The 72,089-nt window shown below is 42.7% G+C and overlaps 3 protein-coding genes and 1 pseudogene across 9 annotated transcripts; 1 reads left to right on the plus strand and 3 right to left on the minus strand.

Annotated features, from left to right (window-relative positions):
* Window positions 1-92: 92 nt before the first annotated feature.
* On the minus strand, window positions 93-2,447 carry LOC311102766 (CD276 antigen-like; annotated as a pseudogene). The gene is made up of 4 exons: window positions 2,263-2,447; window positions 1,765-2,112; window positions 1,305-1,589; window positions 93-1,146 (listed from the first exon to the last, which is right to left on the minus strand). The product of its transcript is annotated as a CD276 antigen-like (transcript).
* A 6,011-nt stretch (window positions 2,448-8,458) lies between these two features.
* On the minus strand, window positions 8,459-53,664 carry LOC311102754 (uncharacterized protein). Of its 4 annotated transcripts, XM_084144141.1 has the most exons (9): window positions 53,451-53,664; window positions 38,465-38,521; window positions 33,177-33,435; window positions 14,309-14,449; window positions 14,136-14,179; window positions 13,841-13,997; window positions 13,608-13,709; window positions 9,792-13,442; window positions 8,459-9,681 (listed from the first exon to the last, which is right to left on the minus strand). In XM_084144141.1, exons 3-8 carry the CDS (start codon window positions 33,409-33,411, stop codon window positions 9,811-9,813), a joined length of 4,311 nt encoding a protein of 1,436 aa, XP_084000267.1. In that variant the 5' UTR covers window positions 33,412-33,435; window positions 38,465-38,521; window positions 53,451-53,664; the 3' UTR covers window positions 8,459-9,681; window positions 9,792-9,810. The 4 variants fall into 4 exon arrangements, with proteins under 4 accessions (XP_084000267.1, XP_084000268.1, XP_084000266.1 ...); XM_084144142.1 differs by lacking the exon at window positions 38,465-38,521 and having other exon boundaries at window positions 14,309-14,446; XM_084144140.1 differs by lacking the exon at window positions 38,465-38,521.
* Window positions 53,665-60,247: 6,583 nt separating this feature from the next.
* On the minus strand, window positions 60,248-64,255 carry LOC311102760 (histone-binding protein RBBP4-like). Its single transcript, XM_084144154.1, has 10 exons — window positions 64,127-64,255; window positions 63,538-63,685; window positions 62,850-62,995; window positions 62,533-62,706; window positions 62,319-62,434; window positions 62,053-62,213; window positions 61,790-61,916; window positions 61,611-61,688; window positions 61,234-61,479; window positions 60,248-61,000 (listed from the first exon to the last, which is right to left on the minus strand). The coding sequence occupies exons 1-10, from the start codon at window positions 64,140-64,142 to the stop codon at window positions 60,938-60,940; spliced, it is 1,275 nt and encodes a 424-aa protein (XP_084000280.1). The 5' UTR covers window positions 64,143-64,255; the 3' UTR covers window positions 60,248-60,937.
* A 323-nt stretch (window positions 64,256-64,578) lies between these two features.
* On the plus strand, window positions 64,579-67,837 carry LOC311102770 (protein archease). 3 transcript variants are annotated; one of them, XM_084144170.1, is made up of 7 exons: window positions 64,579-64,901; window positions 65,224-65,248; window positions 65,537-65,658; window positions 65,907-65,989; window positions 66,402-66,454; window positions 66,738-66,774; window positions 67,085-67,837. In XM_084144170.1, the coding sequence occupies exons 1-7, from the start codon at window positions 64,820-64,822 to the stop codon at window positions 67,169-67,171; spliced, it is 489 nt and encodes a 162-aa protein (XP_084000296.1). In that variant the 5' UTR covers window positions 64,579-64,819; the 3' UTR covers window positions 67,172-67,837. The 3 variants fall into 3 exon arrangements, with proteins under 3 accessions (XP_084000296.1, XP_084000297.1, XP_084000298.1); XM_084144171.1 differs by having other exon boundaries at window positions 65,943-65,989; XM_084144172.1 differs by lacking the exon at window positions 66,402-66,454.
* Window positions 67,838-72,089: the final 4,252 nt, after the last annotated feature.

A 72,089-nucleotide genomic window follows, 5' to 3' on the forward strand; every position in this document is an offset into this window, starting at 1 on the left:
GACCATACAGTGGTTCATTCTACACCATAGACTTCTATACCACTGTACACCTGACTCATTTGAAATAAAAACAAAATTGAAATAAAGTCAATACAACTCCTCTTTAATTTTTAAGACAAATGGATTCGGTTAGGACATTGCCCTGATAAATAATACTTTTTGAACTAAAATCTATGAAGGAAGCAAACTATTCTCAGCTACACTTACAACAGTAATTTCCTTGTCCTTGGAATGTTGATAAGGTAACTGCCTCTGTACAATCATCAATAGACACCATTGTTTTCCCAGTCAGACATTCAGTAAAACATTGGCCTCAATATTTGCTTGTACACCCAATGACAAGCTTAATGAGTTTTAAAGTGCAACATTGTTTCGACCACAACATTTATGATGGGATAACAAACCACGTGTTGCTAAGTGGTCTCCACAATATCCCCACTAAGTACTTCATAAGTGCCATAATAAAATGACTATGTATGGACTATACAGGTACAGTAGGCTATGCAGAACTGTTGTCACATTCCATTAACATGACATGAAGAGACCTTTGGTCTGAAAGGAGTCATACAATCACTGTACTGTTCTCGATATATTGTACATCTATTGTACATTCACTATAAGAATTCAGTTTTAACAACCTTTACTCAGACGCAGCTAATCAATGATGCAATTAATCCATACATTTATTTTTATTTGTATTATTATTCCGCTTTTTGTCTCTTTTTCTGAATAAATAAATTGGCAAACATTTCTGTGTTTGAGAAGAAACTAAGTAGCACCCAAATGTACATGGTAAACTATAAAGTAATATAGCATCAACTCCTTGGTAAAATACTATGGGCAGCATTACAAACACTGGCAAGAATCATATGGACGCCATAGATCCATTCATTATATATTCCTAAATATGTTGTCTTTTTCTCCATTATGAAGTACAGTAAATTATATTTGTGATGACTGATGAGCCTGATGGTGTTTGGTAGACAGGTGATGGTTTCTGTGATGGCCCATAGCACGTTTTTCTCAATGCTGACATTAATAGTACAAACAACAGCAGTACAAATGTCACTATAGGAACAATAATTATCCATGTCTTTCTGTTGTCTCCAGAAATTTTGCCTTTTTCCACTGATGACCTCTCATTTGCTGTGAAGAGAAATGTAGAATATTGTGATTATACTGTATGTCTAAACAACTGAACACTATTTCTCTCTCTTGCTTGCTCGCCCGCTCTCTCCTCTCTCTCTCATTCAGTAAAGAGGCAATGTCAATTGTTTTTCAAATCCAGGATATTGTCTATGTACCTGAGTAAAGTGTGATCTCTCTCCTGATCTCCTGTCCCAGGTCCTTGTTCTTTAAGACGAAGGTGATGGTCTCGTTGACTTGTCCCTGTAGATTTAGTGTACTGAACACAGTGTATAGTCCCTGTGTGTCCTCTGAGATGTTTGTGACTGTGTTATTGGTGACATCATCACCGCTGTCATCCAGCCAATGCACTGAGGGTCGGGGGTACCCTCCCTGTGAGGTCAAGAGTAGCTCCACATCTCTTGGAGATGCTGTGAACTTCAGGTGTGGCTCAGGGTAGTATGCTGAAATAAAAGAGGCAATGGACACAGTTTAATGGCATGAAAGAATATACAGTATCTCAGTAAGCATTGTACATTACAAGGAACCCTAATGAGTGTGATAAAGAACTCATTTTCTAGAACATCAGAAATTTCTCGGTCCACAAAGCAGAAAATAATGTTTAATATGATATCACACCTGCTAATTTCAGGGCAAAGGTTTTCGTCTCACTGCCCAGCAGTGTGCTCACAGAGCAGGTATAGTCTCCTTTGTCCCCCAGGTTGGTACGTTCCAGCCTTAGAGAGGCATTACCCCTCTCCAACTCAGAGTGGTACAGGCTGGTTCTGTTGGCATAGTGACTGCTCTGTCTGTCCAGTTTGTCCTGTCCGTGGTAGAAGCTGTGTATCACCTCCAGGCCTCTCTGCCACGTTATCACACTGTTGTCCAGGTCCCAGGCCTTTCCCACAGGAAAGCTGCAGTCTAGGACCGCATGCTGCCCCACGATGGCAAGTTGAGGCTCACTAGGAACACTGATCTCAAATTCAACTATAGACAGAGGGTCACAGTCAGTCTTACTACCCCATCTAAGAGATGGCATGATTACAGTGACCCTTTTTATTAGATACATTACTCATTACATTAAAGTAGTTAGTCACCATTGACTGTAACAGAAGGGATGCCATGGAAGTGTCTTACCAGAATAGGATGCCTTGATGATGAGGAGAGAAACAAAACATCTTTGAGCGACCCAGGATTTCCAGCTCATGACAGAGGTTACTGTACTCAACCAGCAATGGTACAACATCAAGTAAGTCCTTCAATGAATCAGCAGCAGTCCAGGCACTGGTGTCTTACAATGTATCTTGAAGAATGAATGAACTGCTGATCCACGCCATCTACTGTACTTTTCTACTTTTTCTCACACCTTGGCTCCACCTTCTAATAGGTTCCATGACACTCCATGCCATTCCTTAAAAGGCACAAGTAGTGTACAATAGTGTTTCCTGTATGACTTGTCTTTTCAGTGATTGTTGTAAATCAAGATCCACCCCCAATATATTTTGATCATTAAAGGGATTTCATTTTTAGCCCCCAACAGAGATGCATCCATTATAACATTTTAAAAAATGATTATCTTTTGCGCAGACATACACCTATTCATGTAGGAGCATGTTTTTTTCCTTCGAACTAGACACACCCTCCCAGTTTCGCTGGCAGCTCAGTAACCATGGCAAAATAAACATGTTTGACATTAAGCATACTGACATATAACATTGTCAAAGTCAATTTCATATTCTGCTTTAGTTATGATGATTCAACACATATATGTGTCTAAGATGGACACAGAACACATACAACTTTGTGTAAAAAAATATTACTGTAGAAATATGAATCATCACCTGTTAAACCAGCACATGACAAAATCATGTGAACCAAGACATGCTGAAAATATGTTACAATTCTGGGTAAAACCTTGAAGCAGGAGTTGAGAGAGAGAGTGTGTGTCTGTCTGCATTCGAGTGCGCATGCGCACATGGCTGTCAACAGCTGATAAATACTGTAGAGTTTTGAACTGCAATCATATTATAAATCAATGTATTCTGTACATTTAAATAATAACAGGGAAGTGCTGTATTTTTTGGTTGATACTGTAGGACGCCTTCAGCTTTCAAAAAGACACCCTGCTCAATAAAATAACATTTAGAGTCGATTCCCATGTGAATTTAATATTTTTTTATCTTAACATTACAGTATACAGTGAATGAGTTGAGAATCCACTCCTTAGCAAACGACTTCCCACCACCAGTAATCAGATACAACTGGATACAATGTGCACCCATGGCAACACATTTATATAAGAATGTGAACAGACTAGCTAGCCTGGTTCCAGATCTGTTTGTTCTCATTTACATTTTACATTTACGTCATTTAGCAGATGCTCTTATCCAGAGCGACTTACAAATAGGTGCATTCACCTTATAGCCAGTGGGATAACCACTTTACATTGTGTTTTTTTTTTTTTTTTTTTTTGGGGGGGGGGGGGGTGTCGGTTGGAGTAAAGGGGGGGGTAGAAGGATTACTTTATCCTATCCCAGGTATTCCTTAAAGAGGTGGGGTTTCAAATGTCTCCGGAAGGTGGTGAGTGACTCCGCTGTCCTGGCGTCGTGAGGGAGCTTGTTCCACCATTGGGGTGCCAGAGCAGCGAACAGTTTTGGCTGGGCTGAGCGGGAACAATGCTTCCGCAGAGGTAGGGGAGCCAGCAGGCCAGAGGTGGATGAACGCAGTGCCCTCGTTTGGGTGTAGGGACTGATCAGAGCCTGAAGGTACGGAGGTGCCGTTCCCCTCACAGCTCCGTAGGCAAGCACCATGGTTTTGTAGCAGATGCGAGCTTCAACTGGAAGCCAGTGGAGTGTGCGGAGGAGCGGGGTGACGTGAGAGAACTTGGGAAGGTTGAACACCAGACGGGCTGCGGCATTCTGGATGAGTTGTAGGGGTTTAATGGCACAGGCAGGGAGCCCAGCCAACAGCGAGTTGCAGTAATCCAGACGGGAGATGACAAGTGCCTGGATTAGGACCTGTGCCGCTTCCAGTGTAAGGCAGGGTCGTACTCTCCGAATGTTGTAGAGCATGAACCTACAGGATCGGGTCACCGCCTTGATGTTAGCGGAGAACGACAGGGTGTTGTCCAGGGTCACGCCAAGGCTCTTCGCACTCTGGGAGGAGGACACAACGGAGTTGTCAACCGTGATGGCGAGATCATGGAACGGGCAGTCCTTCCCCGGGAGGAAGAGCAGCTCCGTCTTGCCTAGATTCAGCTTGAGGTGGTGATCCGTCATCCATACTGATATGTCTGCCAGACATACAGAGATGCGATTCGCCACCTGGTTATCAGAAGGAGGAAAGGAGAAGATTAGTTGTGTGTCGTCAGCGTAGCAATGATAGGAGAGGCCATGTGAGGATATGACAGAGCCAAGTGACTTGGTGTATAGCGAGAATAGGAGAGGGCCTAGAACTGAGCCCTGGGGGACACCAGTGGTGAGAGCACGTGGTGCGGAGACAGCTTCTCGCCACGCCACTTGGTAGGAGCGACCGGTCAGGTAGGACGCAATCCAAGAGTGAGCCGCGCCGGAGATGCTCAGCTCGGAGAGGGTGGAGAGGAGGATCTGATGGTTCACAGTATCAAAGGCAGCAGACAGGTCTAGAAGGACAAGAGCAGAGGGGAGAGAGTTAGCTTTAGCAGTGCGGAGAGCCTCTGTGACACAGAGAAGAGCAGTCTCAGTTGAATGACCAGTCTTGAAACCTGACTGGTTTGGATCAAGAAGGTCATTCTGAGAGAGATAGCAAGAGAGTTGGCTAAAGACGGCACGCTCAATAGTTTTGGAGAGAAAAGAAAGAAGGGATACTGGTCTGTAGTTGTTGACATCAGAGGGATCGAGTGTTGGTTTTTTGAGAAGGGGTGCAACTCTCGCTCTCTTGAAGACGGAAGGGACATGGCCAGCGGTCAAGGTTCTCTTCCCAAAGCCATTGGTTTCATTGTCAAGCCACTCACTATTCTTCATTCTTCATTGTTTTGTTTGAAAAAACTATGAAATAATACAGCAGTTACTCATAAGAAAAATATTGCAGACAGTGTAAAATTATATAAAGTCGATATATCCATGAATTAATCCATTCATAAATGTGTTCCCATTTTCTGCATTATGAATGGTCCAAAATATGTTTTCCTCCGTGGTAAGAGGACATCAGCAGGTCCAGCAGCCATCACAGCAATCATTATGGTCAGTGCAACTGTCAGGATGTCAGTGTGATGCGGTAGGACGAAGTCAGGCGCAGGACACAGAGCTAATCGAAAACGTACAGAACATAACCTCCACGCAGGGAGGAACAAACCTGCTCACCAGACGACAACCAAACATGAACAAACACGCACAACATACAGTGGGAGCCAGAGGATTAAATAGGGAAGTAATCAATAACTAATGGGAACCAGGTGTGAACAATAAAGACAAGACAAGTAGAACATAGAAACATAGATCGGTAGCAGCTAGTACTCCGGTGACGACGAACGCCGAAGCCTGCCCGAGCAAGGAGGAGGAGCAGCCTCGGCTGAATCCGTGACAGCAACTACAATATTATAGCAGTTTCAACAAACCTCTAGGCCTACTTACAAGAGACAGAGCTAAACTGAGATGCAACTAATCCACAAAATTAGGGCTTTGTCATCAAATAAATTACTATTTATATTATATTTACAGTGCATTCGGAAAGTATTCAGACCTCTTGACTTTTTCCACATTTTGTTACGTAACAGCCTTATTCTAAAATTGATTAAATAAAAAAAATTCCTCAATCTACACACAGACATTTTTACAAATGTATTAAAAATAAAAACAGAAATACCTTATTGACATAAGTATTCAGACCATTTGCTGTGAGACTCAAAATTGTTTCCATTGATCATCCTTGAGATGTTTCTACAACTTGATTGGAGTCCACCTGTGATAAATTCAAATGATTGGACATGATTTGGAAAGGCACACACCTGTCTATATAAGGTCCCACAGTTGACAGTACATGTCAGAGCAAAAAAGAAGCCATGAGGTCGAAGGAATTGTCTGTAGAGCTCCGAGACAGGATTGTGTCGAGGGACACCAAACAGGGTACCAAACAATTTCTGCAGCATTAAAGTTCCCCAAGAACACAGTGGCCTCCATCATTCTTAAATGGAAGAAGTTTGCAACCACAAAACCTCCTTGAGTGGCCCAGCCAGAGCCCGGACTTGAACCCGATCTAACATCTCTGGAGAGACCTGAATATAGTTGTGCAGCTACGCTCCCCATCCAACCTGAGCTTGAGAGGATCTGCAAAGGAGAATGGGGTAAACTCCCAAATACAGGTGTGCCAAGCTTGTAGTGTCATACCCAAGAAGACTCGAGGCTGTAATCGCTGCCAAAGGTGCTTCAACAAAGTACTGAGTAAAGGGTTTGAATACTTATGTAAATGTGATATTTCCACAAACTGACATTCTGGGGTATTATGTGTAGATTGAAGGGGGGGTCGGGGGACGACGACAATTTAATCCATTTTAGAATAAGGCTGTAACGTAACAAAATGTGTAAGAAGTCAAAGGCTCTGAATACTTTCCGAATGCACTGTGTATATATATACAGTACCAGTCAAAAGTTTTTCTTTGTTTTAACTATTTTCTACATTGTAGAAAAATAGTGAAGACATCAAAACTATGAAATAACACATATGGAATACATGTAGCAAACAAAAAAGTGTTAAACAAATCAAAATATATTTTAGATTCTTCAAAGTAGCCACCCTTTGCCTTGATGACAGCTTTGCACACTCTTGGCATTCTCTCAACCAGCTTCACCTGGAATGCTTTTCCAACGGTCTTGGAGTTCCCACATATGCTGAGCACTTGTTGAATGCTTTTCCTTCACTCTGCCGTCCAACTCATCCCAAATCATCTCAATTGGGTTGAGGTCGGGGGATTGTGGAGGCCAGGTCATCTGATGCAGCACTCCATCACTCTCCTTCTTGGTCAAATAGCCCTCACACAGCCTGGAGGTGTGTTGGGTCATTGTCCTGTTGAAAAACAAATGATTGTCCCACTATGCCCAAACCAGATGGGATGGCGTATCGCTGCAGAATGCTGTAGTACCATGCTGGTTAAGTGTGCCTTGAATTCTAAATAAATCACAGACAGTGACACCAGCAAAGCACCTCCACACCATCACACCTCCTCCTCCATGCTTCACGGTGGGAACTACACATCAGACACTTCAGCTTTTCATTTTTTATTAATTTGTTAACATTTCTGAAAACATAATTCCACTTCGACATTATGGGGTATTGTGTGTAGGCCAGTGACACAATCCATTAATCCATTTTAAATTCAGGCTATAACACAACAAAATGTGGAAAAAGTAAACGGGTGTGAATACTTTCTGAAGACACTGTGTATTAAAGTAGTCAAAAGATTAGTATTTGGTCCCATATTCCTAGCACGCAATGATTACATCAAGCTTGTGACTACAAACTTGTTGGATGCATTTGCTGTTTGTTTTGGTTGTGTTTCAGATAATTTTGTGCCCAATAGAAATGAATGGTAAATAATGTACTGTGTCATTTTGGAGTGTCTTTTATTGTAAATAAGAATATAATATGTTTCTAAACACTTCTACATTAATGTGGATGCTACCAAGATTACGGATAGTGCTGAATGAATCGTGAATAATGATGATTGAGAAAGTTGAAGTTGCTAACCTCTCACCACTACAATAACAGGGGAGGTTAGCATTTCTTTTTTTGTGGGGGGGGGAATGATATTTATGCCTCTAACTTTCTCACTCATTATTCATGATTCATTCAGGATGATCTGTAATCATGGTAGAGTCCACATTTGGTCCCCTAAAATGGGGGGACTATCTACAAAAAGTGTTGTAATTTCTAAACAGTTCACCTGATATGGATTAAAATATACCATCAAATTAAAGCTGACAGTCTGTGCATAGTCATGGTATCATTTCAAATCCAACGTGCTGGAGTACAGAGCCAAAACAAAAACAAAAATGTCCCTGTCCCAATACCTTTGGAACTCACTGTATACAGTCACAATCTATTTTATATAGTCTTAGTTTTGACTGTCATTCAACATACAGATGGGTCTGACGGATACTGAAAACCCAGACGTGTGTGAACATGAGGTTTCAAGACATCCTGATAAGACGGAAAAAGTACAAATCTGGGGGAAACTTGGAAGCAGGGTGTTTGTGTGTTTGTGTTGCATAAATTGAATCTAGAGAAGCCTAACTGACTTACAGTACATTTCTCAAAATGTTTTAGAAACAAGGTAGAAATAATGAAATGGCTTAATTAATTCATTGTGAATAAATCCATTTATTCTGTTACCTTGAAATAAATGAAGCTATACATAATCATTTGTCAGATTACTTTTTTACAATCATTGAAATCACTTTGAATAATATGTTGTACTTTCAAAGCAGATATTTCATTCAGTTGAGCAATATCCCAATTTCTGGACAAATTAGTAACATAAATGCAATGTATAATGTAGCTCCCATCTGGTTGAAAGGAAAGATTTCAACATTTGCGGGACATAACTAAAAGCAAGACAAAGATTTGCCCCAATAGTCTTTTTAAATGACCAGTTCAGTTCATAAACTGTGCTTCAGATTAAACCTGTGAGATTTGATTTACACACAGGGTGAGATTCCTGTAAAAGTATGTGTACATTCATTTCAACAACAGAGAAACAAAACATGACCATGAAAATTGGGATTCTCATCATGAATAGGATTCTCATCCTCACTACAACATTCTAGAACTAGTGACATCACCCAGTTCTGATGATAGCATTTTAGTAGCTAAGGAGATAAGGAAATATGATGATGACAGATGACATCATGAAAGATTGACACATATTGACATAGAAAACATAAAATAACATCACACATTTCCCACAAAATCTAATGGAAGATGTCTACAGGACAAATAACTTAGATAAATGATTTTATTACAACAAACATGAAGATGGATGAAATGAGAACTCAACACAATTTAATAGTGCATGATCTTATAATGATATGAATATATTAAAAATATAACATTCTGGTATATAATCCAGACAAGTGTTTGGCGTGCCCAACAGCAGTAGCTGTGACATTCCATAGTTGACACTAGAGGGCAACCTAGACGTGTACCTAGACCAGCATGCACTGTGACTGACTGTCCATTATTAAATCAGACCAGTAAGAAGTTCCTCTGGCAAAGAAAAATGCTCCAAAATACAACAAGAGTATTAGAAAAATTCAAGACCAACACCATTTTAATATAAACTCAAAGGATTTCAAACTCAAAGAGCTCTTATGTGAGAGGGTTACATTTAGTTATGTCCAGTTGCCCTGTCTTCAGAAGGCTCTGTATGCGTCCTCCGCTCACTCCTTTTTTATCCATCTCTCTCCCCCTCTTGCAATGTATTTGTGAATGATTAATCCTTGCTTAGTGGCAGTGTTGCTCATGTGGAGGATAATGTTGGCACTTCAACACCAACTGCTGTCCCGCTTGGAGCTTCTGGAGCACCTTTGACAGGAGAGAAAGATCAGTCAGATCAGATCAACATACAGTGCAAATGGACAATAGCTGTAAAAAATTAGGCAAGTATGATTGTGTCACAATCACAGATCCCTTACCCTCAGTGTTGTCTGCTGGCTATGCTTCCTGTCCCGCAGTTTGCACATGCTCAATCTCCACACTGACCTTAGGCTTGGGTTTCCTTGACACAGGTGGAGGCACCTTGACCACCACATTCTTCTGTGTGTCTGTGGACTTGGCTGGATTAGACACAGATGAAAGCTCAGCTATCAGGTTCTTTGTGAGATTGGCCTGGGCCTCAGGGGATGAGGGGGTCTCTATGACAATCTTCTTTGTGCTCTTGGCAAAGATGAAACTGGCGGTGGAGGAGGGAGACATGAGACTTGTTGGGGAGTGCAGGCTAAGACGAGAGGGAGGCCCCTCTTTACTTCTGGAAGCTGTCCTCAAGCGGATGGCCTCCTGCATCCTCATGGAGGGGGTGGTGGCTGAGGCAGGAGGTGACTTCCTCGTAGGAGAGGTGACAGTGGATGACTCTGAGGGTAAATTAACTATGCTGGGCTGGGGCTTGGCTGGGGCTGGGGTTTCAGCTGAGGCTGTGGCTGCCTCTAGGGCCTCAGCTGGGAATGTGGCTGGAGCTGCCTCTGGGGTTGTGGCTGGGGTTAGGGCTCCCTCTGGAGCTGAGGCTGTGGCTGCCTCCGGGGCTGAGGTTGCCTCTGGGGATGTGGCTGCCTCTGGGGATGTGGCTGCCTCTGGGGATGTGGCCGTGGCTGGGGAAGGCTCTGGGTCTGCCTCTGGGGTTGCCTCTGTGGCTGGGGCTGTGGCTGCCTCTGGGGCTTGGGCCATGGGAGGTTGTGAGATAACAGTAGTTTTTGGGGATGTGACAGTGGGAGGGGGAGATGTTATGAACAGAGACCTTCGAATAGGCTTCTGGGGAGCCTCACCGTTATTGGGTTGTTTGGCCCTCAAAGTGACCTCTGTCTGGTCCTGTCCCTGATTCTGGTCCTTTTCCTGACCCTGGTCACCATTATTGACAGACCTCAGCTTGACTGTCTGCAGAAGGGAGGGGGTGACCACAGGAGTGGAGCCCTCCTCTGGGGGAGTGGGAGAGAGAGAGCTCTTGCTGAAGGACTTCTTCTCTTGGTTCTGTCTCTCTGTGGTCACTGGACTGGGCTGCTGTATGTGTTTCAGTGGAGGTGGGGGTGGAATACTTTGAGGTGGTGGAGGAATGTAGGAGGGTGGACCAAACCTTGCTTTTGGTGAAGGCGGGGCCTCTTGGGGAGGCGGCGGTGCGATACTCTGGGGTGGAGGTGGGATTCCCTGTGGTACAGATGAAACAGGGGGCACATGTTCTGTAATAACTACCTTTGGTGGTGGGGGAATGGGCAGGTCAAGCTCATTGCCAAGGGTGGCCAAGTCCATGGGAGGAGGGGGTGGGGGCCAGGAGGATTCCCCAGTGGGGGAGACTAGTTGGGGCTCTGGAGCGGGTGTAAAGTCTGATGTGGCCACAGGTGGGGTCTGTTTGGAAGGGGGAAGGGGAGGATGGTGTGCTGGGGGAGGAGAAGGAGATGGCGAGATGCGTGCTAGAGCAGGGCTTACCATAGACGTGTCCATTTTAGGTTGGAATTCAGTCTTTTTCGCTGCAGCAGGAGTAGTCGTCTGTATTTCTGTCTTTACTTTTCCTAGGCCCTTTCCTGGCGCTACTGAGGCCTTTACTGACTTTCCATTTACCAAATTACTTGTCTGGACCTTCTCTAGTTTACCTATCAACTGATTTACAATGACCCTCTCTGGTTCAACCACCAACAGACTTCCCTGCACCTTCTCTTCAACTCCCAGCTGACTTCCTTGAACCCGGTCTTCTTCAACCTTCTGTGCTACTTCACTCTCCTGACCCTTTCCTGACTCAGACATATGTGCTGCTGGATTACTAGTCTCCACAGTGGAAGAGTGTTCCATCTCCTGGTCTGCTGGACCGGTCTGCTCTTTAGCTTGAGGCTCAGTGACCCTCTCCAGCACACCTCCTGCCTCCTGCTCTGGTGCTGCATCCTCATCCCTCCTCTCAGGTGACAAGTTCTTAACAGAACCCTCTCTTGATGTGGAAGGAGACTGCCTCTGCTGTCGTCGATCCTTTGGGTTCTTTCGCACCACCGTATCCGTGTTGTTGGGGGCCGGGGGACCTAGTAGCAGTTCAAAGGTGCGCTTGTTGTGTGCCCATACCTCCGGGGGAGGAGGAGAGGGGGCAGACACCTTGGGTGGAGGCGGGATGTTGAACAGCTCTCTGATTGACATGACTGAAGGTGAGGGAGTTACACTGTCGACTGGAGGGGATGGCTGTGGCTTAGTCGTCTTGCTGCTGTCAGAGGCCTGTGGCTGAATGACAGGTGATGGGGCTGAAGATGCAGGGGATGGTGCCTTGGGGAAGATGCTTGCTAGTTTGCCCAGGATGCCTCTCTTTTTCCCTGGAGATGGGTTATGGGTTTGTTTGGAAGGGAGGGTGGGCGTGCCACCGTGGCTGGAGTAGCCGCTGGAGGGGGAGACATTCTTCAGGCCATTTTCCTGGGGGGTTTGCTTCTGGGGAGAGGAGCCTGTGGAGCCTGGCTGCTCATTCCTCACCTCCTCCATGGCTGCCTGTTGTGGGGTGTTGAAGGGGCTGGCTGTCACAGAGCCTGAAGACTCATCCAGACAGCTGATGTCTGCTGTGTAGCCAGGGCTACTTTTGTTACTGGAGGGCATGGGAGTTTCCCCAGCACTGACAGCCTTAGCCTCCCCACCCTGGAATGGGCTGCTTTGGGGAGGGGCAGCAACCATGGTGTCAATCAGGTCTCGCGTGCACCTCTTCAACTTGTCCTTGTGTAGGGAGTAGGAGCGGCTGGGTGGGGCCGGTGCCCTCTTGGACTTCATCACAGACATGGTCCGGGTGAAGGGCCCCTCCTGTTTGCAATCATCCCCTCTGGTTTTCCCTTTGCCGTTGGTGGCTGAGGTCCTGGAGACCTTACTGACAGAGGAGTGGATACTCTCTCTGTCCAGGGCCGTCTCCCTGGATGAACCCTCCCCACCCCCCTCCTGTGAGCCCCCCTGCCTGGTGGTGCTGTTGGAGGAGATGGTGGAGGAGTCAGACACCAGTGTCTCAGAGGACTCAGAGTGGCTCCATCCAGAGCTGTCAGAGAAGTGTGATGGGTTGTAACGGGAGGCGGAGGACATGGTAGAGGCGTGGGAGGAAGCGCGGGAGGAGGCTCTGGAGGAGGCTCTGGAGGAGGCTCTGGAGGAGGCAGGGCTGACCAGCAGCAGGCTGCTCTTACTGACGGTACGAACGCTGCTCCGACTGCGGTTCCGGGTGATCTCCACCACATCTATGGAAGGTAGCAGGACAGCATTGGGGATGATCTTAGACATGTAGGTGGCCTGGGGGGACATGGACATGACGGGGTTGGGGTGCAGCTGCTGCAGGCTAGAGGCTGTGGTCATCCAGGGGACAGCCAGGGACTTGGGCCTCTTCAGGCCGGACTGCTGGGGGCCCATGCGCTGGAGGAGAGCAAGGTCGTCCCTGTGTCCGGCCCGGGAGGGGAACTTCTGGATCTGGTCCTCACTGACGGGTTGCAGGCCTTCTACAGACTGGAGGTACATCCTCACCCCCTCCTCGGAACCAGCCAGGTGAGTCCCATCGATGGTGGGGAAGTCCAGACTCTCACCGTTAGGGAGCCCATCCTTGTCTATAACCTGACGACCTGCCCATGATGCTCTGTCCAGCCCTTAAGTGAGGAACAGGACAAATCAGGATAGGTTCATATACAGCTACACAAGCCAATAGAAGAGTATGTGCTTGTATTAAGAGTGAAATTATCCACAGGTATCTTCACAATGGCCTATATTGACACATTTCAATTCACTTAGAGCATAAATAATGAGTAGCTTACCCAGTTCCCTCTGGATGTGTTGTGGTATCCCCATAACTGTGGTTCTCCTGTGTCTCCTCCTGGCCTTGGCCTTCTCTGGCTTCAGGGGCCTGAATGTTGATGCTGGGGAAAGAGACAAAAAGCAGGAGAGAAATATTAGGTCAAAATTAGCAACACCAACAATCAGTGGTTGGACAAGGTTTTATAGTGGTTCCAGTATGAATCATTCTCTGGTTATGGTCATGTCAGGTTACCTTGGCGGGTCAGTCCTGACCGTGAGGACCGTGTGGAGACAGTGGAGCGTGTTGAGACCTGGGACACAGTGTCTGGTATGGTGCTGTCTGAAAGATAGCCTCTCCTCTCACTATAACTGTCACTCTCAGTGTCGTCTGGCTGCCGGGTCACCGTCGACTGTAGGAATCCCAGAAAGTTCAACAGTAAATCATTAGTATACGCTTAATTAAAGCAGGTTTGGTGTAAACTTGTGATAGACTAATGTTTAGTGATTTGATGTAGCACTGTGGTTGAAATGTAGAATGGGAAACTTACAGTGACGCTTTGGTCATCCTGGTAATCTACCCCATTATTGGTTTCTGAAATAAAGGTCAAAATATTTCTAATAGAGTGGCCCCACAGTAACTTTACTTAATGAGTTAATCTAATCAGGGGTAGGTGATGGAGTAAGTGTCAGTATTTGGAGGGATTTGCAGGGCGTTTAGTACCTTCCTGCTGCTGCAGTTTGAGTCCCTCCTGGGCCTCAGTGTGCAGGTCCTCCAGGTACTTGGGCCGGCTGCCTTCGATGAACACATTCTCCTGGAAGTGTGGAGGAACGCGAGTCCCCTCATCCTCATGCTTTGGGACTGCTGGGAGGAGAGAGAGAGAGAGATAGAATATGAGTGGCTATACATACATACTGTGTATATTTATGCATGCATTTTCATTACAGCATGTGTAAATAAATGCACAATATCATTGACAAAACTACATTGTATCAAAATAATTGGATATTAATTATATCCACAAAAGTTGAACGTGAACTGATATGTCTCTACTTATCAATCCTGTTCCAAAACAATCTTTATATAACTCACTATAAAAATGGCTGCTACGTGCAATGAAAATTATGCAACAACCCAAAAGATTGGATAATTGGCCTCAACATTTAAATGGTATTCATCAACTACATTAGCCACAAGTCCCAGTAGGCTTCATTGAGATAATCAGCCAGTATATTCCCCAAACATTCCTACTCTCATATAATTCAGAGAAGCAATGTTATAGGGTTATCATGAGAACACTAGCAGTGTAGTAGTACCCCTTACAGAACAGCAGTCCTGACATCTAGGATCAGTGAGGTGATGTTAAGAGTGTGGGGCATCCGTGGCCATGTGGTAAGCCGTCATCTTTAGTTAAACAAAGCTGCTTTAAATTTAGCCACGTCTTGTCTTGTACATGCTCTGTTGGGCTAGGAGGACCATGCTGGAATTAGTCCTGTCAACCATGTGCTCTCAAATGATTGCTGCTATACACATCACCATCTCTTTATTTCTTTGGAAATATACCATTGACCACATTTACCATATCCTCCTAATAATAACAACAAGTTCACACAAACTGTCAATTCAGTCAGAATGATTGATGAATTAAGTGTTTTGCAGAAACAGTGACAGTACACCAGCAAAGTAAGGAATTACAAGCTCTCAGTGATAGACATTCACCAAAATACATTTAGACAACATTTTAACATCATAAGAAGAGATCAAATGGAATGGTCCATTTGGGCTCTGTATCACCCCGATAGCTAACAGTTAACACATTTCATGACTACAGATATGAACTAATCACTTTACAGTCTTACTCATATCAATTGAAACAGTTAACCACCCTTCCCTTATCACCTAGAAAGGACCTAGAAAGGTTTTATGGCCAACACTTGCTTGGCCATTAAACTTCAAGAAGGGAATTCAAGGTATGTATCATAAATGAAAACGCTGTCTGAGAATATCCAGGACTTAGCCCATTGTTTTAGCCTATACTGTAACTCACCTTTCCTCTTGAAAAGCAAAGGCACTGGCAGACAGTAAACATTCTGAGTCAAAAGCACCACCATAGCTACTGAGATACCATGGTAATATAATCCCCCTAAATGTATTAAAACAGATTTTATCCTTCGAAAGTAAACAGGAGTTCAAAACTATCCCAGTGAGTTTGTTTTGTTTTAGGGTAGATCATCATCCGATACAGACAAAATAATTCAGTGGATCAGGATAGAAGAGATATCCCTTGTTGCTGTTGTTGTTATTACCACCCAGTTCATTGAGTTATTGCCCAGTTCTAGTGGTTCCATCACTAGACAATGCGAACTCAGACACTAATCCCAGAAGGCTAATTCTGCCCATCCCTCCAATAAGCACCCCCCTCCTCATGTCCCTGAGCGACTGATTCCCACTGCTCTCAGTTTGTGGACATGCTGACCCTGGATTGGTCAGAGCGTGGTTATGACACTGACCATGCTGGGATCAGACACAAACGCTCAAACACACACACGCAAAGGGAAATAGTGGTTAGACACTCTAAACTCTCATCTGCTTGAAGCAACCATTTAAATCATACTGACTAGCTACTGTGGCATTTATGACAACTACTGTGGTTTAACTGACAGATGAGATCAGGAGATCTATAGGAATCCGATTCTCACCACACACATTCCCCACAAGGTGGAGTAAAGGAGCTAGACAGTATGAAGGTGTCAGTATTTAAACAAGATTGATCCTGTTGGGAGAGAATGTTCTTAACACTTTTATCTGTCTGTTACACAATAGAATAATGTTACACAATGAAATCATGTTCCCAATTACTTTTATCTAACAACACAGTCAATGGGATCTCACTGGACTAAAATAATCAACTGAATACATAATTCCCTGTGATTTACGGCTGATAAGAATTTTGTGGAGAGGCTAATATCTCTTACTACTTTACATCCCATCAGCAAATCTACAATTGACATTCCATATTCGCACGAGGGGCATGTCTGAAAATGTGTACTACTGTGATGTACGAACCTCAATCTGCGCCTGGGAAAGTGGTATATTTACCTCCTGATGCAGTAAGCAAACGAGGAATGTATAACATCTGAGCAAACGGAAAACATTTCCATGTTATCATCATGCCACAGTAGCTAGAACTCCGACCTTTACATCAGTGCTACAGGTATCTCACCAGGATGAATGGAGCTTTCTTACGCAATATGACTCACGTGGGCAATCAATGGCTCAATGGCTCTGTCCAGCAGGTTTTGCATAGATTGGTTGTTTAATTATGGTTTTTAAATCAACATGACATTGTCATTCATAGAAAAGAGAGAGGTGAGACCTTTGTAGGTAGGGACAAAACAGGTACAGGAGGAGAAAATGGGAAATGTAGGTACAGCCAAAATGACAAATAGATTAAAAGATTAATACAACAGTCAAACAGAGATAGTCAATAGTCATAACACACACACACACACACACACACACACACACACACACACACACACACAACCGGGGAGGGGAGGGATTACAGTGACGATACCCAATCTAATATGTATGATACCCAACAGATTAATGCTGTGACATCAAAGATCAGTTTACAGTCTCAATGGAAAACAAATAACATTTCAGACTTTTGGTGATATTATTATTGTACATTCGACACATACTGAGCATGTAGCCATGTGCCATTACATTACAGTTACATCAGTAGTCGATAATACAGAATATTGATATATTGCTAGGTCTTTCAGGAATTAAGTCAATAACATGATTATTCAACCAGTAACAGACTAAATTTAAAAGAGTCAGATTAGGCTGAGGGAAATCAGCAGAACGAGTTCATGCCTGTTACCCAGGATCTAACACAGTCATCAGGGTGGTGCTGATACACTCTGACACAGACAGAGACTTCATTTAGTGAGCACACCAAGGTTATTATAGTTTTGTGATTTTCTATTAGTTTTTATTTCTATTAGTTTTTAGCTTTTCATTTGAAATTCTGTTTAGTTTCAGTTCGTTTTCAGACTTGATTTACCAGTTTTTATTCAGTTTCAGTTTGATAAAAACATTTATATTTCGCTTTTATATTATTTAGTTTCAGTTTTAGTGTTAGTGACAGAAAGTAGCCTTATGCATGGGAGGCTAGGAGCCATTTATGTGTTGTAGGCCTATAGCAGGGGTACTCCAGTACTACTTGAGATGGTCCGGTCACACAAATGTCCTAGGTGGCAAAGCTCCGGATGGATATTGTCATTTAAATCGGCGTAGTAACAAACCCCCACCTCGCAACCCATGCGACCCCAAACTGTTCAAAACCTTCTTCAGCCAAGTAGGCACGGGTGGGCCAATCAGATTAGATTAAGCAACAACAACAACAAAATACATTTGTATTTTTACCTAAACACCATCAGATAGAATTCATAGCAAGCAGTGCACTGGAATGACATTCAGATGAACTGGAATGAAATTCACTCTCATGGGATGGGTGGCCAAAAATAACTAACTGAAAGCCACACCCCCAATAAACCACGAATATGACCGCATTAAGGCATATGTCACAGTGCTTCTATGGCTATACACACTAAAAATTAGGGGTTCAACAAGGGTTCTTCTAAGATCCTCAAAGTTCTTTGAAGAACCTTAGGGTTCATGGCACTGAAAATGGCCCCCAAAAGGTTATTCCAAGAACCCCATAGGAGGTGGGGTTCATCGAGGAACCTTCTTAGTTGATGGGGGTTCTTCCAGGAACCTAACTGCCCAACTGAATCATTTGGATTTGAATTTGAAAGGACAGCAGGTGCATGCACTTAACTGACAAATATAAAGATCGCCTCAATTTAAGGTAAGGTTTGTCCCTTGTATGATCTAAATTGATATTGTTTTATGATGATACCATCTATCTTTTCATATTTGTGTAAATCTTTCTAAAACAGAAAATGGACACAATTCAATGGATATCAATCAACAAAGAGGTAAGAATATGTAGGTTATAAGAATATGTTGAAGGCTAGCTGTATTGGGTGCAGATGACTGAACTGCTCCCTTTTGTGTCTGTGTCTGCAGGTATACAGACATGGAGGCATACAAAGGCATGTCAATTGGTATTGGTATGTTATGCAGATCACATTTACCATCCTCCTCCCTTACCTCTTCAATGAATATCCCATAGGACTCTACATTATGGACAAGGTATGTGTATGAAAACCATTTTCAAAACAGTTTTTTTCATTCACATTCACCACAAAAACCAAGGTATGAATACTGTCATGTGCATGTTTTGTTAATCATCTTTATAATTACATTTTTTTGGATTCACAGACTTCACCCTCCGTACACCTCTGATGAATATAACAGGAAACCTGTTCGATCACCATGCACTGCAAAATCATTCTGGCTATGGATACGGAGAACATCAATACATTAACATCAGAACACCAGAGGATACACCCATTGGACTTGGGGCTCTGCTGGGAGTTTGTTATTCTGCTTTGCCACTAAAATCATAATAAACACTGAGAACTAAAATATTGTGTTATTGTTATATGTATTATTAATAATAACACAGTCAGAGTGTAGTTCATAAAATGTACCCCAAAAGGTTCATTAAAAGTGGTTCTTCTAAGAACTTATAGGGGTTAGGGTCCGAAACTAAAATAATAGCTGTCTCACCTTGACTTTATCCTGAAATCCTTTGTGGGTGCTGTTCAGATGAACTTTGAGGTTGGTTGGGTTTTTCCCTTTTGTCTCTGTTCCACACATGCTGCCATCTTCTGACACTACATTTGCTTTTGTCCTTTCCAGCAATATACTCCAAATAATCCCATACAAGGCTTTGCCTTTTGCGACTGACCACTGCTGGTGTTGGGTTTGCTGCCTCCATTGTACATGCCTATGGTTCACACTCATGCTCCGCGCTCGCCCTCGGATTTCCTCCCTGTTAGCTACTGATAGCTAGTGATACACAAGCTAGGCATATGTGAAACATTGTCCTCTGCTGGCAGCATTTACCCGCCAGATTCAGAAGCTTGAAAACCCCACTAGAAAAAAAAGCTTGATGATGGTTTTTATTTTAGTTTGGTTTGCAGTCAAATATAATAGTTTCAGTATAGTTTTCCAATTTTAGTTTTCACTTTAGTTTCAGTTTTCGTTTACTATAATAATCTTGGAGCACGCACACGCACACACAGCTGACCCGGCACGAACATGCCCCTCTCTGTTGTTTTGAGAGAGTCATGCACAGATAGACATTCTGTGCTGCTGTGAGTGTTCTATCTGCTGCGGTCTATCAGCCCAGCCAGGTCCTAAAGGCTCTTTTAAAGGAGAGGAGAACAAAGCAGTACGATGACACAGTGGGAGAAGGTTGTGACCTCGAGTGACTGTGTGTAAGAGTATTTATGAGTCCAGGTCTAAGCTTGTGGTCGGCTGAGTTTTCTCCTGGCCTCCAGTGAAAGGAATAAGGAACATAAACATTCAACAGTGCACTCTTACGATGAAGATGACTTCTCATGTGAGGTAGGTAGGTAGGCAGGTACAGTGCTATGAAAAAGTATTTGCCCCTTTTCTAATTTTCTCTACTTTTGCATATTTGTGATACTGAATGTTATCAGATCTTCAACCAAAACCTAATATTAGATAAAGGGAACATAAGTGAACAAATAACACAACAATTACATAATTTCATAAACAAAGTTATGCAACACCCAATTCCCCTGTGTGAAAAAGTAATTGCCCCCTTACACTCAATAACTGGTTGTGCCACCTTTAGCTGCAATGACTCCAACCAAATGCTTCTTGTAGTTGTTGATCAGTCTCTCACGTCACTGTGGAGGAATTTTGGCCCACTCTTCCATGCAGAACTGCTTTAACTCAGTGACGTATGGGTTTTCAAGCATGAACTGCTCGTTTCAAGTCCTGCCACAACATCTCAATTGGGATTAGGTCTGGACTTTGACTAGGCCATTCCAAACTTCCAATTTGTTGCTTTTTAGCAATTTTCATGTAGACTTGATTGTGTGTTTTGGATCATTGTCTTGCTGCATGACCGGATGGTCAGCTCACAGACGGATGGTCTGACATTCTCCTGTAGAATTCTCTGATACAGAGCAGAATTCATGGTTCCTTCTATTAAGGCAAGTCGTCCAGGTCCTGAGGCAGCAAAGCATCCCCAAACCATCACACCACCACCACCATGCTTGACCTTTGGTATGATGTTCTTACTGTGGAATGCAGAGTTTGGTTTCACTTATGTTCCCTTTATCTAATATTAGGTTTTGGTTGAAGATCTGATAACATTCAGTATCACAAATATGCAAAAGTAGAGAAAATTAGAAAAGGGGGCAAATAATTTTTTAAGCACTGTAAGTCGGTACATTGCAAACAGTGACAATCTAAGTAAGCCTTAATATCTTATATTGAATGATAATTCACTTAAAATATGAATTGTATTCTTATATATACTAAATTATGTTACGTCATTGGCAGATATAATGTTACTTATATTAACCTAAGGTATAATACAAGTAATTCATCTTATTTCAAGAAATGCTAAGATATTTTACCTTACTTTTTAAGGTAAAATATCTTAGCATTTCTTGAAATAAGATCAATTGCGTCTATTAACCTCTTAAAATCTGACGCCCTCTGATGGCATTTTCTAAACACCGCATAATATTGTATACTAACCACATAAAGTACATTTCGGTTTCAAAGCTATGAGTCCTACAAACACATGCTTAATACTGTTAGAAAAGGTAAGAACTGTGGGGAACTGTGTGACTACTACAGAGGCAGAGATACAGTGGGCCAAATACCCCTGAAATGTACCGTTCTTCTGTTTGTTTTTTCTTTGAGGGCGGGAGGGGATCCCCCATGTTGGGGAATAATAGATTTGAAAGTCTAGGTTTAAAATAAAATATTTCACCAATTACTGTTCCAAAAGGATAAAACATTTAAATAAAAAGCGCAGGGCTTGTGCAATGTGCCATGCCTTCATTTCTCGTCTTACAGGAATGATATACACTGAGTGTACAAAACATTAAGAACACCTGCTCTTTCCATGACATAGACTGACCAGGTGAAAGTTATGATCCCATATTGATGTCTCCTGTTAAATGCACTTAAAAATCAGTGTAGTTCAAGGGGAGGAGACAGGTTAAAGAAGGGTTTTTAAGCCTTGAGACAATTGAGACATGGATTGCCAGGCGCACCAGTTTGTGTCAAGAACTGCAACGCTACTGGCTTTTTCACACTCAACAGTTTCCATGTGTATCAAGAATGGTCCACCACCCAAAGGACATCCAGCCAACTTGTCAACTTTGGGAAGCATTGGAGTCAACATGGGCCAGCATCCCTGTGGAACACTTTCGACACCTTGCAGAGTCCATGCCCCAACGAATTGAGGCTGTTCTGAGGATAAAAGGGGGGAGGGGGAGCGCAACTCAATATTAGGAAGGTGTTCCACTCAGCGTACATATGAGGAGAAAGCTGAAGTCTCTACCTATCCATTGATGTAAATATATCCCCCCGTCTGATTCTCAGTTCATCCACTAGCAGTACGAGATCACATGACGTCTATTGGCCTCTTCAAACCAGTTGCATCTGGTTTGGGTAGTTGACTCACTGTGCCAAAATGGTTGAACAAAAAATCTATCTATAAAATCATATCAGAAAATGTTTAAAGCAGCAAACCAATGGAATGTAAAAGTTCATATTTGAAACATGTATTATATTGCCTATATATCTCCTGTTGCAAGTCTTGTAAATTCAATTGTCTATCTACTCAAAGTGGAGCAGTTGGTTATTTGAACAAAACCTGATGTTTTAAAGCTATTTTTGGATCCTTCGCTAAAACATATTTATGTACACTACCAGTCAGAAGTTTGGACACACCTACTCATTCAAGGATTTTTCTTTATTTTTACTAATTTTTTTTAAATTGTAGAATAATAATGAAGACATCAAAACTATGAAATAACACATATGGAATCATGTAGTAACCAAAAAAGTGTTAAACAAATCAAGATATATTTTATATTTGAGATTCTTCAAATAGCCACCCTTTGTCTTGATGACAGCTTTGCACACTCTTGGCATTCTCTCAACCAGCTTCATGAGGTAGTCACCTGGAATGCATTTCAATTAACAGGTGTGCCTTGTTAAAAGTTAATTTGTGGAATTTCTTTCCTTCTTAATGCGTTTGAGCCAATCAGTTGTGTTGTGACAAGGTAGGGGGGGTATACAGAACCCTATTTGTTAAAAGACCAACTCCATATTATGGCAGAAACAGCTCAAATAAGCAAAAGAGCAACGACAGTCCATCATTACTTTAAGAGAATTTCAAGAACTTTGAAAGTTTCTTCAAGTGCAGTCACAAAACCTAATCAAGCGCTGTGATAAACTGGCTCTCATGAGGACCACCACAGGAATGGAAGACCCAGAGTTACCTCTGCTGCAGATGATAAGTTCATTAGAGTTACCAGCCTCAGAAATTGCAGCCCAAATAAATACTTCAGAGTTCAAGTCACAGACACATCTCAACATCAACTGTTCAGAGGGGACTATGTGAATCAGGCCTTCATGGTTGAATTGCTGCAAAGAAACCACTATCATTTGTTTTTCAACAGGACAATGAACCAACACACCTCCAGGCTGTGTAAGGGCTATTTTACCAAGAAGGAGAGTGATGGAGTGGTGCATCAGATGACCTGGCCTCCACAATCCCCCAACCTCAACCCAATTGAGATGGTTTGGGATGAGTCGGATGGCAGAGTGAAGGAAAGCAGCCAACAAGTGCTCAGCATACGTGGGAACTCCTTCAAGACTGTTGGAAAAGCAATCCAGGTGAAGCTGGTTGAGAGAATGCTAAGAGTGCGCAAAGCTGTCGTCAAGGCAAAGGGTGGCTATTTGAAGAATCTCAAATATAAAATATATTTGTATTTGTTTAACACTTTTTTGGTTACTACATGATTCCATGTGTGATATTTCAGGCCTCCTGTAGCTCAGTTGGTAGAGCATGGCGCTTGTAACGTCAGGGTTGTGGGTTCATTTCCCATGGAGGGCCAGTATGAAAAATGTATGCACTCACTAACTGTAAGTCGCTCTGGATAAGAGCGTCTGCTAAATGACTAAAATGTAAATGTAAAATGTCATAGTTTTGATGTCTTCACTATTATTTTACAATGTAGAAAATAGTAAAAATAAAGAAAAACCCTTGAATGAGTAGGTGTGTCCAAACTTTTGACTGGTACTGTAAGTATTCAGACCCTTTACTCAGTACTTTGTTGAAGCACCTTTGGCAGCAATTACAGCCTTGATTCTTCTTGGATATGACGCTACAAGCTTGGCACACCTGTATTTGGGGAGTTTCCCCCATTCTTCTCTGCAGATCCTCTCAAGCTCAGGTTGGATGGGGAGCGTCACTGCACAGCTATTTTCAGGTCTCTCCAGAGATTTTCGATCGGGTTCAAGTCCGGGCTCTGGCTGGGACATTCCTCCTTTTTTGGGGGGGGGCAAAATTTTCTAAAAACCTGTTTTCGCGTTTGTCATTATGGGGTATTGTGTGTAGATTGATATTTCATAAATTTTTGAATAAGGCTGTAACGTAACAAAATGTGGAAAAAGGGAAGAGGTCTGAATACTTTCTGAATGCACTGTATAGTGTACTTGCATGTCTGGTCTGCCTCGTTCCAGTCTATTTCACCTACAGATCATGACAATCCCTCAGGTTTAAACATGTCTGCACACACGCATGCACAGCATACAGTCGTGGTCAAACGTTTTGAGAATGACACAAATATTAATTTTCACAAAGTCTGCTGCCTCAGTTTTTATGATGGCAATTTGCATATACTCCAGAATGTTATGAAGAGTGATCAGATGAATTGCAATTAATTGCAAAGTCCCTCTTTGCCATGAAAATGAACTTAATCCCCCAAAAACATTTACACTGCATTTCAGCCCTGCCACAAAAGGACCAGCTGACATCATGTCAGTGATTCTCTCGTTAACACAGGTGAGAGTGTTGATGAGGACAAGGCTGGAGATCACTGTCATGCTGATTGAGTTAGAATAACAGACTGGAAGCTTTAAAAGGAGGGTGGTGCTTGAAATCATTGTTCTTCCTCTGTTAACCATGGTTACATGCAAGGAAACACGTGCCGTCATCATTGCTTTGCACAAAAAGGGCTTCACAGGCAAGGATATTGCTGCTAGTAAGATTGCACCTAAATCAACCATTTATCAGATCATCAAGAACTTCAAGGAGAGAGGTTCAGTTGTTGTGATGAAGGCTTCAGGGTGCCCAAGAAAGTCCAGCAAGCGCCAGGACCGTCTCTTAAAGTTGATTCAGCTGCGGGATCGGGGCATCACCAGTGCAGAGCTTGCTCAGGAATGGCAGCAGGCAGGTGTGAGTGCATCTGCACGCACAGTGAGCAAAATACTTTTGGAGGATGGCTTGGTGTCAAGAAGGGCAGCGAGAAAGCCACTTCTCTCCAGGAAAAACATTATACTGGTCCCCCGTGGGAATCGTACCCACAACCCTGGCGTTGCAAGCGCCATGCTCTACCAACTGAGCTACACGGGACTATGTCAAGGTTGTGGGTTCGATTCCCACGGGGGACCAGTATGAAAATGTTTGCACTCACTAACTGTAAGTCGCTTTGGATAAGAGCGTCTGCTAAATGACTAAAATGTAAAAAATGTAATGTTTTTCCTGGGACAGACTGATATTCTGCAAAAGGTACAGGGATTGGACTGCTGAGGACTGGGGTAAAGTCATTTTCTCTGATGAATCCCTTTTCCGATTGTTGGAAAAAAGCTTATCCAGAGAAGACAAGGTGAGCGCTACCATCAGTCCTGTGTCATGCCAACAGTAAAGCATCCTGAGACCATTCATGTGTGGGGTTGCTTCTCGGCCAAGGGAGTGGGCTCACTCACAATCATGAATAAAGAATGGTACCAACACATCCTCCGAGAGCAACTTCTCCCAACCATCCAAGAACAGTTTGGTGACGACCAATGCCTTTTCCAGCATGATGGAGCACCTTGCCATAAGGCAAAAGTGATAACTACGTGGCTCGGGGAACAAAACATCGAAATGTTGGGTCCATGGCCAGGAAACTCCCCAGACCTTAATCCCATTGAGAACTTGTGGTCAATCCTCAAGAGGCGGGTGGACAAACAAAAACCCACAAATTCTGACAAACTCCAAGCATTGATTATGCAAGAATGGCCTGCCATCAGTCAGGATGTGGCCCAGAAGTTAATTGACAGCATGCCAGGGCGGATTGCAGAGGTCTTGAAAAAGAAGGGTCAACACTGCAAATATTGACTCTGCATAACCTTAATGTAATTGTCAATAAAATCCTTTTGACACTTATGGAATGCTTGTAATTATACTTCAGTATACCATAGTAACATCTGAAAACAATAACTAAAAAAACACTGAAGCAGCAAACTTTGTGAAGACCAATACTTGTGTCATACTGTACAGTCGTGGTCAACTTTTGACCACGGCTGTACACATTAAACTTCACTCAAACGCGTGTCACCCGCGCACGTACACACACACACAATGACTTAGGCTCACACAACATTTCAGAATTAGTAGCCAGGCACAGTAAACATGTAATAATCACAGTAATTACACCAATTAAGGCCAGAGGTCATGTGTACAGAGTACTTCCCTGTGGTTCTCTAATTAAAAACACTTAAAGGTCAGGAGTGACTGAACTTTCTGTATCCCACTTTCCTGCCAGTCAGCACCACAGCAAGGGCTTAGCTAGTGATAAGCGCCGGATAAAATCCCATTAAAAAGGAATGGAGGAGAATGAAGGAGAATGTGAAACATGCAGAGTCAGACCTGCTAGGGCACGCACACTTCAGGAAGGCACAGCTCTGGTAGGCCCCTACTGACAGGCAGGTCACACTACATTAGGAGCTCAACATCTACATTACTAGACTAGCAGGGAGAATTTCCCAGACTATCAATAGACACTATGCCCTCAAGGACAAGTGTTAGGCTTCCATGATTTACAGATATCTTATGGCAAGCTGTTCTGTAAAGAATGTCTGGTTATTGGAGAACTCTTCATATTAGCTATATTAAAAGCATAACCTTTTCTGTATTGAAGGTCTATGCATATTATTACGTTATTACCTGTTCGTTTGGAAAATGGTGTGGAGATCTAGTCTGGGAGCATATAAGACAAGCAAAAACTGATTTGAGACCAGTGTTCTACCATGCACAATGCCTGCAGAAGGCAGTAAGCTCAGTAAGCTACCATGGGCGTAGCAGCAGAAGCACAATGGGTGTGCTGGGTGGTTTCCACTGGGCAGGTATCTCTTTGTGTGCACATGTACATGCTGCTTATCACTACCTCAGTCTTTGAGAGGACATGAATAGAACATTGTGTTCTGGGAGGGAAAAACTATTACCAGTTTAACCACCTTGACTTTAAGCTACCATTTTGTCAGAGTGGGATTGACATGATCAAAAGCTGCATGGTTCCATTTATCTAGCATGCCATGAAGTCGTGCATAAAGATACTGTCATCTAAAAATATGTACGTATTTCCACAATATCCATTTATCACTCACAACTTTCTGTGTGGGCTGGCAGAGTTTGAAAGGGTTTTCCTGCCGTGACAATAGTCTGAAGGGTGTGAGTAGCCGGGGTAACGTAACGCATCTGTGTTACATTACAATAAATGCTATATTATTTAGTAAATAATCGTGTTTGTTGATCGCCATGAGGCTTGACCAGGTAATGATTAGACTAAGCATTAGACTTTTACAAAGAGTGAAATGAGTGATGAAATCCAACACATTATAGAAATAGGACTAGAGGGCATGCATGCTGGCACTTTATATAAAAAAATCTGACCTCTTCAAAATCAGGATGTGCTGACTAATATTCCCAAATATTCAAATTGAAAATGTTATTACATGCTATGTCATACAACTTTTTCCCATTCATCTGTATTGTTAATTACTAGGCAGGAAACAAAATCCTACAAGCGACAGGCTGAGCTTGAGCTGTTGCACAGAAAATAATGGACATCTCTAGCTCAATGTCTAAAGGAATGTTTCAGCCCCTGTCATTAAGAGGCATACATTGGCCCTGTACATGACCCTGGAGGGGGCGTTGGGAAGTGTCACGGTGACTGCTTTCAGACAGACTGGTGTTACATTCAGGTATTTCACACACAGTGGTAAGGTAGAGGTCCTGGCCTTCCCATAAGACCAAAGCAGGAAAGACAAGCACACACACGCATACACACACACACCACAGCAAGTTCTGTTAAACTCCTGCAGCAGTCAGAGGCAATGTAACAATGCAGAAGAGGGCGGTGTATTTGATTCCCGACATAAGCTGAGGAAAGAGAAACAGTATCCAGGCTCTAAAACCTGTTCTCCTGCTCTCCCCAGCCTTTATGTGATCATCCAAGACTCAGAGGTTTATCCATGCTGTACAGAGCCACCCACAACCATGCATACATACCCTCACATTATGAAACTATATGTCATGCCAAACTGACAGTGTATAAATGCAGCTGATCAACTGTATGTAAGACAACATTGAAAGTCATGCTGAAATACTGTACAGTACTCCTCCTGTACTCCTGTATGACTACAATATTGCAGGGCATTGTCCAGGTGTGGCAAAATCATGCAAACTTTAGAAGAACTAGAAAGAAAAAAAAAATTCTGTGATAACTTTTGACTCACCCGTACAAAGGGGCACCATTCTCTGGGCTCAGAGGAATAGTGTGTGTAGAGCTGAGGAATGCATGGAATCTCCGGGTGAGAGTATAACGTCTACAGATCAAGAATCCAGGTGACCTTCTACAGGTGCCAAGTTAACAGTAGCACCATATCACTCTGGCATCACTCCCCCTCTCCTTATACCCCTATCAGTCAGATTAGTGTGAGCCTGTTGAAGTTCAGCTGTAGAGAGCACAAGATATGAGCGACAACAGCAGCATTAGGCTAGCTAACAGCCTGGCTTTCCTAGGTGGCTTACAGGACCAACTGGGCAATGAAGGCAAATAACACACGGTAGAAGCACTGAGGCACATGCAGGTGAAGCGTGCAGTGCCCACAGGTAAATCACGCATGTACAGCAAACACACAAAGGGTCAGTAGCCTATGGGATTGTGTGTCCCAGGCCTATGTGAGGCATTGTCCGGGTCATCACAGGTCATCACAGGAGGCTGTGTCAACACAGTTACTGGGCCAGTGGGTTAACCCACATTACAATGGAGGGTCCAGGAGCACACATCTCTACTAGCTACTGTGCACTCAAACATGATGTCTGGGTTAAACTCTATGGTCCATGTTTACCAATACATTCCCACCAAGAGGAAAGGTGGGGTAAACATACTATTTGAAGGGAGTTGCACTGGAAGAAAGATTTACAAAACATGGCCTCAATTTCTCAACAAAAGTTCTGAACAAGAGGCCATATGTCCATGACACCCTAACAACGCTAAACAAACCACTGTAGATCGCCTCTCATTCCCCATTCCATTGAGAACATTGTTTCAGGACACACATCAACTGTCTGTTAGACTGAGGTTTATAATATTAGCATTGCTTGGATACACCAACACACACAATCCCCAGCCAGACACGTTTTGATCTCTGAAGGAAACCTATTTAATCTCATTCATAGGAGGGTGAGGGGGGAGGGATCTATGTGAGGGAGAGCTGGGTCATAAGAAACAGAACCCCTTGTTTCTACTTACTGTAAGTGTTCTGGCTGGGGTTTTAATTAACTGGGTGCATGCCAACACCAGCCCTCTGCCCATGCCAGGCCTGGGGTGGGCGATGGGACCCATCCTCTTTGGTATGACTGTTAATCACCGTCAGAATAAGCTGCCATTAATTATAATATGGCTTATCTGGAGGAATTTAACCTTCAGTGGTGATATTGTGAGCTTTTCAGGATCGGATGCCTGGCACTATGCTTCTTTCTTGTAAATTGTTTAGTTGCTTTCTTATTTGAGCCAGTCACGCTGATGGTAAAACCAAACTGCCTTTTGGTGTTATTTGCCAGGCCACGTGTTCATCGCTGAGGGCTCCCTTGCGTAATAACAGCTGGACTATAAATCACATAGAAAAATGAAGACTTCTTTATTATGATAGTATCTATTACCTGAAGGGAAGCTTTACCTCTTTACCACTTCATTACTGCTGCATCCGTGAGTAATCAGCTCACACAACTAGAACTACAGCAATATCCCACCGTTTGACACAGCACCCCTGCTCAGGCTACAAACTTTCCCTTCTCAATCTCCTTCAACAGATAGGTCAACATTATGTAACCTTTCCAGGTATTACAGCTGTACACCACTGGAGGGCAGAAGTCCATTCATTTTGTAGCCCCACCTATTGGTAACACCCAAATGGGAACACTAAACTCTGAACTGGGTTAAAATAGATTTGAAGGGGAAACCCTGAGGAAAACCTTCCATGGGAGGCCTCTGCCCTGCTGTGCACAATGTGGGGAGGTAGGTACCCCATGCTGACCTTGGCAGGGGAGAAACACCTAATCTCCCCCACTGACAGTTTACATTCTCTCACAGAGCTCTTAACAGCACACCACTAACATGATGAATAGGCACTAGGGTTGAATGGTGGAATCCCGGTTACCGAGATTTACCGCCCAAAACCACTCCCTTTTCCCGGGATAAATAACTGTGAGAAACGGGTCAATTATAATAAATTATTTATGTGAACAGCATGGAACTGTTAAATAATATGCAATGTCTAAATCTGGCTTCTCTACGGCCTCTGCATGATTAATCAATACTCATGGTGGGGCCAGACAGCCCATCTCAGTATGGAGCACAGTTCACAATGCATGTAGACCTATCATCTCATGGTAACTTTATTTCTTGTGACAGGTAGTCCCCTGTAGCTCAGTTGGTAGAGCATGGCGCTTGCAACGCCAGGGTTGTGGGTTCATTTCCCACGGGGGGCCAGTATGAAAACATGTATGCACTCACTAACTGTAAGTCGCTCTGGATAAGAGTGTCTGCTAAATGACTAAAATGTAAAAATGTAAATTTGCTGCATCATAGCCTATGCTAAAGTAATATAAAGACCGAATGCGCATCTAATTTACCCAACTCCATCTGGCTTTCAGGGGCCACCTTGTTTTTTAATTGTAAAGAATATTTTATTTTTAAATTGCAGCTGCAGAGTTTTAAAAACAGCCTATCACTCGAATATCGTTGCTTTAAATCAGTGCACGCGCGAGCACTCTCACGCAGTCTCTCCTTCTCCATCAACTCCATTCAAATTGCATCCAAAATAGATAATCCTGTTCTAGATTGATATATAGGATGTCCTAGCCTACCTCTTTCAGGTAATACATTCAATGCAGTATTAGCCTTATATTTTGCTAATTAATTATGGGTTATGCATAATAACCTTCTAACTTATAGCCTCTGTCTCTTGCTCAATACGCAAGCACCTGTGCTCTGCTGGCCTTTCCTTAAAAAACGCTCCTTTGCTCTTGGAGTCCAAATGCAGGAAAAGCTCGACTAGAATAGCTTGCTGGACATATATTTTTGCATTTCTTATACCAATAGACTATTCGAATAGGGACGCAAGCTCTTTTTTGCTGAATGTTAAATACAGCAGCCAATAAAACTCACAGATAGTTTGAAAGAAGAGCGAACGCGCGCGATAGCGGTAGGCTAATGCAGTTATTTATTCAGACCCATAACCATTCAATCTTTGTGAAGATACATGATTCTATATGTATTGCATTTACATTTTAGTCATTTAGCAGACGCTCTTATCCAGAGCGACTTACAGGAGCAATTAGGGTTAAGTGCCTTGCTCAAGGGCACATCGACAGATTTCTCACCTAGTCGGCTCGGGGATTAGAACCAGCGACCTTTCGGTTACTGGCACAACGCTCTTAACCACTAAGCTACCTGCCGCCCTAACGATTCCCTGCCCCCTATTGCGATTCAATACTGTGATTATATTGCGATTTGATGTTCCAAACATATTGCTCACTATACAGTCTGTCTGCTGCAGAGACAAGAGAGAACATGAGAAAACAAGTTTTGATAAGTAAGGGAAATAAAAGTGCTGAAAACATTTTTGCTCACTATTTAAAAAGATGAAGAATGAAAAATACTGGAGTTTTGGCGCAGGTGCAGCCGAATAGCGCTAACTAACGCTACCTACAGTAGCAACAAATCGATACTTGGGAGTCAAATATCAATATATCATCCAAAAATAATATTGTGATATGTAACTATCGATTTTTACACCATCACTAGTGTGCGCACCCCTGTGTGTATTTATGTTCATGCGTGAGTATGTTTTGATTGTGAGAGACATTGGGGATTTCCAGTGGGCCCTACTACCACAAACACCTTTCCACTTCAGCTAGCAGCTCTGTGTTTTCAGCTGTGTGACTGCAGGGAGGGGTGGGTTCACTCTAGTCTATGGAGCAATTAGCCAAAACTGCACTAGAACTAACAGATAAACACACCTGGATCAGCTCTTAATAAACAGAGCAGGCCTATTGTGCTCTTGCAAGAGCTGACTCAAATGAGCACGCTACGAATTAACAAATGGGCCTGTGTGTGTTTGTTGGCCTGTGTGTGTTTGTTTCTGTGTGGTGCTGCTTGCATAATTTGGACTGTAGGTGTGATTTTCCAAACATTACATTTAGCGGAATTTGAAAGTGAAACTGGCATTTACAGTAACTCATAATCATTGAAAACATCACTGAAAAATGTGGCAATACCACAGGATACAGTACACTGAGAAAACATTGAAGGCCTGATACTGTTCAACATTCTCTCATTAAATGCACATGCACACACTCCAATAAGACTAATACCTGAACAGCATATTCAGCCAGCTGAGTGTATTGTGTATTAGTTTGTTATGTCTTAAAGGGGGGTACGTTTCTGTATACTTAAACATACATTTATGTATGTCTAAACGTGTGTAAGTTTATGCATGTCTTAATGTGTACGTTTCTGTATGTTTTAACGTGTCATATTTCATCCCCTCTGTGAGTCTACTTCCGTGTTTGACAGTATGGAATCTCGACCTGTGTGTAACCTGAACACGGAGTGCTGGAGGTTGTTTGGGTAACACAGAACAGGACTGATGGAGATTTGTTCACAGCATACAATGGCTGGGGGAGGTCAAAGGGCAGCTTGTGAGTCAGAGACTGTTCAAACAGTCCTCCAGAGAGCAAACATGCCTTGGCGCACAAGACCAGGATATTGAACTGTTTCTGAACACCCAACTCCAATGTGGGATGGGCACTTTCTAGAGACTAGACTATAGTAGAAAATAGCCACCTACCTCCACTTGAAATGATACCAACAAACAAACAAACAACATTTATAGTTCACACACAACAATATACAGTCTAAGCCACATCTTCAAATACTGTCTAGAAAGAGAGAGAGCAGTAAACATATTTTAATTTCTAAACAATGTTAAACATAGTCAGAGTGGAGAGTGAGGATCTACATGGCAATAATCTCTTAGATTCCCTGGTGGATCTTACCATGGCTGTGGCCCTGTGCGGAGGTCCTGCCCATCATTGGCCCGCCTGGATGAAAGTCCTGGCTTTGTCCGTTGGCATTGACGTCCTTCTTCTTCTTCCCTTTGAGCCAGCTGAATGCCCGGCCCAGGGAGCCCCGACGTTTCTTCCTTCGGCCCCCTTTGGTGAGCCTCTCGTGGGCAAACACCTCCGCCAGGTCCTGGGGGATCAGGTCCCCCAAAGATTCACGGCTAGACATCCCACCTCACACTAGACCTACTCCCTAAGAGAGAGAGAGAGAGAGAGAGAGAGAGAGAATGAGATGGAGAAAAGGAGTCAATTATACAAATACTATCATATTAACGTAACACAATACTAGCAATTCCACTCACTGAGGAGAAACCTTTGTATAAATACTTCACCATTGTCTATTCCAATTGCTACATCAATTGTACACAAGCATTGCACCATTGGTTTCAATTGACTTCAACACTTTTGATCATGCCCTTCTCTCAATGTTAGGGTGTGCGGAAGCTCTGAGCCCAGCCCACTCAACCCCCTCCTATCCTACCTCTCAACCAAACTTCACTGCCTCTGCAAAGAACTAGCACCGCCCTCTTCATTCCTGAACATGTAGTCATAACTCAGTGCCCCACCCAAAGCCACACAAACATACCCAGACACTAAACAAACATATACACATGCACATCCATGTATACTCCAGCACAATACCAGAGAACTGAAAGCATCCATCACCAAAACTAGCTCACTTTCTTTCTCGCTTTATCTGTCATGGTCTTTGGCTTTCTCTCAACAACACCCTAATACAATGAACTCATCCCTTCCCTCACTTCCTTCCTGTGAAACTTCTTTCCTCTAAGGCAGGTTTCACAACCTTGCTCCTGGGGACCCATTGTATTGGGTTCACTCCAGCTGAGGATTTTATTAGATACTCATCTCAATACAACAAGCTATGATTTGGGAAGCACACATTATTTGACAGGAGAGGGGGAAATGGATAATCTTTCAACCTTTGGGCTGTATCGTATGTGATGATGGTTTGGAGGAGGCAGAGCAGTTCACTATAACCGATTGGCTGCTAAGATTGGGGACTCCAGCCAAGTTACATGCAAAGCACATCAGCCAAATCTAAATTCTTCAAATTGAATGTGTGCTTGAGACATGAAAACAACATATAAAAGACTCAAATCACTTGGCAAGATGTCCCTACACTGACATCCATCTCTAATGGCAAAATGTCCAGAAGGAGCCTTTAGGCCTCTAATCCCTCTATAAGATTGGGTTAAAAATGATCATACCAGCGCTCCATTATCAAAAGCTAATTTTAAAGTATTGAGGATTTGGAATGAGAAGTGGTGTACTGTAATTAAGGCCCTGGTTTGGCTATGACACACTAAATAATATAATAATAATATGCCATTTAGCAGACGCTTTTATCCAAAGCGATTTACAGTCATGTGTGCATACATTTTTACGTATGGGTGGTCCCGGGGATCGAACCCACTACCCTGGCGTTACAAGCGCCATGCTCTACCAATTGAGCTACAGAGGACCACTAAATGATTGTAGGCAGATGCAGGCTGCCAGATGCCCCTCACACTGGTCATAAATTAACCGTTAATCACTCCAATCTCCTGGAGGAATGTCAGCATTCAACCACTGGAACCTACCAATGCTCTTAAATGGAGGAATATGGGTAACATCTCATCTCCACCCACCCAGACAGACAGTAACCATCACTGAACTAACATCACAGTGCTCATGCTCGGCTTGGCTCTGCCATCCGAAGCAGGGAATTTCAAGAGACATACAAGCTCATATCACATGATTGTCTAATGGGAAATGAGGGGACTTTCCCATGGATGTTCTGTGAAAGAATCAAGAGGATAGCTGGAGAGGAGCTCATGAGTGTAAATGTGTTTCTCATAAGAAAATATCACAGTGAGAGTACATGCCACTCAGAAGCCATACTTTGAGTTGCAGTGAAAGTCCAACAGGCCAGTAAAGGGAAAAGTCCCAGCCCCTTTCATCCGTCTGCTGTGAGCCCTGTGTTTCTCTCCATGGAAATTACAGTAATTTAGGGATGAGTAACATCCGTAGATCTAAGCAGTGGCTACATTTTACAATGTGCAGATGCAGTGAAGAGATGGGATGACTGTCGATCACTTTGGGGGTCCAACATCTCCTGGGAGTGATTAACCCCTCTTATTCCCCCCCAGTAGGACTACAGCGACGCAAAGCAACCTGGGACAAGGTGAAGGACCACCCACCTGTCTCAGAGTTCAGTCTGGTCGCAAGAAACTGCCCCTGATAACAAACCAATGTCTTTCTGTTTCTCAAAATTATTTACACACATTGCAAAAGATTAAGTTAGGTCTGACAAAGGCTCATGCTAGTGATGCGTGGGTTGACTCATAACTCGCAGTCCCTGCGGTTATATCCGCAGAGCTGGCAGGTTGAATAAAGAGAAAACTACGCATTAAAAAATCCATAAATGTATCGTTCTTGTGCAATTCATATCTATAGCCTACATTGAGGTGTTTATTTCATAATTTTTTATCTGGCATTAGTGCGTAACCTAAGCTGTAGGGTGCCAAATACACGGCAATTGCCAAATGCTTTTGGGAGCTTGGGCAGAAAAAGTTAAAGTCGATCCACTGAGGCAAAAAGGACAATGTTGGTGAAAAGCTGCAAAATAGAGAGTTGAAGATAAATAGAAGGGAGGGCCAGAACAGTAGTCTAATGTTGGGAAAGATTTGGTGAAGTGGTAAAAGAGGATGACAGCCAGCACTGCTATGTTATGTGTGATTGTGAGGCGCTATACAACTTAGACAGTCACAAGACTGAGACTTTAAAATGGCACGTCAAGGGAACTGTACTGTTCATATGGGTTCAATGGAATAGTAGCCTAACTGAAATCTGGACACTGACTGTAGGTCTATAACCTCTCACATAACCTAATATAATATGAACTCCTGCAGAACTAACCATTTCTTGCAGTAAAATGATACACCAAATGCACATTTTGACTCAGGAACAGGAGTGGAGAAATATTTCTTTCTTTCAGCATCTTGAGAGAATGAGTGAGCGGTTAGGGACCGTCTGTAAAGGTGCCATCTTTATCAGCATCATAAAAGCTGATAGTATTTCAACCACATAAAATATGCATCCAAGCCGAACTGCAATTTTATTTTTAAAAAACGTGTTGGGTCATTTTAACAGCTTTTAATTTCTTATATTTCGGTTTTTAGTGTTTACTTTTAGTGTGGAAGCATCATCCAGACAGTTGTTTTGGTCCATTCCTGAGATTTCTTTGGCTGGCTTAGTTGCTTGCATGAGCCATATAGTGGTAGTGGCCAGATTCTACAGATGATTATGTTTTCAGGGGGCCCGTAGAAAAATGTGATATAGTTGTATTCTGCAAACATCTGCAACTGTGCTTTTGAAGAAAACGGACTAGCTATTTCAGCAAAAGTATGTGCCAGTGTTGTTCCGCTTGCGCGAGCAACAAGTATGACGCTCCAGAGTTGGCGTGTCATCTCTCGCTTGTCAACAGAGCACGTTGCTACACATAGTGGCTTGCGAAAGTATTTACCCCCCTTGGCATTTTTCCTATTTTGTTGCCTTATAACCTGGAATTAACATTTATTTTGGGGGGGGTTTGTATCATTTGAGTTACACAACATGCCTACCACTTTGAAGATGCAAAATATGTTTTATTGTGAAACAAACACAGAAAACTTGAGCGTGCATAACTATTCACCCCCCCCAAAGTCAATACTTTGTAGAGCCACCTTTTGCAGCAATTACAGCTGCAAGTCTCTTGGGGTATGTCTCTATAAACTTGGCACATCTAGCCCCTGGGATTTTTTCCCATTCTTCAAGGCAAAACTGCTCCAGCTCCTTCAAGTTGGATGGGTTCCGCTGGTGTACAGCAATCTTTAAGTCATACCACAGATTCTCAATTGGATTGATCACATGCCTTTTGGCGAACACCAAACGTGTTTGCTTATTATTTTCTTTAAGCAATGGCTTTTTTCTGGCCACTCTTCCGTAAAGCCCAGCTCTGTGGAGTGTACGGCTTAAAGTGCTCCTATGGACAGATACTCCCATCTCCACTGTGGAGCTTTGCAGCTCCTTCAGGGTTATCTTTGGTCTCTTTGTTGCCTCTCTGATTAATGCCCTCCTTGCCTGGTCCATGAGTTTTGGTGGGCGGCCCTCTCTTGGCAGGTTTGTTGTGGTGCCATACTCTTTCAATTTTTTAATAATGGATTTAAAAATGGTGCTCCGTGGGATGTTCAAAGTTTCGGATAATTTTTTATAACCCAACCCTGATCTGTACTTCTCCACAACTTTGTCCCTGACCTGTTTGAAGAGCTCCTTGGTCTTCGTGGTGCCCCTTGCTTAGACTCTGGGGCCTTTCAGAACAGGTGTATATATACACTGAGATCATCTGACAGATCATGTGACACCTACATTTAAATTACAGGTGGTAATGCAACAAAATAGGAAAAACACCAAGGGGGATGAATACTTTTGCAAGGCACTGTATGGAAATACGGATAAAGAAAACAAGCAGCATTGCACTAGCTAGGACAGGGATAAGGATACGGATAGCCTAGATGTCATAGAAGCTACATAGGTAGTTGGATTGCTAAAGTAGTGCAGAACATGTTTATTTTCTTTTACTTATTCAAAAGTGTATTTTTCTATTAGTTGTATGTATGTGTGTTGACTTTTATAACCTTTATATTACAAATGTATTGTCTACAACACATACTTGCACAGTGTGTCTTTATTTGGGAACATGTTCATGCGTAATAAAAACAAGCTTTCTTTATTTGGGAACATGTTGAAGAACAAGTAACTTTATGTTGTTTGCATACACATAGCCAGTTATACACCTAGCATTTACATGGTTATAGCCATAGACATGTTGTGTAATAAAACTTGGTGTCATTACGTGTTCAGTCTTTATACATTCTTCAGAATCAAGTGGTTCAGAGAAGCAGGTGCGCGTCCTCAGACTCCTTGAATCCAATGTACACTCCTAAAGGTGAAGGACAATTATACGGATGGCCTCAACGACGCATGACAGTATTACTCGTCTGTTACCTTTTCCAAGCTTCTCCCTTTAGTGCCCATTCCATCACAATACGAAACGCAACAAGACAATATTTGATTATGGAACAGGGGAAAAGATCAACAAGGGATCATTATAGGAAACAGATCATATATTCAAATTGATAAGTATACATTATTGATAACTTCAATTTCAAATGTTTACTCACTCTATGGACAGCTGCCCGTTTGGTCCCGCTGGACATGGTCGCTTTTTTTCAGTTGATCTTAGGGACATGGAAAAATGTTTCAATTACTCCTGGGTTGATAAGGGCAGGGAAATCTGCACGATCTGTCACATAGACTGTTGTGCTGTGATCAACATCACCAGTGTCTTCGGCAGACACATTTTGTTCTTCAAGTGTTGGCATTATCAAGTCCCATCAAAACAGCACAGACATTCAATTTCGGTCAGCATTGCCTTCCATTTTTCTCAGATGTTTCACATTTACACCACCAGTTCCCCGTAACTCTCTCTCTGGGTGCTGCCGCTGGTTGCTGGTCTGCCGGATCACCTGTTGCCATTTCCCCTGTGCTATCTCGGCTTCTATCTGTCAAAGCACTTCATCAGTATATTCTGGCTCATATAAATATGATTTTGAGCGGAGTAGCGCTTGAAATCCATGTCTGTACTGAGCTAGCCTTGAGAACCAGACTCCATGGAATTTGGAGGTGTGGTTAAGCGAGAGTAGCAGTGCGCGGATGTAGCAGTGATGTAGAAATGAGTTCCAAGGGAAGGGCAAAACAGGAAGTAAACAGTTTGAGTTATACACATTTATGCTTGTAATAGTGGAAATAGCCAAGTGTTTTGATATTGACATGCGTGTATAGCCCACAAAGACATGAGATGGCTGTAGAGTTTCTTGTGGGGACGTTTTGAAGCAAGTTGTTTTTGGTGAGTCTGGCCGCTACCATTGTATGGCTCATACAGTGGGGGGAAAAAGTATTTAGTCAGCCACCAATTGTGCAAGTTCTCCCACTTAAAAAGATGAGAGAGGCCTGTAATTTTCATCATAGGTACACGTCAACTATGACAGACAAATTGAGAAAAGGAAATCCAGAAAATCACATTGTAGGATTTTTTATTTATTTATTTGCAAATTATGGTGGAAAATAAGTATTTGGCCACCTACAAACAAGCAAGATTTCTGGCTCTCACAGACCTGTAACTTCTTCTTTAAGAGGCTCCTCTGTCCTCCACTCGTTACCTGTATTAATGGCACCTGTTTGAACTTGTTATCAGTATAAAAGACACCTGTCCACAACCTCAAACAGTCACACTCCAAACTCCACTATGGCCAAGACCAAAGAGCTGTCAAAGGACACCAGAAACAAAATTGTAGACCTGCACCAGGCTGGGAAGACTGAATCTGCAATAGGTAAGCAGCTTGGTTTTAAGAAATCAACTGTGGGAGCAATTATTAGGAAATGGAAGACATACAAAACCCCTGATAATCTCCCTCAATCTGGGGCTCCACGCAAGATCTCACCCCGTGGGGTCAAAATGATCACAAGAACGGTGAGCAAAAATCCCAGAACCACACGGGGGGACCTAGTGAATGACCTGCAGTGAGCTGGGACCAAAGTAACAAAGCCTACCATCAGTAACACACTACGCCGCCAGGGACTCAAATCCTGCAGTGCCAGACGTGTCCCCCTGCTTAAGCCAGTACATGTCCAGGCCCGTCTGAAGTTTGCTAGAGTGCATTTGGATGATCCAGAAGAGGATTGGGAGAATGTCATATGGTCAGATGAAACCAAAATAGAACTTTTTGGTAAAAACTAAACTCGTCGTGTTTGGAGGACAAAGAATGCCGAGTTGCATCCAAAGAGCAAGGGCATTGAAGATGAAACGTGGCTGGGTCTTTCAGCATGACAATGATCCCAAACACACCGCCCGGGCAACGAAGGAGTGGCTTCGTAAGAAGCATTTCAAGGTCCTGGAGTGGCCTAGCCAGTCTCCAGATCTCAACCCCATAGAAAATCTTTGGAGGGAGTTGAAAGTCCGTGTTGCCCAGCGACAGCCCCAAAACATCACTGCTCTAGAGGAGATCTGCATGGAGGAATGGGCCAAAATACCAGCAACAGTGTGTGAAAACCTTGTGAAGACTTACAGAAAATGTTTGACCTGTGTCATTGCCAACAAAGGGTATATAACAAAGTATTGAGAAACTTTTGTTATTGACCAAATACTTATTTTCCACCATAATTTGCAAATAAATTCATTAAAAATCCTACAATGTGATTTTCTGGAAAAAAATTCTCATTTTATCTGTCATAGTTGACGTGTACCTATGATGCAAATTACAGGCCTCTCTCATCTTTTTAAGTGGGAGAACTTGCACAATTGGTGGCTGACTAAATACTTTCTTTCCCCACTGTACAAGCAACTAAGCCAGCCAAAGAAATCTCAGGAATGAAACTGACCATAACTGTCTGGATGATGCTTCAACACTAAAAAGAAGTGGAAAATGATGTCTAAAATGCTAAAAAACTAAATATCCCTTTAAACAGGTCAAACTGATGTCATCTGGATATTTTGCTCAGAAATTCTTTCACGATTTTTGTTTGTTATTGCATTTTCTCACTGGTTCCTAAACGTCTTTCCTGGGTGAAAGAAGCAGATATGAAAGAGAAAACAAACTTTACCGATGTCAACTAGATTGAAGCATTCATTCTATCGATTTATCACATTCTGGTGAGCAAGAGTTTATTAAATAAACTTCTAGGGCAACAAGTAATGACAGAAGAGAAACTGCATCTGCATGTATCTAATTATAGACAAGTTGACTAACAAATAGCCTACCAAAAGGTGAGAAATTATAAGCAGAAACATAGGCCTATCTTAAATGGCCTGTCAAAAACAAAATCCGCCATCTGACTGCGCATTTTCTATATTTGTGGGTTAGGGTCGGGTGCGGGCCTCAGATTTTCACTTTATCACATATAGCCGGGCGGTTGCGGATAGGTTATTAGCAATTGCGGGCGGGTGCGGGTGAACAAACAGCTGACCCGCGCATCACTAGCTGATGCATTTATAAGTAAGAAATCTAAACAACATTCACATTAGTGCATAAGAGATCATTAATGACAACTTTGTATATTGTTCCAGTGGATCTAATCACAATGCTGTAGCTGTGCAGCCATGATTGCTCATATTTGAAGCATGGCAATCGTTAGATAAATAAAATGTTTGCCTAAGTATACAACAGAGCACTTAGGCCTTTTGTGGACACTTTAGTTGGGAAGTTACCATAGAGACCTTCTTTCTCACACACACAAATTAAGAATCAGGACACACCAAAACTCTGTCACACAAAGTAGCCACTGCCAGAATTACACAGTTGCTTCATTGGCAATGTAATTATAGTACTCCAAACCACACAGCTCAATGGTGGCTGAGTGTTGACGCAAACGACACACACATTATAATACCCACAAAAAGAGGGTTAAGGACAAGAATCATATGTTCCTTGAGACTTGAAGGTATAAACATTGATTAATGTGGCTATTGATTTAACTGCATCCACACACACACACAGCAATCATTGGCCTCCCCTGTGGTTTCCCAGCCCAGCCCTATCCTGCTAGAGCAGGTCTGTGCTCAGACATGCTGTTTACTTTTCCCGCACAATAGATGTGGTGCTTTGACATTGGCAAGGAGAAACGGCTACTGAACAGTCCTACACAGTGAGGGAAAAAGGTATTTGATCCCCTGCTGATTTTGTATGTTTGCCCACTGACAGACATGATCAGTCTATAATTTTAATGGTAGGTTTATTTGAACAGTGAGAGACAGAATAACAACAAAAAAATCCAGAAGAACGCATGTCAAAAATGTTATAAATTGATTTCCATTTTAATGAGGGAAATAAGTATTTGACCCCTCTGCAAAACATGATTTAGTACTTGGTGGCAAAAGCCTTGTTGGCAATCACAGAGGTCAGAAGTTTCTTGTAGTTGGCCACCAGGTTTGCACACATCTCAGGAGGGATTTTGTCCCACTCCTCTTTGCAGATCTTCTCCAAGTCATTAAGGTTTCGAGGCTGACGTTTGGCAACTCGAACCTTCAGTTCCCTCCACAGATTTTCTATGGGATTAAGGTCTGGAGACTGGCTAGGCCACTCCAGGACCTTCATGTGCTTCTTCTTGAGCCACTCCTTTGTTGCCTTGGCCGTGTGTTTTGGGTCATTGTCATGCTGGAATACCCATCCACGACCCATTTTCAATGCCCTGGCTGAGGGAAGGAGGTTCTCACCCAAGATTTGACGGTACATGGCCCCGTCCATCGTCCCTTTGATGCGGTGAAGTTGTCCTGTTCCCTTAGCAGAAAAACACCCCCAAAGCATAATGTTTCCACCTCCATGTTTGACGGTGGGGATGGTGTTCTTGGGTCATAGGCAGCATTCCTCCTCCTCCAAACACGGCGAGTTGAGTTGATGCCAAAGAGGATGCCATTTTGGTCTCATCTGACCACAACACTTTTACCCAGTTCTCCTCTGAATCATTCAGATGTTCATTGGCAAACTTTAGACGGCCCTGTATATGTGCTTTCTTGAGCAGGGGGACCTTGCGGGCGCTGCAGGATTTCAGGCCTTCACAGCGTAGTGTGTTACCAATTGTTTTCTTGGTGACTATGGTCCCAGCTGCCTTGAGATCATTGACAAGATCCTCCCTTGTAGTTCTGGGCTGATTCCTCACTGTTCTCATGATCATTGCAACTCCACGAGGTGAGATCTTGCATGGAGCCCCAGGCTGAGGGAGATTGACAGTTATTTTGTGTTTCTTCCATTTGCGAATAATCGCACCAACTGTTGTCACCTTCTCACCAAGCTGCTTGGCGATGGTCTTGTAGCCCATTACAGCCTTGTGTAGGTCTACAATCTTGCCCCTGACATCCTTGGAGAACTCTTTGGTCTTGGCCATGGTGGAGAGTTTGGAATCTGATTGATTGATTGCTTCTGTGGACAGGTGTCTTTTATACAGGTAACAAACTGAGATTAGGAGCACTCCCTTTAAGAGTGTGCTCCTAATCTCAGCTCGATACCTCTATAAAAGACACCTGGGAGCCAGAAATCTTTCTGATTGAGAGGGGGTCAAATACTTATTTCCCTCATTAAAATGCAAATCAATTTATAACATTATTGACATGCGTTTTTCTGGATTTTTTTGTTGTTATTCTGTCTCTCACTGTTCAAATAATCCTACCATTAAAATTATAGACTGATCATTTCTTTGTCAGTGGGCAAACTTACAAAATCAGCAGGGGATCAAATACTTTTTTCCCCTCACTGTACATAGCACAACAGCAGCAAAATAGCTTATCAGTAATTATAAGACACAGTGTATAGGATGGAATGTTATCTTTGCCTCCCTTCTTTGAGAACTGAAAGGCCTGGGGTTGTAAATCCTGGAGCAGTGAGGGCCCTGACAGTTTGCACTACCGTATGTCATCGACCCACATAAATTCCATGGGATCTGTAGGTCTCCAGTTTTATGAGGAAGCCTGGGGAGTGAAGCAGTGAAAAGCTGCTTTGCCTGAAGCAAATATCAGACCCACACATCACTATGCATGTAAACTGGGCCACATATCCAACCTCTGGCAGTGCAGCTCATCCCCTGAGTATCCCAATCCAGCTATTCAAGGCTGTATATTTCCTGGTTCAAATGGAACACAGCCAAGACGGACCCGTTGTGGGGCTCTGGGCGTTTTGGTTTGGTTAACCAAACCTGCTGTGGCAGACATATATAGACCATTGTAATGCAACAGCACAACATATACAGTGCCTTCAGAAAGTATTCACTATTTTTCCACATTTTGTTCTGTTACAGCCTGAATTTAAAATTGATTAAATGTAAAATTGTTTGTCACTTGCCTACTACACACACACACACACACGCAATACCCCATAACGTCAAAGGGGAATTATGTTTTTTTTCCAAATTAATTTAAAATGTCTTGAGTCAATAAATATTCAACCCCTTTGTTATGGCAAGCCTAAATAAGTTCAGGAGTAAAATAATAACAGGTCACATAAGTTGCATGGACTCACTCTGTGTGCAATAATAGTATTTAACATGACTTTCTAATGACTACCTCATCTCTGTACCCCACACACACAATTATCTGTAAGGTCCCTCAGTCGAGCAGTGAATTTCAAACACAGATTCAACCACAAAGACCAGGGAGGTTTTCCAATGCCTCGCAAAGAAGGGCACATGTTGGTAGATGAGTAAAAATGTAAAAAGCAGACACTGAATATCCCTTTGAGCATGGTGAAGTTATTGATTACACTTTGGATGGTGTATCAATACACCCAGTCATTATAAAGATACAGGTGTCCTTCATAACTCAGTTGTCAGAGAGGAAGGAAACCACTCAGGGATTTCACCATGAGGCCAACAGTTACAGAGTTGAATGGCTGTGATAAGAGAAAGCGGAGGATGGATCAACAACATTGTAGTTACTCCACAATACTAACCTAATTGGAGAGTGAAAAGAAGGAAACCTGTACAGAATAAAAATATTCTAAAACATGCATCCAGTTTGCAACAAGGCACTAAAGAAATACTGCAAAAAATGTGGCAAAGCAATTAACTTTTTGTCCTGAATAGAAAGTCTTATGTTTGGGGCAAATCCAACACAACACATTACGGAGTACCACTCTCCGTATTTTGAAGTATAGTGGTGTCTGCATCATGTTATGGGTATGCTTGTAATCGTTAAACTGGGGAGTTTTTCGGGATTAAAAACGGAATGGAGCTAAGCACAGGAAAATCCTAGAGGAAAACCTGATTCAGTCTGCTTTCCACCAGACACTGGCAGACTAATTCATTTCAGCAGGACAATTAACTAAAACACAAGGCCAAATCTACACAAAGTTGCTTACCAAGAAGATAGTGAATGTTCTTGAGTGGCCGAGTTACAGTTTTGACTTAAAACTACTTGAAAATCTATTGCAAGACCTGAAAATGGTTGTTTAGTAATGATCAACAACCAATTGACAGCGCTTGAAGAATTCTGAAAATAATAAATTGGCAAATGTTGCACAATCCAGGTGTGGAAAGCTCTTGGAGACTTACCCAGAAAGACTCACAACTGTAATGGGTGCCAAAGGTGATTCTAACATGTATTGACTCAGGGAGTTGAATACTTATCTAATCAAGATATATTAGTGTTTTATTTTTCATGTTTATTTATTTTAACAAATGTTGGAATTTTCTTCCACAGAGTATTTTGTGTAGATCGTTATCAAAAAATGGCAATTAAATAAATGTTTATCCCACTTTGTAACAACAAAATACAGAAAAAGTCAAGGGGCGTGAAGGGTTGTAAGGGAGGGTTGGAATAAGTTTACACTACAGGAGTTGTTGCAAAAGTGACTCAGAGTGAGGAAGCAGCCCAGGCTGGTACATGTGCCTGTGGGGACAAGTCAAAGACAAGAGGGTGTGGCAGTGAAACAGACGCCTTTGTTTAAAGAGTGAGCATAGCTTGGTTTAAACAGGAACACATTCACCTTTACCTCGGAGTCTGAGCTCCAGGATTTAAAGTGGCACAGCAGAGTGTTCAAGGTTCTAGTCAGACTCAGTGCCCAGTCATCCTACAGCATCCCCTCCAACCCAATGGCTCCCCAGGGTAGTATAAGGTACCGTTTTGAATAGAGAGTAACCCTATGTGAAATAATGTGACGTGCTGCTATAATAATAATACTAGTGAAAGTGGTTTTACTGTACTGTTCTTTCATAAATCAGGGTGTGCCTTTATTCTGTGGCCATTATCAAACAAAGGAGAGCAACACCACTAAAGTAAAGGGCATTCTACAGAGAGGCAGTCGATTAGAACACCATACACATTCTAAACCAGTGCATGATGTATGTGCATTACTGTATGTGAGGCACCACTAGGGAAACAGGAATAACCTAATGAATTCCAGGATTGTCACATTAAGCAATGACAGTGGTTGGTGGTTTCTAAAACATTGTGTTATGTTGTGCACATGGCTCTGGGCAGTTCCTGGTCTTCCCATTTACTTTATGTGATAAAGAGTAGTAAAAGAGCAAACATTAAAACACATCCGATAAGACACAAATGGCCTTCAAAAGAGACCGTGAGGTTGAACACCAGCATTTCAAGAATACTGTATATACAGTTGAAGTCGGAAGTTTACATACACCTTAGCCAAATACATTTAAACTCAGTTTTTCACAATTCCTGACATTTAATCCTAGTAAAAATTCCCTGTCTTAGGTCAGTTAGGATCACCACTTTATTTTAAGAATGTGAAATGTCAGAATAATAGTTGAGAGAATTATTTATTTCAGCTTTTATTTCTTTCATCACATTCCCAGTGGGTCAGAAGTTTACATACACTCAATTAGTATTTGGTAGCATTGCCTTTAAATTGTTTAACTTGGGTCAAACGTTTTGGGTAGCCTTCCACAAGCTTCCCACAATAAGTTCGGTGAATTTTGGCCCATTCCTCCTGACAGAGCTGGTGTAACTGAGTCAGGTTTGTAGGCCTCCTTGCTCGCACACGCTTTTTCAGTTCTGCCCACAAATGTTCGATAGGATTGAGGTCAGGGCTTTGTGATGGCCACTCCAATACCTTGACTTTGTTGTCCTTAAGCCATTTTGCCACAACTTTGGAAGTATGCTTGGGGTCATTGTCCATTTGGAAGACCCATTTGCGACCAAGCTTTAACTTCCTGACTGATGTGTTGAGATGTTGCTTCAATATATCCACATCATTTTCCTTCCTCATGATGCCATCTATTTTGTGAAGTGCACCAGTTCCTCCTGCAGCAAAGCACCCCCACAGCATGATGCTGCCACCCCCGTGCTTCACGGTTGGGATGGTGTTCTTCGGTTTGCAAGCACCCCCCTTTTTCCTCCAAACATAACAATGGTCATTATGGCCAAACAGTTCTATTTTCGTTTCATCAGACCAGAGGACATTTCTCCAAAAAGTACTATCTTTGTCCCCATGTGCAGTTGCAAAACGTAGTCTGGCTTTTTTATGGCGGTTTTGAAGCAGAGGCCGCTCAGCAAGGAAGAAGCCATTCAGGTTATGTCGATATAGGACTCGTTTTACTGTGGATATAGATACTTTTGTACCTGTTTCCTCCAGTATATTCACAAGGTCCTTTGCTGTTGTTCTGGGATTGATTTGCACTTTTCGCACCAAAGTGCGTTCATCTCTAGGAGACAGAACGAGTCTCCTTCCTGAGCGGTATGACGGCTGTGTGGACCCACTGGAATTGTGATACAGTGAATTATAAGTGAAATAATCTGTCTGTAAACAATTGTTGGAAAAATTACTTGTGTCATGCACAAAGTAGATGTCCTAACCGACTTGCCAAAACTATAGTTTGTTAACAAGAAATTTGTGGAGTGGTTGAAAAAACGAGTTTTAATGACTCCAACCTAAGTGTATGTAAACTACCGACTTCAACTGTAGCTACGCATTTTTCCTGAGAGGAAATCCCTTACCTATGTTTTTTTTTTTATATTATAAAGGATATGTGGATCAGGATATTGATAATAATGCAACAACAATACATGCTAATACTGACATGCATAAAGTGTGAGATATTACCCAACTGAAATTAGGTCAGTCGACAGTGAATCAGGGTCATTGTTATTTTATTTGTTTGTTTTTTGGCCCATCCTTTCGTCCTTTTCGGAGGACAAAAGTAACTTTGTTTTACATTTTTGTTTTTACACCTTTTTGTTACATATGGGCAATTCCACGAAAGACTGATTTTTCACATTAAATGTTTGCCAAACAAAAACCATTGATTTCAAAGTTTAACAAACCATACAACTCCATGCACAAGGAAGACTTAACAATTTACACAGAACATTTTACAAAAACACATTTACTGGAATAGCTGTGCAGATGCAAAGTTTGGTAACAGAATCTCTGTAAAATCTCCCTCAGGTTTTTTATGAGCACGTTTTCCAAAAACTCTTAAATATCTGCTACGAATTAAGATTCAATGATGTCTGCAGAAAAAATGGGGTTATTGAACTCCAGTAAGTTAAGTGGATTTACTCCCGGTAACGGAATTGCGGTAACGGAATTTCATCATGGGTCCCTTATCTGTACTACGCAGAAATGCATAATTATGGATATGAATGTCATTCTCATCATGGTGATGTATCCTAAATATGTACACAATAAGGTATAAATATTCTCCTTTGCATACTTGGGTATTATTCTACACATTGGCTATTATTTTAATGAGCTCTTCCCCCAAACAAGACAACATTTGGTTGGTCCGGACCAAATCTGAACCAATCATAGACGTCTATGTTTCACAAGTTTGGACATCAAAGTACAGCACCGTAAAGCTCAAGAGTACAGTAGAGTAGAGTTCAGTACATTATAGTGTACTCAACTCGTGTGCTCTACTGTATACTATTCTGAATTCTACTGTACAGTACCATACTCTACTTTTCTTTACTGTACTCTACTGTCATGTGCTGTACTGTATTGTCCAAACTTGTGAACCCAACTGTGGTTTGTGACTATTATGATTTCCCACTGTAGCCAATTCAATTGCAGAAATTCTGTTACCGATTTTTTGGAAATTCCATTACCGATTTGGTAATGGAATTACGAGTTTTAAGCACAAAACAAAAACAAAAAAAATCAGTATCTGGTGTGACCACCATTTGCCTCATGCAGCGCAACACAACTCCTTCACACAGAGTTGGTCAGGCTGTTGATTGTGGCCTGTGGAATGTTGTCCCACTCCTCTTCAATGGCTGTGTGAAGTTGCTGGATATTGATGAGATTAATCTGTAAAGAGCACACTTCTCCAGTGCGCCAGTTGCCATCGAGCATTTGCCCACTGAAGTCGTTTACAACACCGAACTGCAGTCAGGTAAAGACCCTGGTGAGGATGACGAGCATGCAGTGGAGCTTCCCTGAGACAGTTTCTGACGGTTTGTGCAGAAATACTTCAGTTGTGCAAACCCACAGTTTCATCAGCTGTCTGGTCTTAGATGATCCCGCAGGTGAAGAAGCCGGATGTGGAGGTCCACGGCTGGCGTGGTTACACGTGGTCTGCGGTTGTGAGGCCGGTTGGACGTACTGCCAAATTCTCTAAAATGATGTTGGAGGTGGCTTATGGTAGAGAAATTAACATTAAATTCTCTGGCAACAGCTCTGGTGGACATTCCTGCAGTCAGCATGCCAATTGCACACTCCCTCAAAACTTGAGATATCTGTGACATTTTAGAGTGGCCTTTTATTTTCCCCAGCACAAGTTGCACCTGTGTAATGATCATGCTGTTTAATCAGCTTCTTGATATGCCACACGTGTCAAGTGGATGGATTATTTTTGGCAAAGGAGAAATGCTCATTAACAGGGATGTAAACAAATTTGTGCACACAATTTGAGAGAAAAGCTTTTCTGTGCGTATGGAAAATTTCAGGGATCTTTTATTTACATTTTAGTCATTTAGCAGACGCTCTTATCCAGAGCGACTTACAGCTAGTGAGTGCATACATTTTCATACTGGCCCCCCGTGGGAAACGAACACCACAACCCTGGCGTTGCAAGCGCCATGCTCTACCAACTGAGCTACAGGGGGTATTTCAGCTCATGAAACCAACACTTTGCATGTTGCGTTTATATGTGTTCAGTATATATAGTGTTTTCAGTAATAACTATTACCGATCATGAGGTTTTTAATCCCACCCCTCTGCTACTCTCAGTCAGGGTTATTGTTGCTGTAAGGGAGTAAGGGGGAACATGTGGAGCTGAGGACAGATCTGTTCAAGTCTGAGTGCTGTTGTAGCCATGCAGCAGCTTGTCTAAGAGTAGAGGCTGCATTCCTGAGAGATTGATAATTGCTGAAGAACTCCCCTTTCCAAATCTCCTTCAGCCTCTCTCCCTCTTGTTCTCCATTCTCACGACTGGGCCCTTGAATCTGCCTGTTTCTAGACCTCCTCAGTGTTGCTGTGGGCCTAAGCCTGGACCTCTGTATCTATGGAACAAAACCAGGGGAGAAGAAGTATTTTGACAGTAGTGACAGTGGCTACTGGGATAAACCCAGCTGTGGCTTAAAATACATCCTCTCCTGCCACTGGCATCTCTGAAGCCTCTGTTCTCGCCAGTTAAAACGAGCCCTCTGTGCCCCGACCACAATAACACACACTCACTCAGTCAGTCACTCAGACTGCCATATACTGAGCACTGGGCATGCTGAGAGAACTAGGAAACCTTATAGTGGAGACTAGATGGGACATGCAGAAATACAGGAGAACAGACTAATCCAGCAGTGGAAAGATGCAAATGTTCTCTATGTAAACGTTCCTGACATTTCAGAGGACTTAAATAGGCTACTAAAAGAAAGTCTGTCCCTTTTGGCTCCTACTACTGAAACACAGTCCCCCAGCCTATCCTTCTGCACCGTCAAGGAAAGTCTGAGAACATGAGACACACACTCACCTCACACACACATTGCGGGCCAAAGTTTTAACTGATTTGATTTCCCATTAATGTTGATCAAAGGTTCAATGATGACAGATGAGTAACTCAGCCAATCCCACTGATTAAACCTATTGTCTACCACTCAGTCTACACACAGAAGGCTCCTCACTACACTGCAGACCTGAGTCACTGCTGATTACACCACACTCACGGGACTGTCGCCCATTCCAGACTGTGGTTAGAAAGTCTACAGCCCATCATAATATGGGATGTTCTCGGGCCACTGCTGCAAACTAAGTTCTGTACTGACCAGCCCTCCTCTGTCCACTGCTGCAACGGTCACCATGTTCATTCTGCCGAGTTCTCCCAACACTGACTACTGTCTAGACGGAGCTATCCTTCCTCTTAACACCCTCTCAGTCTGTCGTGCCCTCATCCCTCCCTTGCTAGGGCCCTGGTCGTCCCAAGATGGGGGAAAAGTCAGGGCCCTAGCTGTGCAGAGGCATCCCCTCCTGGCTTTGTGGTTACATAAGGCACCTGTTATCTCCATGGATACAAGCCCTGGCCTGACAGGCGGCCAGGTGAGAAGGAAGAAACACCAGTACAGGACACCCTTCCTAAACACAAGTATATTTTCTCCACTCCAGTTCAGACTGTTCAATAGAGGTCATGGTGAAGTCATTAGGGGCACAGGTTAGATGGGGGTTGTGGGAAATGGTCAGGAAAATGTTGTCAAAAAAAGACTATAAGCCAATGTTCATTAGAAGACTACACCGGTAATTACTACTAATTATTAGGTTCTAGTTGACAATAATAATGTTAATGAGAAAGAACAAGCAACTGACATATCATTATGTGACGACATCTAGCATGACTAATAAATCTGGCCAATTTGTCTCCAAAAGGACTCTTTATTCATGGTAAGACATCAATACATTTCCCAATGGATCTGCAGTCAAAACAATGTTACGCTTTAAAATTCCAGCTAAAGGTCCATGGACAGGCAATGTACAGTATGTCTACAAACTGAGGGAGACACCGGGGAACTGAGACTGTCAGATTATCTTCACTCAATATAAAGGAAATAAATTAGACTGCCATGTGGCCATTTACTGGGAGAGATAGTACCAACCAACATCACCAGTGCCATAAGATTGTCAGCGTCCATGAGTCCTGCTCAAATAATTAATAGAAAAACTCTGATTTAATCTTTCATTGCAAAGAGCTCCTTAGTATAAGAAGTTTAGGATTATATGTCTTTCTACCCGTTTGTTTAACAGTTCCTGGATCACCAAAGGCCAAGCAACACAAATCTCCCCCACACCTGAACCTGCTCCCTGCATGCCAATGGTTGGCTGTACCTTAGCCAAGTACCTCAACTCCTCCACCGAGTTGAGAGCAGGCTATAGTTTTTTTAGTTTTTTTATGAGCCTCCGACTCCTTCCTAAACCCTTACTGTGTACTTATGTTTGTCCTCTGTTGTTGCATGCCTTTCTTTGCTGAAATCTATACTTTTTAATAAAATGTTAATCAAATACAACCACCGACTGTTTCCTTGTTGAGATTCAATTGGCGCATTCACACTGAGTTGCCATCTTAGAGCAACAGCAATGAGGAAACAGTCAGTGGTTGTATTTGAGTAACGTTTTATATAAAATTATAGATTTCAGCAAACAAAGAAATGCATGCAACAACAGAAGACTAACATAGGTACACGGTAAGGGTTTAAGAATTTACATTTTTGAAGAATTGACGCATAGCGACTCGAAGGATTCTTCCGCGCTTATCCTGAAGATCTGGCGTTGAATTGCATTGGATTCAATGTCAGGCATAAATTAGCGTTTGGATCAGAAAAGTTTCCTCTCACAATAGTTTCCTCTCACAATAGAATGACATTTTAACTTACTTTACTGGTTGTTTGTGCGGTTGGCCCTTTTGCAGGTAGGCATGTGAGACAATACATCCACAGCAAAGTATAATTATAAACTTTTCAAAACACTGGCAGTGCGTACAGATTTCTATCCCCTGGAACATGCACAGAACCATGTAAACACGTGCATGAGCTCGACAAGTATGCATGCTTCTGGTGCATGTATTTTTATCTTGTGCTTCAAGTGATAGAAATCTGAATGCACTACCAGTGCTTTGAAAAGTTGATGTAATTATACTTTCCTGTGGATATATTGTCTCACATTGCTACCAGCAAAGGGACCAACCACACAGACAACCGGTAAAGTAAATTAAAATGTAATTGTTTTCAATATTCTGGCTTGTAGAGGTCATGAGAGGAAACTTTCCTGATGCAAACGCTCAATTATGCCTGACGTAGAATTCAATGGATTCAACGTCTGGTCTTCAGGCTAGTCTGCGCTCTAGCTGTACTGTACCACCAATCACCCCATCATATACTAGCAGATTTCAAAAAGCCTAACTCACATAATTCTAAAAGCTTGATACTTAATTGAGATATTTTGCTCATTATTTAATAAGAAAGTTATTATGTGATGAAAGTTATTAAGTTACAAGTTGGATCATTATGTCAGAACTCTTTTTTTAAAATCTCAAGACTGAGATAACACCGAAGTTACATTCCTTTCCTCATTATCACACACGTGAAATTCAGGGGTACTACACACTTTGACCATAAAGTATGAGAAACATAAAGAAAATGTATGTACATTACGGCAAGAATTCAAAAGGAATGAGTTTTACCTTTTGGAAAAAATAGTTTTAGGTCCCGATTTGATGGGTAAAATTATGCCTTATCTGCTTTCCATTTGAAGCGTTTCCACTGCGTTCCTCTCCAAAGTTTATTTTCAGAGTCTGAACTGAAAATCCAGGTAAACCAGGTCCGCAGTGATATTTTACTGAAACGCTACAGTAATTGTTTTGTACAAACTGGATCGATCGGTTTTGCGCACGGACGCTCCAATGGTTTCCACCACATGACAAAATACTTGCGTCTGTGCTGTCCTACTTATGGCTGCAGTGCGCGCACAGGTGAGGACATGAAAGGAATTATCGATGATGGTGAGGTCCGCGCGCTGGGACGGCCTCCTGGTGGCGGGGAAAATATCCCTCATAGAACGTATTATTGTTCTCTTCTCTTCTTCTCTATTATTGCCCACCGACAAAAGGTTATTAAAGATTGCATTATCACTTGTTGGTGTGTAGATACGACTTTTAGATTGACATGATAACAAGTACTTCTGACACAAATGAATATAGTGTAACTTCTTATTTTGACAGCTATCAGAGTGATTACAGTTAGATTTATTTTCATCAGAAGATTGCATTATTTGTCCTAGGTGCCATACATTAAGATATGTAATCTCATTATCACCGAAACAGCATATACAATGACCAGATACATCAGCACAAATAGGCTACTCTTCAAATCTAATGTGTGGTAATGATCATACAACTGGGACAGCATTTTGTCCCATTGGTGCATGATTATTTATACTGATCTACCTGGAGGCCATGAGATCAAGACTATCTAGGTTAATCATAAACGACAGACCATAAAAAGCCTAAATATACTGTAACATAGCTCTGCACAGGCTGGCCTAGACATGTGTCAGCAATGGCATCAATAATGATGCCTTAGACCACTGCGCTAGTGGCGCAGTGGTCTAAGGCACTGCATCGCAGTGCTAACTGTGCCACTAGAGATCCTGGTTCGAATCCAGGCTCTGTCGCAGCCGGCCGCGACCGGGAGACTCATGGGGCGGCGCACAATTGGCCCAGCGTTGTCCAGGGTAGGGGAGGGAATGGCCGGCAGGGATGTAGCTCAGTTGATAGAGCATGGCGTTTGCAACGCCAGGGTTGTGGGTTCGATTCCCACGGGGGGCCATTATAAAAAATAAAAAAAATATGTATTCACTAACTGTAAGTCGCTCTGGATAAGAGCGTCTGCTAAATGACTAAAATGTAATGTAAATGTAAATAATGTCTAGGCCTCTCTCACTCACTCTCTCTCTGACACAGTGAGTGACCTCAGTTTACCATGTGGGGGGTGAGAAAGTCTACCTTGGGGGAAGGATAGTATTTCTCCCCTCCCTCGCAGCATTTAGAAACACAAACAGAATCTCTGTTTTTCTGGAGACAGACAGAGCCACACAGAATGTGGTCTAAGAGGAAACAGTCTGGCTATTTACCTGCTGGGATAAACATTTATGTGGATCGTTGTCTTGAAAGTTAGTGACAATGTGAATTGTTTCAGATGGGTGAGTTTGTTGGTCTGTGTTTTGCCTGGGCAATGTCTCAATGCCCTTGTATATAACATTTCTGGAATCTTTTTTTTCAGCTCAGGAAAAATGGGACCAACACTTTACATATTTTTGTTCTATATACAGTACCAGTCAAAAGTTTGGACACACCAACTAATTTTCTTTATTTTTTCTATTTTCTACATTGTAGAATAATAGTGAAGACATCAAAACTATGAAATAACACATTTGGAATCATGTAGTAACCAAAAAAGTGTTAAACAAATCAAAATATATTCTTCAAATAGCCACCCTTTGCCTTGATGACAGCTTTGCACAATCTTGGCATTCTCTCAATCAGCTTTTCCAACAGTCTTGAAGGAGTTCCCACATATGCTGTGCAATTGTTGGCTGCTTTTCCTTCACTCTGTGGTCCGACTCATCCCAAACCATCTCAATTGGGTTGAGGTCAGGGGATTGTGGAGGCCAGGTCATCTGATACAGCACTCCATCACTCTCCTTCTTGGTCAAATAGCCCTTACACAGCCTGAAGGTGTGTTGGGTCATTGTCCTGTTAAAAAACAAATGATAGTCCCACTAAGACCAAACCAAACCACTAAGACCAAACCAGATGGGATGGTGTATCATGCTGTGGTAGCCATGCTGGTTAAGTGTTCCTTGAATTCTAAATAAATCACAGACAGTGTCACCAGCAAAGCACCCCCACACCATAACACCTCCTCCTCCATGCTTAACGGTGGGAAAAACACATGCGGAGACCATCCGTTCACCCACACCGCGTCTCACAAAGCCATGGCAGTTGGAACCAAAAATCTCAAATTAGGACTCCAGACCAAAGGACACATTTCCACCGGTCTAATGTCCATCGTGTTTCTTGGCCCAAGCAAGTCTCTTCTTCTTATTGATGTCCTTTAGTAGTGGTTTCTTTGCAGCAATTCGACCCTGAAGGCCTGATTCACATAGTCTCCTCTGAACAGTTGATGTTGAGATGTGTCTGTGACTTGAACTCTGTGAAGCATTTATTTGGGCTGCAATTTCTGAGGCTGGTAACTCTAATGAACTTATCCTCTGCAGCAGAGGTAACTCTGAAATGCATTCCAGGTGACTATCTTATGAAGCTGGTTGAGAGAATGTCAAGAGTGTGCAAAGCTGTCATCAAGGCAAAGGGTGGGTCAAGTTGGCTGGATGTCCTTTGGGTGGACCATTCTTGATACACACTGGAAACTGCTGAGCATGAAAAACCTAGCAGCGTTGCAGTTCTTGACACACTCAAACCGGTTGCTCCTGGCACCTACTACCATACCCTCTTCAAAGGCACTTAAATATTTTGTCTCGCCCATTCACCCTCTGAATAGCACACATACACAATCCATATCTCAATTATCTCAAGGCTTAAAAATCCGTCTTTAACCTGTATTCTCCCCCTATTCTATACTGATTGAAGTGGACTTAACAAGTGACATCAATAAGGGATAATATCTTTCACCTGGATTCACCTGGTCAGTCTGTGTCATGGAAAGAGCAGGTGTTCCTAACGTTTTGTACGCTCAGTGGTCGTGGTCAAAAGTTTTGAGAATGACACAAATACTAATTTTCACAAAGTCTGCTGCCTCAGTTTTGATGATGGCAATTTGCATATACTCCAGAATGTCATGAAGAGTGATCAGATGAATTGCAATTAATTGCAATGTCCCTCTTTGCCATGAAAATGAACTTAATCCCCAAAAAACATTTCCACTGCGTTTCAGCCCTGCCACAAAAGGACCAGCTGCCATCATGTCAGTGATTCTCTCATTAACACAGGTGAGAGTGTTGACGAGGACAAGGCTGGAGATCACTCTGTCATGCTGATTGAGTTAGAATAACAGACTGGAAGCTTTAAAAGGAGGGTGGTGCTTGAAATCATTGTTCTTCTTCTGTTAACCATGGTTACCTGCAAGGAAACACGTGCCGTCATCATTGCTTTGCACAAAAAGGGCTTCACAGGCAAGGACATTGCTGCTAGTAAGATTGCACCTAAATCAACCTGGATCATCAAGAACTTAAAGGAGAGAGGTTCAATTGTTGTGAAGAAGGCGTCAGGGCGCCCAAGAAAGTCCAGCATGCGCCAGGACCGTCTCCTAAAGTTGATTCAGTTGCAGGATCGGGGCACCACCAGTGCAGAGCTTGCTCAGGAATGGCAGCAGGCAGGTGTGAGTGCGTCTGCATGCACAGTGAGGCAAATACTTTTGGAGGATGGCCTGGTGTCAAGAAGGGCAGCAAAGAAGCCACTTCTCTCCAGGAAAAACATCAGGGACAGACTGATATTCTGCAAAAGGTACAGGGATTGGACTGCTGAGGACTGGGGTAAAGTCATTTTCTATGATGAACCCCCTTTCCGATTGTTTGGGGCATCCGGAAAACACCTTGTCCGGAGAAGACAAGGTGAGCGCTACCATCAGTCCTGTGTCATGCCAACAGTAAAGCATCCTGAGACCATTCATGTGTGGGGTTGCTTCTCAGCCAAGGGAGTGGGCTCACTCACAATTTTGCCTAAGAACACAGTCATGAATAAAGAATGGTACCAACACATCCTCCCAACCATCCAAGAACAGTTTGGTGACGACCAATGCCTTTTCCAGCATGATGGAGCACCTTGCCATAAGGCAAAAGTGATAACTAATTGGCTCGGGGAACAAAACATCAACATTTTGGGTCCATGGCCAGGAAACTCCCCAGACCTTAATCCCATTGAGAACTTGTGGTCGATCCTCAAGAGGCGGGTGGACAAACAAAAACCCACAAATTCTGACAAACTCCAAGCGTTGATTATGCAAGAATGGCCTGCCATCAGTCAGGATGTGGCCCAGAAGTTCATTGACAGCATGCCAGGGTGGATTGCAGAGGTCTTGAAAAAGAAGGGTCAACACTGCAAATATTGACTCTTTGCAAATACTTAATGTAATTGTCAATAAAAGCCTTTGACACTTATGTAATGCTTGTAATTATACTTCAGTATACCATAGTAACATCTGACAAAAATATCTCATAACACTGAAGCAGCGAACTTTGTGAAGACCAATACTTGTGTCATTCTCAAAACTTTTGACCACGACTGTATATTGTTATTTTTTGGGTGTGGTTTTCATATAAGCCCTCTTGGGTTTCAAACCTCACCTGCATACCTTTTTACTTTGTTTTTGTCTGCACTGTTTGTCTTTTTTGGTGCAAATATATAAATATCAATATAAAACTGACAAATATGCTAAGCGAATTAAAGATGATTTCATGTACAATTTGGAAATACATATGGGTAAAATTATGACATGCAGCAGCCTGTACACTTCATGTCTATTACAATGTCTGAGAATGTCACTGTTTATGCCATATCATATCATATCGAGATCAGATAGAGGTAAGTATAGACAGACTTCACAATCAGGAGCACAGACGCATACTATAGAAGTGATAAGAGAGGAATATACAGTATATGTCTAGATAGAAGCTCATATGATGGTGGAATCACAAAAACATATCTGTAATGTTGACTGGATCCTCGTGCTTTTCTCAGTCTATTCTTGTGCAATTTCATAGATTAAGCTTGGCTTTGAAAGAGCTCTGGTCCCCATGAATCTTAAGTCTTGCTATTTCACTGTGGATCCCATGACTTATCAGTCTGGATGATCTGTGACTGCAACACAAACTCTCTCTTACCCTTTCCTCTTCTTCCTATCCTTGTCTACTTCCACTTCTTTTGACAGGTGATGGAGACACCAATGGCGGATCTACAGAGAGGGAGGGAAGTTGAGTCTAGAGAGGACTTGCACTCTGAAGAGGAGTATATGGAGGAGGCACATTCTGTGGAGAGCAGCCTAATGGCAGCACTAACCCACTCTTGAACCGGATATATGGCTCAAGGACGCATCACTGAGGTGGAACATACCTTTGTCCAGGTGGAGGATAGCATGGACAGTGTGAGGCTGCTCTTTGAGGAGTGCATAGACGTGGGCCGTCTGGAAAGTCGGAGGGACGAATTGGTATGGGAGCTGTTGCACCTGGAGCAGCTTATTCTGCAGGCTAAGGAGGCTCTGAAGGGACAGTTGTTAGAGGCACGTAGAGTCTTACCAGCATCCAGTTGGAGTATATTAATCTGCAGATAGAGGTGGGACAGGTGAAGAGTAAGCGGTTTGTCATAGCCAGAGACTGTATCCAGAGCCAGCTGGCACTGGCTGCACGACAGTACGAGATGGCCCAGTCCACAGTCACACAGGTAAAGTGGAGTGGAACCCCCACAACATTGCATGTAAGCTTTTGTGAGAAAGTAGTTAATGTACCCTGAGTGAGCGGTAACAGTATGATGGGTGATGACTTTTTCTCAGCATTTTCCTGTGATTGATTTTTTTTAAATGTTCTTGGTCATCCCTTTGATGCGACTTTTCATTGTGTTGACGTGTTATGTTGATGGACGTTACCACAGATTTGTTATCGTTGTGTTAATGGCTGCCTGTCATCTGAGAGTTAATCACACATTGTGTTTGTATGAGTGTAAACTAGCTTTTATTCATTTTTCTGCCCCTAGGAGGAGCTCCAGGCCCATGTCCAGAGTCTCACCGAGGAGGTTAGCCCAGCTTCTGGAGACATTTACATTTACATTTTAGTCATTTAGCAGACGCTCTTATCCAGAGCGACTTACAGTTAGTGAGTGCATACATGATTTTTGTATTTTTCATACCCCCCGTGGGAATCGAACCCACAACCCCTGCTCTACATCCCTGCCGACCATTCCCTCCCCTACCCTGGATGACGCTGGGCCAACAATTGGAGACCCAGCACAACCAGCTGAACACCCTGAAGGACCGGGCCGTGAGCGATGTCACTGTGCCTCAGTGGCAGCATGAGGAATCTAGAAGGCTGGTTTGAGCCGCGACTGCTAGCCCTGCTCCGGAGGAGGCAGGCTGGGAAGGATACCTTGAGCCAGTAAAGGTGTGATGTAACGGTTCTAATTTCTTCTCATCAGGAGACTGTGGACTCCGTTGACGAGACCATGAGGAAGCTGAAGCTTCATTTTCAGAAAAAGGCAAACAGACAATTGGAAAAATTTTAAGGACTTTTGAGAGTTGGACTTTCACAGGTAGGGTGTGGTATGCTACTGGCCATGAGAAGTAGAGAACTAGCAGAGACCATCCATTTTGACCCTTAGGAATGAAGGTTTTCATTGAATACATCAAATTTATATTTTAAGACTGTACCACTTACAGTTGTCTGTATAGATAGGATGACATATACAATTAACATTCCTGGGAGTCTCAAGGTGATTTTATTATTTTCTTACAGGGGCTGTATTGAAGTAAGCAAGACAATTGCTGAAGGGTAATCATAACTTTCCCATGGAAGTACAGGACAGTTGACATAACACCTGGAATATCCACAACCCCTCCAGACCAAACATGTATTGTGTTTGCAAGTGTCCTTGATGGTACATTTAGCCAATAATGTAATCTGCTCTTAATGCATTAACAATGCCAATATTATGATAGTTCGCCTTGGCTGTGAGATCAGCCTGTCTTAACTGTAAACTACACTGTGCATGAAGGGTCTAATGTAAATACAATTTTTATTATGAACACACAAAGCAAAAAGGAATCCAATGCAGATGTGGCATACAAAGACAAAGCAATACAGACACAGGGATGCTAGACATACAAAGGTGATTGGGGAAATCTACAATACAGCTGTTAAGGGAATGAAATGAAAATCTATGTAATTTCTTATGAAATGAAACTGTATAAATAGGTTACTAAGAACAAACACAATGAGCATCATTTAAGATGTTTCCCCCCTACATGTATTTGTTTCACCCTACAAAAATGCCAAACAACCCACTCGTATGCCCTATGTATCTTTTTAAAGACATTTAAATTTTGTGTCCTGTTAAAAAAAAATATGTTTTGAGGATGTGATCAATGGAGGGGTGTTGACAGGTTTCACTCATGCCTGGACCTCAGTGTCTGCTGCTCCCTCTGGGTCCTCGTCATTGTAGATGTTCTCAGCCTGGAGGATGGAAAGACATTCTTAGTACTCCTACTAATATATTAAAAAAAGGGGATTCTACATATTATAGTAAGATGATAATACTAGTAGTACTAAGATGTTAGTGCTTCTGCCATCCTTTCAAACCTGTTACTTATGCCTCATGAAATTAATAAATGTAAAACAGAATAAATGTAACTATTCTCTATAGCCTCCCACTGTTTGACAGAGCACTGTCTGTCCTGGGGTCTTACCATCTGCCAAACTTCCATGATGTTGTCCTCAGACACAGAGCAGATGACCCAGGGCTCATTGGGGTTCCACGAGAAGTCTGAGATTTTAGCCGTGTGACCACCGTGAATGAACAGCAGTTCAGGTGGACCATCCTCAGCATCCTCTGGTGACTGCTCCTCTCCGATTTTACTGAGGTCCCACACGTTGAGTCGTCTGTCTGTGCCACTGGAGGCCAGGATGGTTTCATTATGAGGAGACCACTGGACCTTAAGGGAGGAAAGGAGCAGAGATAGGTTTGATGCAACTTAGTCATAGATGCACCATCTGGTCCAAAACACACAGCTTGTGCAAAACAAACGTCATAGGGAATAATTGTCAGCTTCATGACTTAACATACCTGGAAGATCTCATCTTTGTGAGACTCAAATGAATGCAGCTTCAGTTTCAGGTTCCTCAGGTCCCAAAGAGCAACAGTCTTAAAATGGGAAAACAGTTACAACCAGTTAAATCCACACTACTGCTTCACTAACTACATTATGAAAGATAATATTGGAAGCAGTAAGAGATCCAGCCCACCTTATCTGCTGAGCCCGAGGCCAGGATGAACTCGCTGTAAGGGTTGAAGGACAGACAGTTGACCTCTGCAGTGTGGGCGTCCACAGCATGGCTAGGTTTTGACGTATTGTTTGATCGCGTGTCCCAACTGCACAGTAAACACAGTAATCAACAATGTTATTGTTCAATGAGCAAGACCAAACAATGCTGCTGCTGAAGCTCATTCGTGTCATTCAAAGTTAGTTTGTTTTTGTAGGGGAGTTGTTCATCTCATGGAGCCTTACATCATGAGTTTCTGGTCATCAGCTACAGATCCAAAGAGCGACTCATGCAGTAGATGCCAGGAAACGTCCTCCACAACAGCTGTGTGTCCAGTGAAGATGGTCTTAGCGTCCACAACCTTCCCCTCCTTAGGAACGGCACTGATGTCCCACATACAGATAGTCTGCAGACAGGAAACAAGGTGAGAAAGGAAAGGAAAGACAAGGGAGGAGAGGAGGGAGGAAGAGTGTTCAAGCACTTGCTCTGGGTCAAGTGACAAGTCACTCACATGGTCATCAGAAGCACTGAGAAGGCAGCCACTCAGGTTGGGGTTCCAGGAGAGACCGTAGCCCTCCTTCTGGTGTCCCCTCAAACGCAGATCTGGGGTGCACTCTCCAGATGGATCTGTAGTACACAAGTAAGCACGTTATTACAAAACATTTTTAAAGCAGGACCTGGAAATTCCTGGCTATACTGTTTAAATGTGCAGTAAGCAGACCCACCTGGTTTGGAGGGATGTTTGGTGTAGTCAAAGACAAGCACGTCACTGGTTGGGGTTTTGGTGGCGATGATGCAGGGGTTCTGGGGCATGTGGCGGGCTCTGTTCACCTCTCCCTCGTGGTTGATCTTGATTTCAATCTCTATCTTACCGCTGACTGAGCCAAAGCCTCCAAACTCTGAAGGGAGAGAGAGTCAGAGATCAGTGAGCTACAGAGAAAAGGACCAATGTATATCACCACCGGTACAATATTTTGAATGAACCAAAGCCTGAAAACATGTATGCAGAAAGGTTGTAATTGTAACAAAAACATTCTCTCACCACCTTTCTCACTATCATAGTGAGAAGCATCAAACTGTGCGTCGTCATTGGGCAGTTGCACGCTGGCAATGACCAGGTGATTCTGTTCATCTGAGGTGTGTGTGCCAAGAACCAGCCTGTGTACACTGAAATCCTTTCCCTCAGGTCTAAAATTATAGAAAAAAAAGGTGTTACAAAACATAAATAGATACATTTAAAACAGTTCTCTTATGTAATAGGGGGCATTAGAAACTCAATGTGGTCCACACAAGGATATCTTTGCAACACATATGAGACCAAAAATGATCTTCCTAAAGACACCTTCCCACTCTCAGTAATCTTGCAAAGGCAGTCTTCTGTATCAGCACAAGTATCTGGTATTCATGGGAACTATAGCTAGCTATGTATTCCTATATTGAGATGCAGATAGTTGCTGCATTCAAGACAACTGGGAACTTGGGGGGGTGAAATGAGCTCAGACTGGGAAAAATAGTTTTCAAAGGTCATCCAAATCAGAAACGCTGGTATCTTTCTAGAGCTCTGACTTTCCACCCTGAAGATCACGGTCATAATAATAATATAAGCCATTTAGCAGACGCTTTTATCCAAAGCGACTTACAGTCATGTGTGCATACATTTTTACGTCATGATTTGACCTCGTTTATTTTCCAAGTTCCCAGTTGTCTTGAAAGCACCAAATGAACCCTACCTGGTGACATCAGGTAGCCACTGTGCTGTGAGGCTGGGCCACTCCAGGGCGTGGGTCATCACCAGGTCATAGAGGAAGGGCGTGTTCTTCTTCCATATCTTGTACTCCTCATTTATCACCCTCTCCTCCACAGCATCATCAAACGCTGCTGTAAAACAGAATGAAAGTCAAGCGAGACAGATTTAAATGTAACTCATATTAGCAGCAACCCATTCAAATGAAATATAGGTGTGACTGAGAAGGGCACTTTAACATTGAGAAAGTGTTAGCTAGTTAGCTAGCTAGCTAGCTAACTAATAGTTACGCCCGTTGAGTAGGGTTTCCCCGATGTTGTTAGCAAACGTACTAACAAATTGAGCAAACGTTCGCTAACTCTTTACACTCCCCCAAACAGGTTGTGTCTCAGACATTAAACAAAGCTTGCCTTTTTAATACATTTTGCTTGCTTGTTTGCTAGCTAGCTAGGTAGCAGGCTAATTTTCTTTGTATACAATTATTAATTAATTATCTTCACGATTGATACGCCGGGAGCCCCCGTCCTTCCTGGCCTACCTTGGTAGCTAGCTTATTCACTTTTGAATGAAATTACCTTCTTTATCAGCCATGGCGTTGATAATATTACACAAGTAGCTATATTTTCAGAAATAGCGTTTCATGAAGAATAAGCACGCAGCCGGGCTACCTTGGCGGGAACTCTGTAGAGGTTAAATAGCCAATCAGCGTCAACTAAACCGGAAGACGTCGTATTTGTATTCTTCAAAGAAAAGGCTCCGACAGGATTCCGGGTTACCGAAACTGTTTCCACTAGATAGAACAGCCACAAAGTGGCTATATCGTAAAAATTCATGAAAACCAAAATTAGCTTTTTGATCTTAATCTAATGGCTAGCGTTAGGCATAAGGTTATCATTGTGGTTAATGTTAGGGTTAAGGTTAGGTTTAAAATCAAATCTTAATAAGATACATTCTAAAAATAGGCGGGGTTTATGACTCTGTGACTGTGGTAACTAGTGACGACCCAGCAAAACGCGATATTTTTTACCCCGCATTATGTTATTTTGGGGATCTTTATTATCCACCTTCACAGTAGGTGGCGAACGCCATTATACCAAAGAAGAAGACGAAGACGAAGACGAAGAAGAAGAAGAACGAGAAGAAGAACGAGATATCTTTGGTACCTGATTGGTCACTACACTGACAATACTTCCTGAAACATACATGTTGTTGCAATAGCAAGTATACGTTTCAGTAGTTTAGGGATCAAATCAACTAAATAAATCACAATGGATGATCGTGAGCTTGATCTTACCGAGTCACAGAAAGATACCAAGTCAAAATACCCGGCGATCAACAAGAAGTATGAATGTGAGTTGCGAACTTGTGTAGATAATCTGTTATGAACATGCTTAACGTTAGCTAGCTTTTGTTTGTTTTGAGATTGTTCACCAGGAAGTACATTAATGGGTTTCTGTTTGCATTTACAATGGAAGAGAATATTTAGTGGAGGAGACAGCTCTACCACCATAAATTGCTTCATTGACACATTGATATTGTAGCTAGACCTAGTAGATGAATACCCTCACAAATTTGATTGAATGTTTACCTTATAGCCCACTCTACTGTATTGTAGTAACATGAGTTGAATAATTGATCTATCTATTCATCTTGTCATTTGGTTTCTCTCTAGATTTGGACCACACTGCTGATGTACAGTAAGTGGACTACCCATGAACCACAGCAACTGCTGCTACTACCCTTAACAGTGGTGGATACACCTTTATTGTGAAATCTACAAAGCCTACCTGATAATGCAGAGCAGCGATCTGTGACTTGACCGTACGGAGTGGCTTCCCACTTGGCACACACTGGTTGAATCAACGTTGTTTTCACGTCATTTCAATGAAATTACATTGAACCAATGTGGAATAGACGTTGAATTAACCTCTGTGCCCAGTGGGTTTGTCTTGCATCTGTCTCATCACTCTTATGTATGTTCCTAGGCTCCACTCTTGGGGAGACTCGCTGGAGGAGGCCTTTGAGCAGTGTGCCATGGCGATGTTTGGGTATATGACAGATACAGAGACAGTGGAGCCCATTGACACAGTAGAAGTGGAGTCAGAAGGTGAAATGGAATAACAGACTGAAAACAGGCATAATACTCATAGGGACAGTACATTTCTGTAGTAGATTATGGGGGACCAGTACGGGGGAAAAAATGTATGCACTCACTACTGTAAGTCGCTCCTGGATAAGAGCGTCTGCTAAATGACTAATGTTATGTAAATGTAATTATGTTTCATATATGGGTCAATATTTTACTTACCATTGCATTCAATACTTCCTTATAATGTCTCTTTGTTTCCTGACCAGGTGATGACATGGAATCTCTTCTTTTCCACTTCCTAGATGACTGGTTATTCAAATTCAGTGCAGATCTTTTCTTTATTCCCAGAGTAAGGGCCTTCAATATATTAATACTAAGTCATGTTAGTCATGTTAGCCAGTGAGGCTACATGGAGCTCGCTCTCTCCTACCCCCATCAATAGATGTATAGCTTTCTTCGTGCCTGTCTGTATAATTGTATGATGTCAAAGGAGCATGCACATAATTCCATTGCAAAAAATGTATTGAGTTGAAACTTCATTACAACTGGAAGATAACATGTCATTACATTTACCACAAGTGTTTATTTATCTTGTATCCCTCCTTACAACACAGTTAATTACCAAAGTGCTATTGTTTGCTTCAAATAGCTCCTACTTCAAATGTAATAAGCTTTGAAAAAATACATCATGGTGGCAACTACCAATTTCATTTAGCAGTTACAATAATAAGGTATTGCCTAACTTAATTTCTGTCTTCTAGGAGGTTAAAGTTTTGCACATTGACAGGATGCACTTCAAAATCCGCTCCATTGGGTAAATTGATCTAAAGTTACACACTTCAGGATTTAGTTTTTACCGTTTTTGCTCACTAGGTTGTACTAATTTATACTCGCATGTGATTGATCATCGACTTTTGATTAAACCGTCTGAGGGGATATGGTGGGTTGGTTTTAGGTTATTTGACATTCTCCTACCCCTGAGAAAGACGAGGGTTGCATGTTATCATTACTTCCTCCCTGAGTTCCTATGCCTGGAGTTCTGGTTCGTTCTCAGCTTCCCTCCATGCCTCACATTCAGTTTTTCTCTGCTGTTGTAGGTGGGGAGAAGAGTTCAACTTGGTCAAGCATCCACAGGTGAGCGAATGGGAGATGCACCTGATATGTTTCACCATCTCTTGACCTGAACTGACCACAGAGAGGTCTCCTGTATGACTCCCTCCTGGCCATAAGCCATAATTACTGTTTATGACCTGATGAAGATTGTTTATCCAACAGAGGTTTTGAGATATGTATTCTGTTACTGAAACATGATACATACATGATGATTAGTAGGCATATCAGACTGTTTTCATTGATTCAGAAAAGGCGTCATTTCTGATTAAAAATGTTTGTATTTTAGTGTTTTTGAAAGTGTCCCTAAACTATGTGTATATTGTCCCTAAAGGGGACAGAAGTGAAGGCCATCACTTACTCAGCCATGCAGATCCATGACATCGACAAGCCCGAGATCTTTGCCATCATTGACATCTGAGGATATTACTACAGAGAAACTGTCCCAGAAGGGAACAGGACAATAGAAACAAACCTCTATGTGCCTGTGTGAATGGACATTTGATTAAGGGCAACAGCATAGGCTTTGAAAATGGACGTGTGAAGTGTAATATTTCCCTGAATTTGAATTGTTTACAGACAGATATCCAGAGAGAAGCAAACATGAGCAGTAGCAGAGTAACTGCTCAAGATACACTACATGACCAAAAGTATGTGGACACCTGCTCGTCGAACATCTCATTCCAAGATAATGGGCATTCATATGGAGTTGGTCCTCCCCCCCCCCCCTTTGCTGCTATAACAGCCTCTACTCTTCTGGAAAGGCGGGAGATAGCCAACAGTTAAGAGCGTTGGAGGATGGGACTAATAACAAATAACAACAAATAATAACAAAGATAGCTAATAATGTAAGCATACTGTGTCCATAATAAGTATATAGGTTGTATGTTGGGAGCTTTTGGGAAAGAGTACAGTTAGAAAGATATGGCATATAAAAGCAAACTGGATGGACATCATGAAAATGATCGGAGAGGTTGAGAGTAGAAGAAGTTCAGGAGCAAAAAAATAAATATATATATATATATATAATATAATTATTGTAAAATTAACTGTGTCCATAAGGTGTAGATAGTAAGTATAGACCGGAAGTAGAGGCCTGGGCATTGTTGTTCACTAATTTACTCCAAGTAGGGAAAGGATGGCGGGGTTGAAAAGTAATAAAGGGGAGTATATATATAAAAAACATGGGGGATTGGAAGTGATGCAGACAATTACATTGATAGAAGATACAATCTATCTGCAATATTAAGCTGATCGGCCAGTAACCGAAATGTTGTTGGTTAGAATCCCCGAGCCGACTAGTTGAAAAGTCTGTCTGTGCCCTTGAGCAAGGCACTTAACCCTAGTTGCCCCTGTAAGTCGCTCTGGATAAGAGCAACTGCTAAATTACAAAAATGTAAAGGCTTTCCACTAGATGTTGGAACATTGCTTCGGGGACTTGCTTCCATTCAGCCACGAGCATTAGTGAGGTCGGGTACTGATGTTGGGCGATTAGGCCTGGCTCGCAGTCGGCTTTCCAGTTCATCCCAAAGGTGTCCGATGGGGTTGAGGTCAGGGCTCTGTGCAGACCAGTCAATTTCTTCCACACAGATCTTGACAAACCATTTCTGTATGGACCTCGCTTTGTGCACGGGGGGCATTGTCATGCTAAAACAGGGAAGGGCCTTCCCCAAACTGTTGCCACAAAGTTGGAAGCACAGAATCGTCTAGAATGTATGCTGTAGCGTTAAGATTTCCCTTCACTGGAACTAAGGGGCCCAGCCCAAACCATTATTCCTCCTCCACCAAACTTTACAGTTGGCACTATGCATTGGGGCAGGTATTGTTCTCCTGGCATCCGCCAAACCCAGATTTGTCTGTCGGACTGCCAGTTGGTGAAGCGTGATTCATCACTCCAGAGAACGCGTTTCCACTGCTCCAGAGTTCAATGGCGGCGAGCTTTACACCACTCCAGCCGACGCTTGGCATTGTGCATGGTGATCTTAGGCTTGTGTGTGGCTACTCGGCCACGGAAACTCATTTCCTGACTAACAGTTCTTGTGCCGACGCTGCTTCCAGAGGCAGTTTGGAACTCGGTAGTGAATGTTGCAACCGAGGACAGACAATTATTACACACTTCAGCACTCACCGGTCCCGTTCTGTGAGCTTGTGTGGCCTACCACTTCACAGCTGAGCCTTTTGTTGCTCCTAGACGTTTCCACTTCACAGTAACAGCACTTACAGTTGATGGGCAGTTCTAGCAACAACTGACTTGTTGGAAAGATGGCGTCCTATGACGGTGCCACGTTGAAAGTCACTGAGCTCTTCAGTAAGGCCATTCTCCTGCCAATGTTTGTCTATGGAGATTACATGGCTGTGTGCTCGATTTTATACATCTGTCAGCAATGGGTGGGGCTGAAATAGCTGAATCCACTCATTTGAAGGGGTGTCCACATACTTTTGTATCCATAGTGTAAGTCACCTGGCTCTTCTCGTAAGTGCTCTGAGCGGTATTGATTGAGGAATGCCAATAATTAAGGTTTTTATTATTATTTTTAAGGATCACAAATTAATCCAAAAAGTATCAAGAGGAGATAGAATCATAAAATATATATATATTACAACGATGGCACAAAATAATGAATGTACTTGTAGGGATTTTAAAAGATTCTTGGCTGAGAGACCGAGCAGGGGTGTTGACATTTTTTGTTGTTGTTGTCATATGTACTGTATTTATACAGCTAGATATTTATTTAAGAATTTCAGGTGCCACACTTCTCAGTGAATAAAAATACATCAAAGGATCCAGGCTGGAATCCACCCCATCACAGGCATGCAGTGGTTCGGCCAAGATGTTTCATACCAATGAATCACCTAACACACTAATGCTTTTTCTGGAAAATAAAGATACCTGAGTGAACAAGTTATTTTGGGTTTATATATTTTTTATTTTGAAATGGTGACTTTCAGGATTATTGTATAATATATACTGAACAAAAATATAAACGCAAAATGTAAAAGTGTTGGTCCCATGTTCCATGAGCTGAAATAAAAGATCCCAGAAATGATCCATATGCACAAAAAGCTTATTTTTCTCAAATGTGCACAAATTTGTTTACATCCCTGTTAGTGAGCATTTCTCCTTGCCAAGATAATCCATCCACCTGACAGCTGTGGCATATCAAGAAGCTGATTAAACAGCATGATCATTACACTGGTGCACCTTGTGCTGAGGACAATAAAAGGTCACTCAAATGTGCAGTTTTGTCACACAACACAATGCTACAGATGTCTCAAGTTTTGAGGGAGCTTGCAATTGGCATGCTGGCTGCAGTAATGTCCACCAGAGCTGTTGCCAGATAATTTAATGTTCATTTCTCTACCATAAGCCGCCTCCAACGTCATTTTAGAGAATTTGGCATTACGTCCAACCGGCCTCACAACCGCAGACCACGTGTAGTCACGCCAGCCCAGGACCTCCACATCCGGCTTCTTCACCTGCGGGATCATCTGCCACCCGGACAGCTGATGAAACGGTTTGTTCAAACTGTCTCAGGTTAGCTCATCTGCGTGTTCGTTGTCCTCACCAGGGTCTTGACCTGACTGCAGTTTGGCGTCGTAACCGACTTCAGTGGGCAAATGCTCACCTTCGATGGCCACTGGCATGCTGGAGAAGTGTGCTCTTCACGGATGAATCCGGGTTTCAACTGTATCGGGCAGATGGCAGACAGCGTGTATGGTGTCATGTGGGTGAGCGGTTTGCCGATGTCAACGTTGTGAAGAGTGCCCCATGGTGGCGGTGGGATTATGGTATGGGCAGGCATAAGCTATGGACAATGAACACAATTGCATTTTATCGATGGCAATTTGAATGCACAGAGAAACAGTGACGAGATCCTGAGGCCCATTGTCGTGCCATTCATCTTCCGCCATCACCTCATATTTCAGCATGATAAAGCAAGGACCCATGTTGCAAGGACCTGTACACAATTCCTGGAAGCTGAAAATGTTCCAGTGGCCTGTATACTCACCAGACGTCACCCATTGAGCATGTTTGGGATGCTCTGGATCGACATGTACGACAGCGTGTTCCAGTTCCCGCCAATATCCATCATTTTCGCACAGCCATTGATGAGGAGTGGGACAACATTCCACAGGCCACAATCAATAGCCTGATCAACCTTTTTGTTTTTTTGTATCTGTGACCAACAGATGCATATCTTTATTCCCAGTCATGTGAAATCCATAGATTAGGGCCTAATTAATTTATTTCAGTTGACCTAATTCCTTATATGAACTGTAACTCAGTAAAATCTTTTAAATTGTTGCATGTTCCATTTATATTTTTGTTCAGTGTAAATAAAACAAAACGTATTACAGCAACAGTGGGGGGGTTATTTCTTTTGAATAGTGTTATTGTAAAGAGAACAGCCCACGTAATCTCTCAAAAATGTACTGTTAGTGTCGTAACATGAGTCTTGTCGCCTCTTCCCATGGATCGACCTCTGTGTAGTGGGGTAGCTCCTGTCCTGCAGGGCCCTCCCAATGTACTTCTGGTTCTGGGTAGCCTTCGCTCTCATACACCACAGTGACATTATTGGGATTGACATGTATGCTCAAACTGACTTTTATCAATGCTGCCAATTCAGTTTGTTTCAGGAATATGAGGCTGATCCAAAAGGTTCAATCATCTATTGTGTCCACCATATATAATAATAATATGCCATTTAGCAGACGCTTTGATCCAAAGCAACTTACAGTCATGTGTGCATACATTTTTACGTATGGGTGGTCCCGGGGATCGAACCCACTACCCTGGCGTTACAAGCGCCATGCTCTACCAATTGAGCTACAGAGGACCATATCACATGTATAAATCATTACCGTTTACCAGCGCACCTGCATACTCCAGCCGTACCTGGGCTTTGCCGGTTCCCTTCAGATTGGCCGATATCTGTGCTCAGTTAGCAGTGTCCTATGGTTCGACCTCCAGGATCCTCAGAGAGGCGTTTCCCCCCCTGCAGCTCAGAGAGATAGAGGGCTGTCCTACTCCAGTATTCTGGGCTCTATCACTCCAGTTGATTCTGGCTGTAGTAGAAGCTGTGGAGCACACTGGAATCCTCCACCCTCTGCCATGTGACCACCAGGCCTTCCTGGGCATAGCTGGGATCAGGGATGAACCTGCACCCCAAAACCACAGGCATCCCTCGCACTGCAACCAGTTGCCCAGTGGGGTCCGTCACTTCAAAAAATGCTGGAAGAATACAATAGGGTTCACCAACTCCAACTGCAGTATGTGATATACAGGGAGCTATCCCTTGGGCCCAGAGTTTTTCCTAAACATGCTCCAGGCCATAGAC

The sequence above is a fragment of the Coregonus lavaretus genome, assembly GCF_964263955.1.
Source record: "Coregonus lavaretus genome assembly, chromosome: 27".
NCBI classification, from domain to species: domain Eukaryota; kingdom Metazoa; phylum Chordata; class Actinopteri; order Salmoniformes; family Salmonidae; genus Coregonus; species Coregonus lavaretus.

Bases quoted from the DNA above. Each gene is read 5' to 3' on its own strand.
- LOC311102754 (XM_084144140.1), bottom strand. From the start codon at position 33,411: ATGTCTAGCCGTGAATCTTTGGGGGACCTGATCCCCCAGGACCTGGCG. The intron at 14,180-14,308 runs GTACTAAACGCC...CCTTTATTTCAG, and splicing joins CAAACTGCAGCAGCAGGAAG to AAACCAATAATGGGGTAGAT. The intron at 13,710-13,840 runs GTAACCTGACAT...CTCTTTCCCCAG, and splicing joins GTCAGGACTGACCCGCCAAG to CATCAACATTCAGGCCCCTG.
- LOC311102760 (XM_084144154.1), bottom strand. The intron at 62,707-62,849 runs GTGAGAGAATGT...CTCTCCCTTCAG, and splicing joins CTATGATAGTGAGAAAGGTG to AGTTTGGAGGCTTTGGCTCA. The intron at 61,001-61,233 runs GTAAGACCCCAG...TCCATCCTCCAG, and splicing joins TCATGGAAGTTTGGCAGATG to GCTGAGAACATCTACAATGA.
- LOC311102770 (XM_084144170.1), top strand. From the start codon at position 64,820: ATGGATGATCGTGAGCTTGATCTTACCGAGTCACAGAAAGATACCAAG. The intron at 65,249-65,536 runs GTAAGTGGACTA...GTATGTTCCTAG, and splicing joins GACCACACTGCTGATGTACA to GCTCCACTCTTGGGGAGACT. The intron at 65,659-65,906 runs GTGAAATGGAAT...TTTCCTGACCAG, and splicing joins AGTAGAAGTGGAGTCAGAAG to GTGATGACATGGAATCTCTT.